Source organism: Gymnoscopelus braueri, assembly GCF_963280865.1.
Source record: "Gymnoscopelus braueri genome assembly, chromosome: 1".
In the NCBI taxonomy this organism is placed as follows: Eukaryota; Metazoa; Chordata; class Actinopteri; order Myctophiformes; family Myctophidae; genus Gymnoscopelus; species Gymnoscopelus braueri.
Window position 1 is genome coordinate 40,696,795 of NC_137603.1, and position 69,792 is coordinate 40,766,586.

The 69,792-nt window shown below is 39.3% G+C and overlaps 8 protein-coding genes across 16 annotated transcripts in view; 4 read left to right on the forward strand and 4 right to left on the reverse strand.

The window, feature by feature from the left end:
* Positions 1-2,010: 2,010 nt before the first annotated feature.
* On the forward strand, positions 2,011-5,418 carry LOC308084082 (methionyl-tRNA formyltransferase, mitochondrial-like; the record flags this gene model as incomplete). Its single annotated transcript, XM_080426561.1, has 9 exons — positions 2,011-2,567; positions 2,859-3,056; positions 3,213-3,335; positions 4,024-4,126; positions 4,528-4,603; positions 4,693-4,784; positions 4,884-4,962; positions 5,036-5,109; positions 5,221-5,418. Exons 1-9 carry the CDS (start codon positions 2,299-2,301, stop codon positions 5,416-5,418), a joined length of 1,212 nt encoding a protein of 403 aa, XP_080282687.1. The 5' UTR covers positions 2,011-2,298.
* Positions 5,419-5,720: 302 nt separating this feature from the next.
* LOC308084053 (uncharacterized protein) lies at positions 5,721-11,372 on the reverse strand. Of its 5 annotated transcripts, none has more exons than XR_013933038.1 (12): positions 11,242-11,372; positions 10,290-10,378; positions 10,036-10,154; positions 9,773-9,875; positions 8,621-8,718; positions 8,174-8,323; positions 7,854-8,021; positions 7,704-7,773; positions 7,278-7,356; positions 6,803-6,956; positions 5,937-6,087; positions 5,721-5,853 (listed from the first exon to the last, which is right to left on the reverse strand). XR_013933038.1 is itself a non-coding variant. In XM_080426527.1 (12 exons), exons 1-12 carry the CDS (start codon positions 11,346-11,348, stop codon positions 5,821-5,823), a joined length of 1,275 nt encoding a protein of 424 aa, XP_080282653.1. In that variant the 5' UTR covers positions 11,349-11,372; the 3' UTR covers positions 5,721-5,820. The 5 variants fall into 5 exon arrangements, 3 of the variants coding, with proteins under 3 accessions (XP_080282653.1, XP_080282654.1, XP_080282655.1); XM_080426527.1 differs by having other exon boundaries at positions 5,937-6,041; XR_013933039.1 differs by having other exon boundaries at positions 5,811-5,853; positions 5,937-6,101.
* Positions 11,373-12,104: 732 nt separating this feature from the next.
* On the reverse strand, positions 12,105-20,939 carry prc1b (protein regulator of cytokinesis 1b). 4 transcript variants are annotated; one of them, XM_080436317.1, is made up of 15 exons: positions 20,817-20,939; positions 19,777-19,909; positions 19,044-19,166; positions 18,312-18,545; positions 17,765-17,935; positions 17,426-17,575; positions 16,589-16,736; positions 16,373-16,509; positions 15,494-15,589; positions 14,844-14,990; positions 14,641-14,751; positions 14,360-14,458; positions 13,523-13,625; positions 12,970-12,996; positions 12,105-12,691 (listed from the first exon to the last, which is right to left on the reverse strand). In XM_080436317.1, exons 1-15 carry the CDS (start codon positions 20,825-20,827, stop codon positions 12,669-12,671), a joined length of 1,713 nt encoding a protein of 570 aa, XP_080292443.1. In that variant the 5' UTR covers positions 20,828-20,939; the 3' UTR covers positions 12,105-12,668. The 4 variants fall into 4 exon arrangements, with proteins under 4 accessions (XP_080292443.1, XP_080292441.1, XP_080292444.1 ...); XM_080436315.1 differs by having other exon boundaries at positions 13,446-13,625; XM_080436318.1 differs by lacking the exon at positions 12,970-12,996.
* Positions 20,940-23,848: 2,909 nt separating this feature from the next.
* vps33b (VPS33B late endosome and lysosome associated) lies at positions 23,849-33,711 on the reverse strand. Its single transcript, XM_080424523.1, has 24 exons — positions 33,660-33,711; positions 33,200-33,370; positions 31,878-31,958; positions 31,726-31,787; positions 31,588-31,637; positions 31,403-31,470; positions 30,523-30,568; positions 30,332-30,426; positions 29,157-29,261; positions 28,850-28,940; positions 28,686-28,763; positions 28,339-28,412; positions 28,156-28,242; positions 27,742-27,832; positions 27,589-27,663; positions 26,858-26,922; positions 26,653-26,707; positions 26,525-26,571; positions 25,847-25,979; positions 25,621-25,694; positions 24,811-24,912; positions 24,580-24,655; positions 24,378-24,485; positions 23,849-24,171 (listed from the first exon to the last, which is right to left on the reverse strand). Exons 2-24 carry the CDS (start codon positions 33,293-33,295, stop codon positions 24,092-24,094), a joined length of 1,839 nt encoding a protein of 612 aa, XP_080280649.1. The 5' UTR covers positions 33,296-33,370; positions 33,660-33,711; the 3' UTR covers positions 23,849-24,091.
* Positions 33,712-33,766: 55 nt separating this feature from the next.
* Positions 33,767-37,278, forward strand: hddc3 (HD domain containing 3). Of its 2 annotated transcripts, XM_080424737.1 has the most exons (5): positions 33,767-33,932; positions 34,720-34,779; positions 35,233-35,469; positions 35,920-36,061; positions 36,198-37,278. In XM_080424737.1, exons 1-4 carry the CDS (start codon positions 33,821-33,823, stop codon positions 36,048-36,050), a joined length of 540 nt encoding a protein of 179 aa, XP_080280863.1. In that variant the 5' UTR covers positions 33,767-33,820; the 3' UTR covers positions 36,051-36,061; positions 36,198-37,278. The 2 variants fall into 2 exon arrangements, with proteins under 2 accessions (XP_080280863.1, XP_080280862.1); XM_080424736.1 differs by having other exon boundaries at positions 35,920-37,278.
* Positions 37,279-37,935: 657 nt separating this feature from the next.
* mfap1 (microfibril associated protein 1) lies at positions 37,936-45,438 on the forward strand. The gene is made up of 8 exons (XM_080437934.1): positions 37,936-38,118; positions 39,430-39,643; positions 40,249-40,390; positions 40,693-40,886; positions 42,030-42,299; positions 42,805-42,964; positions 43,423-43,512; positions 44,297-45,438. Exons 1-8 carry the CDS (start codon positions 38,037-38,039, stop codon positions 44,474-44,476), a joined length of 1,332 nt encoding a protein of 443 aa, XP_080294060.1. The 5' UTR covers positions 37,936-38,036; the 3' UTR covers positions 44,477-45,438.
* hypk (huntingtin interacting protein K) lies at positions 45,428-48,731 on the reverse strand. The gene is made up of 4 exons (XM_080437949.1): positions 48,546-48,731; positions 47,343-47,398; positions 46,445-46,496; positions 45,428-45,750 (listed from the first exon to the last, which is right to left on the reverse strand). The coding sequence occupies exons 1-4, from the start codon at positions 48,705-48,707 to the stop codon at positions 45,655-45,657; spliced, it is 366 nt and encodes a 121-aa protein (XP_080294075.1). The 5' UTR covers positions 48,708-48,731; the 3' UTR covers positions 45,428-45,654.
* Positions 48,732-56,315: 7,584 nt separating this feature from the next.
* serinc4 (serine incorporator 4) overlaps positions 56,316-69,792 on the forward strand; it is a gene marked incomplete at its 5' end in the record, with an annotated part of 19,116 nt that continues 5,639 nt past the window's right edge. The window contains 7 exons of the mRNA XM_080439741.1: positions 56,316-56,384; positions 59,459-59,626; positions 60,827-61,005; positions 63,559-63,638; positions 66,277-66,370; positions 67,366-67,577; positions 68,094-68,189. Of these exons, the coding sequence (XP_080295867.1) occupies positions 56,316-56,384; positions 59,459-59,626; positions 60,827-61,005; positions 63,559-63,638; positions 66,277-66,370; positions 67,366-67,577; positions 68,094-68,189 (898 nt within the window). The remainder of the gene's footprint in view (positions 56,385-59,458; positions 59,627-60,826; positions 61,006-63,558; positions 63,639-66,276; positions 66,371-67,365; positions 67,578-68,093; positions 68,190-69,792) is intronic.

A 69,792-nucleotide genomic window follows, 5' to 3' on the forward strand; every position in this document is an offset into this window, starting at 1 on the left:
GAGTGCGTGTGTATGTGTGCTTGCAGTCAAGTACATGTGTAGAGAGTGGCTTGATGGTCAAGGGCACATATTTTTAAAGTTGTGTTACCCGGCCACAACAGCTCTGCCAATCGAGCTCAGCTCTATTGACGCGGTGGGTTGTCGGTTTGTCGAGTGGGAGAGTGGGGTTCGATCCCAGCTCTGTGCGAATCACTACACTAACTTCTGAGGGAGTATTTGATACATGCATTGCTTGGAGTCAGGTGCAGGTGCATATAGCAACAACACTAACTCAATGGCCTCCTAGGCCCATTGAAGACCTTAACCACTTTCAACCAATATGCATCCTTATTTTGGCCTTGTCAAAACAATGATTTTCAAAACATTTCAAAATGATTCAAAATAGCAACAATAGCTGTTTCACAAGCTCACAATGTGTTGTTGACTGACACACACACTGACACACACTCCCCCTTAATAAAATAATATGTAATTTATGTACATTTGGGCTCATCACTGAAATGGGCGAGACACACATATCCTGTTAGTCTTACAGGTATGCTGATGTTAGACTGAATGTGGACCCCCAGCATAATTGGCTGTCCCTACAATCTTCCAGACTGATCCTGTCTTACTTGCCCACAAACTAAAGATGTGCAAGCTACAACCTTGCAGCACAGATGGAGGAGAGGAGGATGTAGAAGACAAAAGTTGTGGGGAACTGATTGACTATGATATGATGATGATGATGATGACGATGATGATAATGGTGAATAAAGAGAAATAGTGGAAATAATGTAAATTAGGTATTGTATTTGTAACACAATACTACATCATTAGTTAAAAGAGTGAAAGTGGTAGAATATTTTTTTTTAAATGTATGACTGACATCTTTTCATTCTTTGGATGGATTAGTGAAGGTTGATAATCAACTAAGCCATCACTGGGTTATTAAGACTTTGACAGGGGCCAGTTTGGAATTGCAGCCTCCTGGAGTAGCCATGGTTCACATGACGCTTGTATACAAGCGTCATGGTGCCGAGTCCCCCTGGTCTAAAGTTGTGTTCTATTTTTTCACATTGCCATCTCTCACATAAACATAAACGTTCAGATTTCAAATATAAAGTGCTTACCACCGAGCCACGGATGTTACAAGGCGATGCGGACCGCGATGAGTACCCGTATCTCCCGTATTGTTCAATAAAAAGCGTTTTAATCCCATCGCCGGCCATTTTCTCCAAATTGTCTCTGATACTTTCAACCATGCGACACTAATGGTTGGGAGGTGTATTGCACTCTGATACATTACAAAACAAAAAAAAACAAAAAAAGAAAATGGCCGGCGATGGGATTAAAATGCTTTTTATTGAACAATACGGGAGATACGGGTACTCATCGCGGTCCGCATCGCCTTGTAACATCCGTGGCTCGGTGGTAAGCACTTTATATTTGAAATCTGAACGTTTATGTTTATGTGAGAGATGGCAATGTGAAAAAATAGAACACAACTTTAGACCAGGGGGACTCGGCACCATGACTGTCATGGTATGACAGTCATGTTTCAGGGCTACCTCCTGGAGGTGTTTTTAGGGCAGTTTTGAAAGTGAGTAGGGTTTTACACTCCTTTACTCCTTTTGGTAGGGCATTCCACATTTGTGTTGCATAGCATGACAAACACAAACACGCCTCCCACTGCGAGGTGTTGTGAGCTTGTAGATCGGCTATTTTCACAATGTTTGCCTCTTTCTTACGTAATATTTGACAATTTGGCCGAATTGGTAATAAAGGTCTTAACATTGTAACTTTAGAAATGTGCAGATACACTATACTGTAGGCTATGTTGGTTTGTTTACTGTTGAGTGAGAAAACAATGTCGCACATTAAGCTAATCATCTGGGGACCCCCCCTGGGCCCTGGGGGCCCCGACCCCCAGTTTGGGAACCACTGGACAAACAAAGAGCGTCGTTCTAGTAGGAACCATTGATGGAATATATTGGAAGGACGAGAGCTTTTAGTCGAGGGACTGAAAAACATGGCTGCGCCCATGGCCTGCACACCCAGTGTTGTAGCGACGTCTCGTTTATATAATCTCTCAAATACACTCACAACACAAGGACAGATCTTTGATGCATGGCAGTGATACTGTTGTGCATTCGTTCCCACATGAATTGGCGCTATTGCCATTAGAACCAATGGACAGCGACAGAGCCAAATACGTCAACTTGTCATCCGTGTGGAAAGCCTGGTGACGAGAGGTTAACTTCAGTCTCTAGATGTCAAACTGTTGGTGACACTGGTGGACCGAGGGCTGCTACACCGATGATGTGGAATACTCTTAAAACAAGGCAGGTTGCGCTGAAAATGCTGAGTCGTTTGTGCAACTGTGGCATTATACAGAAACGAGTGTCATTTGGACTGTGGAGTAACAACATCAACAACAGCCATCATCAGCACAGACACTGTATACAGAGTTCAGTCTGTCTGGTAGCCAATAGATGCCACTCAACATCAGGACCACCTTGGAGGATTTTGTTCTTTGGAACGGATGATTTTTCTGTTGAATCCCTGAAACTCCTCACATCCAGCAGGTAGGACTCACTCAGCTCAAGGGCACAACATCAAAGTACCTTAGATTTTGAATGTCAACAGCCGAGGATGTGCTATTTACCCCCCTCTCTAATTACAGGGAAGTTACCTGTCAAAAGGTGGGATGGAATTGACTTAGCCATGGTTCACTCATGTTTTAGGGCTAGAATTGACTATTTTGCCAGCCTCTACCAAACCAAACTTGCACCGAATGTTCACATTTTGCAGTTGCTCTTAGCATTGATGCCAGGCAGGTGAAAAGTGAAGAAATACATTCTGTTGTCTGTTTGCAGGAGTTCGAATGACGGGTTAGTGGAGACACTTGAAGTGGTCACATTATCCAGTGATGTCCCAGTGAATACCTTTGCTCACCAGAACCAGCTTCCTGTTCATCCTTGGCCCCCAGGGGATCTCAATGGGCGCTTTGATGTTGGAGTTGTGGTCTCCTTTGGCTGCTTACTCCGGGAAGGACTTATCAAGCAGTTTCCATAGTAATTGCTCTTCCCATTTTAAGACCTTAATAGCTTTATGAATAGATAACATATCAGTATGTATACCAAGTGCTTGCATAGAATGTTGCCTAGTAAGAGAATTATGACAATGAATCCTGAAAATACTGATTGTGTGTTTGTGTATGCTCTTTCCAGTGGGATTCTGAATGTCCACCCTAGCCTACTCCCAAGGTGGCGAGGTCCAGCCCCAGTGTTCCACACTATTTTGCATGGGGACCCTGTCACAGGAGTCACCATCATGCAGATACGCCCTGATAGGTAGGCCTTCACCCATCGTTTCTCCATGAGCCTGACTACAATCAAGCTTTGTTTTTTTTGTGACATATCCATGTTGACATTTTTAAAGGTGATAATATTGCTTTTGATTGTATGTCAATTAAAGGTAGGGTAAGTGATTTGCAATTATTCAAATAATTGCAAAATGGGTCTATGTTCTGATAGTGTTCATTACTATAGAGTGTCCTGTCCATATAAAGAGTCTCCATGTCTCTCCAGCTCTTTATAAAACAGAAAATGTATTTTGTAGTTTTTTTTTTTTTTTTTTTAGTTTCATTTCCAATTTTATCCAACCAGGACAGAGAACTCAATCAGGATATAGATTAAACAAGTGAAATTGGAAGTGGTGACACTAAGAAATGAGCAGACAAAATTTTAACTGGAACACTATACAAATTAAGCTTAAAAATGGGTACTTTCTCCTGATTGGCTGAGATTTTGACACCTACCGAAAAATGTATTTTCTGTTTATTAAAGAGCTGGAGAGACAGGGAGACATCTGTTACTGAACAAACACTCTATAGCAATGATTACTATCAGAATATAGTATTTTAACCTTTTAACAAAATACTTTTTGTTTTAACCAAAAAATATCACTTACCCTACCTTTAAGTATTCTATTCTACTATAAAATATTCCAGAATAAAACATAATACATTTTATGTTGCAGGTTTGATGTGGGCCCCATTCTCCACCAACAGATCTATCAGGTTCCTGATAAATGTACTGCTGATCAGCTTGGAGCTACTCTGGCCACCAAGGGTGCTCATTTAGTATGTCAAGTTACATTACAATTTAGCAGGCACTCTTTCTCTTGTCCTCTTCTTTCTCAGTTTACTGACTGTGAGACAGTGATAGGAAGGCGAAACAATTAATCAAATAATGTATCAACAAGTTAATATTACATTTACTTATTACATTTTAGTAATTTAATAATGGGGTTAGCGATATATTATGTAGATATCTCTAATATGTAATATTTTGGGTAAACGTAGCAATTTCATGTTTCTGAGAACCAACATGTTGTACTTTCCCTTATTTTTGTCAGTTCTATGCTCAATTAATTGCATATAATAAAAACATGAGTAAAATAAGCATCAGATAAATGTAATATGAAAATAATCATCATAGATGTGACCCATGCCATTTGTTGGAAATGTGCTCTTGATTACAGATGGTTGACACATTGAAAACACTTAGTGAGAGAATTGCAAACAAAAGGGAACAAAATCAGATAGGTGCAACGGCAGGTAAGTACGTTTGACAGACACGCATGACATTCTTCATGCATGATGAGAGGAATTCTAGGCCTTGGTTTACTGCTGCTTTTCTCTATCAGCCCCCAAAATTAGTCAATCTATGAGCTGGTTGGTGTGGGAGGAGCAGACCTGTGATGACATTGATCGCCTATTTCGTGCCATCGGATCTCGGGTAATGACTCTTCAGTGGTGCAGTTCTGTATGGGCAATGCAAAAACTGTCCAATTTACTGCTTATGAATAGTTACAAGTGCTGTCTTATGTTTTATTAGATTTCTTTGCGAACTATATGGATGGGCAAGACAATTAAACTTCTGGACTTTGCTGGAAAATGCCACATTTCATTATCAGGTAACTTAAATATAAATCACAAGATCATTATCACTTTCATGACCAACAGTATTAACTTACATGTTGGTTACAGGTCGAGGAAGGATGCCGATCCCTGGATCTATTAGCTATCAGAAAGAATCAAATATCCTGGCTGTGTGTTGTAAGGTATGCATCATAACTTTAGATTACCCACATCTAATAAGTAGTAGTAATCTAATCAGTACATTTAAGTACCTCTTATTTTACTCATGTGTTGGATTATGATCCATGGCTCAGGATGGCTGGGTTGGTTTCAAGACAGTGGTACTTCAGAAAAGGCTCTCAGCAGCAGACCTCTACAATGGATACCTCCACCAGAGCATCATCAACAGTAACAGTAAGATCTCCCATCACCCCCAGGAATGGCTCTTTCTTAGTAAAAAGGACAATGGAACCACATTGAAAAAAGACTCTGTGAAACAGTCTAGTTCTTGAGATGCAGCATAGTGGCCTGGACAACAAATAATACCTGGGAGGTTGCTCATTTATGTCTGTTTTAAGACATTTATTTTGGCTAAGCCATAAGATTATGCATATAAAATGATGTATTATGCATATAAAATGATGTATTAACTCACACTGCACCAATATGTCTGAAATTGAAAAGTCAACAGTTAACAACAGTACTATTTATTTACATAAATAAACATTTACACAATGTACATGATTTCCAGCATTTGCAAGACACTGGTGTGGAGGTGAATTTACCAAGTCAAATACTTTCACCAATTTGATACAAAATAAAACATGTTAACTCTGTATAGTTGCATCAGTGTACAAAGTGTATTTTTTCCTGGTTGAGTCTGCGGAGTCTTCGCGCTCATCTAGGAACCATAATCAACTGGATGGCTTCACAAGGGGAACATACCACTAGTGAAGAGAAACAAGGCAGTTAGATTGTGCATACATCCTGTGGAGGATAATATCGGTGTTATATTTGCAATGGCCTCTACCTCCTCTGTCATGCCAGCCGTTGTCCTTCCCTCTGTGTTAAAAGGGGGCTTCAAGTACCCTTTGAAATGATGTTTCACCAAGTTATGAAATGTTGATAGGCATTCCTGTAAGGATCAGAATTATATTGTCGACGTAAGGAGAGATCCTATTCTGCGTACCAAAACCTACATGAAATGGAAAATTAAATGAAGCAGGACAATTCTGTGGAAACTATGGTGAACTGAAGCAGAATGTATATGTTACAGGGAAATTGGAAAACCAGTGAAATTGAAAAAGGAGCGCTCGTTTTCCTCGCTTCCCCCTTTGTTATCGATTCACTTTGATTGCGACTGGTGACGTTAATCTGTCTATGTAATCAACACACCTGTTACGTACGCTCACTCTCACTCTCTCTCTATGTGCACGGCCCGCTAATTAGAGAGTGTCGTGGATAGTAACCCATGAAAAGATCTATTCTCCCCCTATCGGTTTACAACTCGGACGGCGCTGACTTGATTAGCAGACCATCGGCCGGTCGGCGCGTGCACTCGCACCTGGAGGCGCTCGGGCGCGCCTCCTCGGCCTCAAGGTCTGCTGAGTCGGCGCGCCTCTTGGCTAACCGCTTCATTATCCAACCTGTCATAGAATATTTCTCTCATATTATCCATTTTATTTTCGGCGTAGCTTCCTGGTTGCTATGTTGGGGGGGAACAACAAAAAGCCAGGTCCGCCTCGCATCAAAGCCCCGCCTCGCGCCGAAGCCCTGCGCCTAAAAACGAGCATACCTTTCCAATTTCCCAACGAATGCCAATTTCCCTGTGACATATATATCATTGCACGACAACGCATTTGGATTTAAGAGCTAGTGGTTCATCAATGGTCATACCCTTCCTTCTTCTGAGCAGATGTAGGTGAACCACCTCAGACCTGCTGCGACATGTGTGATCTCATCTCTGTAGATGACCTCCAAAATGTCTACAGACGGCTGGTCATTCTGTGCAGCAAAACGTGACAGGGTCTGGGGGTGGACATCCAATCCCCTGGAAAAATCACAAAATAAAGATTAGGTCCAGATTTAGGGCCTCCCCAACCCCTATTCATTTTAAAAAGACCATAATGGTGGAAAGGCATGTTTAGCCCATTGACTCATGGTATACTTGACATTACTGACAACCATTTCCCAAAGCATGGTATGTTTGGAATCCGTCTAATCAGTTCGGTAAAAAAAAGAAATTACAATGAATTGACAATAGTACAGTCATTTTAGTGTTGGATCTATCCGAGTTATTTGACTGGGAGTTAAGTATAATACAGGATAAAACCAAAGAGCTTTAACCCAGTATTAAGATGCATTGGTTTACCTGGCTTCATGAACCATATGTACAATAGCAAGTCTTGCCAGAAGGTCATGGGAGGTTTCTGTTGCTGACTGCCACAGTCCTGTTGAGAATAGCAGTGAGAGAGCAGAGTAGTGAGTCCATATTGCTAAATAAGGCTCAATATCGTATGGAACCTTTTTGACAACATAAGTTAGGGTTATATGAACACAAGTACATTGTGAGAACAATTTGATTTGAAGGAGGAAAATGTGCCATTTGAAACATTCTTACACACCATAAATCAAAATGTCAGTATTTGACTACAAAGTTTAAAGAAACATTACCAAAGTAAACACACCTATTACAGCCCCAAAATACAGCATTTGTTTATCAGCTTTATGTATTTTCTGCCTGTACTGCAGAATGATTCTCTCACACCAAATATTATCCATCAGAGTAACTACTAACCGTTGTGTACAGGTAAAGCACCAAAGAAACTTCCCAGTTCCGTGATTCTTTTCTCTAAAAGGTGATAATGCTGTGGATCAGAGTAGAACACATTGTCATTGTAACCTAGCATAGAACAGTCAATTATACTGTCATGTGAAAAATTATTACCTTGGCTTCGTCTCCAGCCACTTTAACAAAATCACTGAAGAACTGACGAGGCAAAGGGTCCTCAGTCTGCACTTTGACAGTTGAAAATCGAGCGATGACATCCCAGGACAAGTCGATAGCCCACTGCTCTATGTTAGCCAGGGAGTGGAGGAGGGCTATCCGGCTAGCCTGCATCATTACACACACATGAATGCACACAAAAAAGAATGTCTTTAACTGAATTATGAATTTTGTCATGTCCATTTTGTAACCCTGGCTTGGTTATTTGTACAGTTAATTTGGCACACTGATATTGTGTTTTAAGTTTATTTAAAGCTAACCTGAGTGCCTCCTTTGCCACGTTTAATTTTGCCTGGTTCAAGCACTGTCAGGTTCTCTTTCCTACTGGGCTGCTGTGGTGGAGCAGCCTGGCCCACTTCTGTTATCGATCCTGAGTTCCATCTCTCCTGAACCTCCAATGTCAAGTTGACCTGAAACAGTTGGTCGCAACTGATGAGTATGTATGCAGCTGAAGCATAATAGCATTTTTCATGATTTTGAAGTGATGGAATAGATATGTCAGTTGCTGGATTAAGGCTATATATAGACTAGAGGACAGTGAAATCACCATTGGTAAGTGTGTGTTGCTTGTAGTGACACAGGACCCTGATCCCATGAGTGTGAATCATAATCATAATTATTATAGAACTCCCACATGTTGATGCTAGTGACATCGCTCATGATTATGAATCCTTAGTATCTTTAAATATGGATTAAGTATTTATTGCCTTCTCTCTTGGATCTGGAGTGCAGAGGATCTTTGTTGCCCAGTAGCAGAGTGTGTCTTCAGAAGGGCACAGCTTAATGGTATCAGGAGATAATTTGTCTGAACAGAAACAGACAGACAACATATTTTGACAATCTCACATACTGTATTCTCTGAAAGACAATAGCTGTGTGGGTTATCCATTTGGCTTTCTGACAGAACTAGCTATCAACATTGTACCTCAGTTCTCAACATAATTTTCGACCTAATTTTAAATTACACAACTTTGTGATTTACTTTGCATGACCTAAAAACAAATAATTATTTATTTTCACATGTGTTCAAAGGTTTAAATTAGATATTTACAATATTTACTCAAAATAAATATTGTCTGAGGGTCTTATCTAAAGGAAATAGCTGACAACAGGCCTACAATTTCCAAATGATCAAAATGGGCACTGAATGTAAAATATAAGTGTGGGAACATGTGTACATTGCCAGAAATAGTCCAAATATGGAAATCTATAGATTTCTTTTACAAATTAAGATCAGCGCTCTTATCCTTAAAGGTAGGGTAAGTGATATTTTTGGGTTAAAACAAAAAGTATTTTGTTAAAAGGTTAAAGCACTATATTCTGATAGTAATCATTGCTACTGTATAGAGTGTTTGTTCAGTAACAGGAGTCTCCCCGTCTCTCCAACAGAAAATACATTTTCCGGTAGGTGTCAAAATCTCAGCCAATCAGGAGAAAGTACCCATTTTTAAGCTTCATTTTTATAGTGTTCCAGTTCCAATTTTGCCTGCTCATTTCTTAGTGTCATCACTTCCAATTTCACTTGTTTAATCTATATCCTGATTGAGTTCTCTATCCTGATTGGATAAAATTGGAAATGAAACTGAAACTGAAACGAAAATGCATTTTCTGTTTTATAAAGAGTTGGAGAGACAAGGAGACTCCTTTTACTGAACAAACACTCTATAGCAATGAGTACTATCAGAATATAGAGCTATTTAACACTTATTTTAACCAAAGAAAATCACTTACCCTACCTTTAATTATGCACCCGAGTCCAGATTTAATTGACTGCTGTACAGTACATCATTTTTTTGTCCCTGTCCTTAACTCTGATTAAGAAATATTGCAAAGTACTGTCTGTCCACTGTAAGCCTTACCTGTGCATGATACCTTTGTTTCTGGAATAGGGGTCAAGGACAGTTCATTCTGAGTGTTGATGTAAACTTTGCCCTGAACAACTCTGACCTCGTAGACCGGGTTCTGCAGTTAAACAGAAACTATAAAATCATGAAAATATTTGTATGCCAAATCTGTAAACATCAACAAAATCTTATTATACAAATCTTAAAGTTTCATTGCTGGCCCTGCTTTCGAGGTCCAAATATGGCATGCATTTATAGTTATGTTCCATGTACTCTACCTGAAGTCCAGTGGAAGAGGCACCTGTCTCCAGACAGAAGTCAAAGTGATGCCACGGGCACACAAGTGCCATCTTTCCATTTCCGATATCTTCAATATCCCCCAGTTCAAGAGGACCACCTGTGTGTTGACATATTACATTATAGTATACTATACCATCCTTATCAATTAAATCCCTGAATGTAGACATTATTCCTGTATCTAATATGTGACAGCCTTCACTAATATTAGATGATGGAATGGAATTGAAGACACCTTCATGGGGACAGGAAGAATCCATTGCCCAATACCTATCATCTTCAGTGTGGACCAGGACAATATGCTCCCCATCCTCAGAGAAGAGCCTGTTGATAGGAGGGACAATACTGTTAACATTGTAATGACATTATGTCTGATGTACAGATTACCATATTTTCTCCTGTGGCTGTGTTACCATTAAAAAATAGAAAAAAGATATGTGTAGCCTAGGTGGCATTTTGAGTATTGTATTCTGCCTTAGTATGTTTGAGCTGGATGCTAGGTGGTTAGATGCTGCAGGTATGATTATGTCTTGCACTGTTTTTAATGTGTTAAAAACACAATAAGTTTATTTTATTTACTCACCTGCGTCCTCTATAGATCTGGTCAATGGTAATTTACATTGACCAGATCTGTAGAGGGCGCAGGTGAGTAATTTAAATCATTTCCGTCTGGCGGACATATTTTGTTTTCTGCCCAAAAGTGTATTGTGCAAAGAAGGTGCTGGGGGTCCTGAGACGTTTCCCACCATGGAGAATCGTCTTTCAACAACACCAAACAGCCTTTGTTTCTATGAGTAGCGAAATAAGTTATTTATTTTGTACTACAGTTGGAGACCTCGCACAGTAGAGGCATTTTCAGTCCATGGGAAGAGCACTGCTCCTAACAGAGCGTTAGAGAGAACTCGCTAACGCTCTGACCCAGAGCTACTCAGGGACGAATGTAGTAGGTACTAGGAGTCTAGGACTAGTAGTTAAATCTGGTACAAATCACATTTTGTCTTTGCTTGAGATTATATATTTTGTACATGGTCTTTGATAGAAACAATGATCTATAACATGAAAAGAATTGGCAGCATTAACACAGCAATGACATGGATAGCAACATTACTAACAAGGCAATGGCCCATTTACTTATTCGAAAATAGCCATTTTAATCGGCTTTTCGAAAATGTGTGGCTACTAGTTACTTTGTGCATGGTGAGTGGAAGTCGGACGTCTTTCCTATACACTGCCAGTTTCCACCGTGAACCACTTCTCGTAAAGCAGCTACCAAGTCCTCTTCAAAGTAATCCATTAGTAATATAGCAACGTGGTGCACGTCAACCATAGACGTCAACTCACAACAGTGTCTGGACCGGATGTTGTCAGTGTTGCCAGATTTTGTGAGAGAAATAAGCAACCAAGTCTAGGAAATTTGATTGATTGATTGAAAATTTTATTAGGCAAAAGAATGTAAAACAACAGTTACATTTATGATGCTTTTGTCTAAAAGGTCCGGCCAAAAAACAACAAAAGCAAAAACAAACCAAAAGAAGCAACTTACGCCACATGAGCACTGTAAACCTGTATGCATCGGCTATTTGAAAATAGCCGATCTACAAGCTCACAACGCGTCGCATCTGCTATTTTCAAAAACTCTTAAAATAATACTTGTTTGAAACATTCTAACACAAATGCTAGCTGGCATGAAAATATTTGAGAACCACTGGTTTAAAGAATTAAGAAATGTGGAAGCAAGTCTAAACAAGCAAGTAGGCCTACACTTTAGAAACAAGCCCAAAAAAACGCAACTACCAATTTTTACAAGCAACTTTACAGAAAAATAAGCCCAAAGTCGCTTATAATAGCCGACATGGCAACATTGTTGTTGGTCAGCCTTTAATGAGTCCGACTGGGAACGTCATCAATAATTTTATATTTTACACAACTTTGCACAACAAGTCAATTGTTAATAATAATAGCAGTGGAATTAAAACGATTCTGGTAAAAGTAACAACAAATTGACTGGATCTGGGCACGCCACAAGACACAACACAAGAATGAATCAATTTTAAAAGATTTATTGTGTAGAAAGATCAAAGCAATCAAAGCGACACAAAAACATAAAACTCGTCAGCTAAAACATATATAATATATACATGTGCATTCAAACAGTTGACAATGGAACAGCGTGAGTGTAAATAAAACTATACAGTAAAATACAAAGTGCAAAATAGTAATACTCTACACATTATGCCCATGACCCTAGATAGCATATATACAGAAAAGCTGATCCAATCGTCTTTGTCCCCCGTGCCCCTTGACATTGTGTGCAGTGGAAGATGCAGACAGACATTACAATATGCATTTGTAACAGGAGGGGTATGTAGTGTTAGTTAAAATATGATACCACGGTGTATTATTCAAACACTTTGTACAATTTAATCATCTCCTTCATTTCTATGAATATAACACACCAATAGTAAGGTCGTGAACAAGTTGCAGAGAGGAAGGAGATTACTTTGGGCTTACTTTTGTTAAAATGCCATTTATAAATAAAAAGACTTGATTGTGTCGATAATGGGATCAATGGTCACTAATGGTGGAGTTAAGGACAGCTGGCTTGCTGTTGGTGTTACCGGCCTTTGAAAAGTCTCGCTGTGAAAAGAAGAGACAAAAGTCAGGTCACAGACAGAACATACACGAGCCATATCAATCTGTAACTTGCTGTAATTAGCAGATCATAATTGCTCCAATATCAAATGAAAGGTGTGTGTTAGGAAGTACTAGTCAGTAAGAAAGGAAGAAGAAAAAACAGCAGCTCACAGCCTGGCCTAATATCCCTGACACAAAAATCTTGTGTAAAACTTTAAATAATAAATTATTAGCATGCAACAAGGATTAACTGGTGTTATTGAGCATCACACAACACACACCTTGACTGAACTGATGTTGACCAAGTCCTAAAACATAAACCAATTTATGTCATTAGCCTCTTACATCAACAAAAACACCTAAAAAAAACACTAAAACCTGTGTGGCTGCAGTGCATAGGACTTAAAGCTGTATTATGTAACTTTTTTTGTAAATACATTTTGTCCAATCTGTATGGTAATAACTTATACAATTGGGGTGGTTGTATTTGGTCTCCCTGCTCTTCTATATTGAGACATTTAGATTCGTTTCTAATTTGATACCTTACACAATCCTGTTTCTGGTTTGACACGAATTTAGACCTAGATTTTAGGTCAAAATAAATTTGAGCAAGCAAGCTCTATTTAGCTCAGTGGTAAGAATTTCAGCACTTGTGCAGGAGACATGTTCAAATCCAGGGTAGAACAGGACATTAACATAATGCAGCTTTAAGATCAGTAAATTGGAGAAAGAAATAGAAGACAAAGTTTAAAATTACCAAAAATTCAGAATATGTGCTGGCAACAGACGTTACGCTGAAGTTACACTGTGGACTAGCAGGGGTCATCAACGCACCGCTTACTGGAGTTCCTTTAGCCTGGCCCATGTTCTCCTTGTTACTTCCATGTAGGCCTTGGTGCGGAGGTTTAGCCCGTCCAGGTGTCCGTACTAGTGGACTCTGGATAATGCACATCAGTAGAGAAAGGGAAGATTGAAGATGTAAGTTAACCAGTGTACCTGCTTCAATGTCTTTTTTGTTTATTACATTAGAAAAGGGCCTTGATATACAAATCCAGTTCAGATAACCATTTAATATCTTCTGTCCATTCAAAGTTGTTGTACATGTTTGTGAAACAGATCAACAACTTGAAGGAAAAAAAGCAATGCCTCACAAAAATGTAATCCAAGATCATCAAAGTCAAATTACCAATCACATTTATGTTCAAACTATAGATTAATCAGAGGACCCATAGAGATGAGTCATTAATGAACCAACATCATCATGAACTAGTAGTCATCAAACAGATAAAATAGTTTATATTATTTTAGGTTTCTAAAAAGAACAGTGCAAATGCTTTGGAAAGACTGACAGCACTTCTTCTAAGTCCACGTTAAGTAGCCTTGGGAACCAACTGTTCCCGAGTATGTGGCCCATAGGTCAGGAGCCTATCTCCTGTACCGTGAGGGCCATGATGTCTAAGTACACCCCCTGGACATGTATGTCACAGGGACTTACCCCAATCCAACCTTTGATGCAGAGTGCCAAGCAGGGAGGCATTGGGTACCATTTTTATAGTCTTTGGTATGTCTTTATTTTTAATAGTCTTTGCTGAAGTCCTCATTACTCATGTAAAAACATTCAAGATCAGTAGTACACATTCAAGATCAGAATCGACAGGGGATTATACCAACCTTATTTGCAGAGGGAGGTGAACGACAGGCAGCAATCCCAAAGCCTGAGCGCATTGTGCTGTTAGAGTAGACACTAGCGGAGCTGGAGGTAGCATTAAACTGTTAAGATTTTGATGATAGAGGGAGGGGTGGTGGTTAGTGATTGCAATGTCTGCAGACAGCCAAAAGGAACTTAAATTATCCAGGTAGGCATATATTAAAAAGAAAGGGTAAAGAGGCTAGGATTTTGGCCATTTCTACTAAGCCATAACTAAATATGTGAACTATAAACTTTTCCTCACCTTCCGTGTTTTATTGGGGGTAGTGCTGGTAAGCAGTCTCCTTTTGGTGGGTGTTGGCTTCATGGTTCCGTAGAGCATCTCCACCTCTGTCTGCTTGTTTTTCTTGATTTGCTGTCAGGATTCAAAAGAGAGGCCGTTACCACATTTTTCAAGGTTAATATACAGCAAATGAGGATTAAGCAAGAATCACACATCTTTCTCACCCTTTCTAGCTTCTCGTTTTCTTTTTCTATGCGGTAGAGCTCCCACTGCTCTGCCACATACTGGAGAAACATCTGCCCATTTACCAGGAATTCGCGTCCCTGCGTGCTTTCCCAGGCATCGATCTCGGCTTTCAGTTTTTTCTCAAGCTGAAAGAAATGGCAAAAATAAAGACATACATTTGTATATTGTCAGGTATCCGTTTTTGTGTGTGCAATGTTTGTGTGCAAAGAGATAGAAAACTAAATTCAGAAAGGGAGACATGCCAGACACGATGACGGGAGTCTTATTTGAAGTCAGGTCTTCTACAAAAGCAGAGATATGCACAGAAAAGTTGGACTAATGGAAAATATGTAGTGAGCTAAATCGAATGAAGTTCTTTTCAACTGAGCATTTTGAGAAGATGTGATACCAGCCAAGATGAAAAGAAAAATGCCCTTTTCTCTCTTTTAGCACACATCCCCAGTCATATTGTGCAACTATTTAACAATATATTTTGTAATTCGTTATGACAAGCACGCTTTAACATTAAAATCAATGTCATGTCCTGCCTGTCACTCTGAAATACATCATGATATGGAAGTTTGATACTAGTTTGCAAATGCCAATCCATCTGGACTTTAAAGACTATCCGTGTGGTGCGACATCTCACCTTGGGCAGGCTTTTATGCAATTCTGTCCGCTGTTTCTCCTCTTTGAGCAGATTCCCTCCTCTGTTGTTAAATCTCGCTGGATCAGTGGCTTTTTTCTGAAAGGGACAAACACGACTCCAGTATTACACCAGTTCTTGATATAGCATCTTGAATGTGAGCACGACGGCCTATTAATACATAGGCTGTCAATTAGCTCTGGTCCATAGCATTAGGAGTAGGGCTGCACGATTCTTGCTCAAATGTGAATCACGATTTTCCTCCATAAGAATTGAGATCACGATTCTCACACAATTCTCTTGTAAATATAAAAATATGAAGCAAAAAAAAAATATATATTTTTTTTTATTGAAAAAAAAATCGTCATAATTCAAAATCGAGATCGCATAGGTGTCTGAATCGAGATCACGATCTTTTTTCGATTAATCGTGCAGCACTAATTAGGAGTTCTCCTCCTTCTAACGCTATGGACCAGAGCTAGGCTGTCAATCAGCGAGTGCATAATGCGACTAGATACGCTAGTTGTCAGCGGACACAGCATGACTTTGATTTTACTGCCAGAACTTGGTTCAAGTATGTTACTTTCTTTTTCCTTTCCTGAACAATGTCAAACAGGTGAGAAACCAATGTTACCCCCACACCATGCATCTTTCACTTGTCTGTTAAGGCAATTTGTAGCTGTAGCCCAGGTTATCAATACTATTGTGGAATTTATACTCGTAATGCACAGAGGTGGGCTAGAAAAAGTCCTGCCTGTGTCTGCCTTCCATTGTTTGATCTGACAGCCCCCACTTTATATCCTGTTGCAACTTTGGATGGGGTCCTGCAGTTTCTCACTTCATCTCTGTAGGCCCCCATCCACAACTATTAAGACTACACACCTCCAGCTCCAGGAAAAGTCTCCAGTTGTCCTGCCACTGGTGAACACCTTCAAACAGCTCTTTGTGGTCTTCATAATGCTGTTTGAGACGTTGGATCTCAGCATCATGCATTCCCAGTAGCTCCTCCGTAAATTCCTCTGAAATAATACAGAGCTGGTGCTTTAGTACCTTGTGTTGTGATTTATGAATGAACCAAAAGTCATGGACCACACTCACCGCTAAAATATGGTACAAAGGCCTGCCGCTGCTCGGTGCTACAGAAACACTTTTCCCACAAAACAGCTATCTCAGAGCGGATGGCGTCTGTAACGTTACGGATGTTTAGTAGTTTGAGTTCCTCCAGGCGCTCGACCTCAGCTTGTAACTGACAAGAAAAATGGAGACAAAGATGAGCTACGAGCAGAAGACGCCGTCTGGCTGGATGCACATGAGTAATCTCAAAGTCTAATTTGTATTATACAGGGATTAAAGCAAAACAGTTAAATAAAATATTTAGCGAATGGCAGTTTTTGTAATTTGTTTTTAGGTCAAGTCCCAATCTGAGATTTATTAGACATAGCAAAAAGATTCCTCACATAGCACTCAGTTTCCTAAACAATTCTACTTCAACTGCACTTTGGTATTATCATTCTAAACCTATATTCCTGCTGTTGTACATACAGCCAAACAAACAGTTTAAGAAATTGTAAATTGAGGCTTTAACCATTGTTTTTATGAAACCCATTAGGTTTAGGTTTTATGGAAAATGTTTTATGGAAGAGAAGATCTAATGGTATTTTGAACAACTTTTGTTACAGTACTATAGGGCTTGACTTTACCAGCGACATGGTGCAGCAGCTGTATTAAAATTTACAGCCAGAGAAAGACATGCAGGTTGCAGGCCTCTTAAGTCTATGCAATCCAGATGACTGAAATCATGTCTAGTCCTGATGACTGAGAACTTTATTCATGATTACATAGAATATGAAACAGCGTGGGTGCTTGAAAGAGAATTCTGACCTCTTCGAGTTAGGTAATCTTACCCTCGCTCCTTCTAAAAGGGTTTTCACTTACTGCTTCTAGGTTCTTCCTCTTGGATGTGACCAAGTGCTCTGAGAAGGCCTGCCTATCTTCCTGGGGAACCTGCAGTCTGTCCCACAGTCTCTGGATCCTCTCTCTGTGAGCCTCACACAAAGCTTCGTTCTCTGCCTTCCGTCCTTCTAGCTGCAGTATTAGCATGGGAAACACCAGCTTCAGTTACCACACTACACATAGCATCAGAAATATTTCATCCTACAACACAACACCCATCATTAAGGGACATTGTTCCAATGTGTCACACCTTTCATCAAAACTGTTTGCAATGGTGGTGACACCATTGTTCGGTTTCATATGTTTGCAAAAATATCACACCTGACAAATCAGTAGTTGGAGTGATCTAATGTTTTCTCTGGACAGGCAGATGGCCTCCTCATCCTCGCCAACAACGTCCTTCTCAAAGGTGGTCTCGGGGAGATGGTCCAAGTCCCCCATTAGCAGAATAGCTTGATTCCTGAGGTCTACAAACTCCTCATGCCTTCGTTCCTGAACAAACAAAAAGCAGTATGCTGTGTAATCAAAAATGCCCAACGACATCTGAATATGAAGAAAATCATGCTTCTTTTAACTTTGAGTTAGGTGGGGAAAGAGAGTCTGAAAAGGTGGATTTGAGCCTTTGAGTTTTTTTTCACAGCAAGGGTCGGGCAGCTTAGATTTTCTTCTGTAATATAATTCAAAAAGTGAAACTTTTATATATTCTAGATTAATTGCGTATAAAGTGAGATATTTTGTACACAACACCAATAAGGTCCTTTTCTTAAAATGAATCGAAAGCTTAATTTCTACTGTCATAATGTCACTTGCCGACACTTGCTCAAAAAAAAGCCTGGGTTTCCGAGGCTAAATCAGGCTAAACTCTCACCTTCTCTGCTGTCTGGCTTGCGATGTGTCTGCGAAAGGCTTCAAGTTGCTCCAGAGCGGGAACAGAGGCCTCGTCGATGCCGTATGGCTCTGAACACAGGATGTCACACAGCTCATGGTCCACCTCTAGCAGGGCTTTTAGCTGCTGCAACCTCTGACTCCTCTCCTTCACCAGCACCTCCACCCTTGTACGGAGGTCCCTCTCTTTCTGGAGAATTGTCATCTCCCCCTGGTTCTGAAGGGATAGATAGAACATTTTTCAAAACTCACACCAGCAGTATAATTAAAGATGTTGGCTATCAGCCAATGATGTAGGATACATCATGATGTAGGATACATCATTGGCTGATACAGGAGTATCATACAGCAATGCTAGACACGAAAATAACCATTTTGGCAGAAAACATATATGCTTCAGAAGTAACCACGAGCTGCATATTCTGTATTAAGAATGGACTGGCTGAAACCTGAGATGGAATTAAGCATCTGCTGACAGAAACCAGCTTCTATCATCAACAGGTTATTCTAGTCCTGCTGGAAGCCCCGGAGCACATACCACAATGTCCTTCCAGCAGCTGACCCAGGTTAGAATCCGACCCGATGCACTTTACAGGATCTCACCCCATGATGTTGTCCCGCCTCCACATCCCTCTCACCTTCCTGTCTCAGTTTCACATCACATGTCATATCAAAATAAAATAAAAATTCTTACAGAAAAAAAAGTCTTGCTTACTTCACTCATAGGTAACTCAAGTTCCAGACAGAGTTTGGACAACGCATGCCGGCATTTTTCGATGCTGTCAAAGAGTCTCTTCTTCAGAGCCTCTTCCTCAACAATCATGTCGTCCAGTAAATCCTGTTTGGAATAGAAATTATAATCAGTAGGGCAGAAGCAATTTGAGACTGTATAAAAAAAAACAACTTCAGCGTTTACATTTGGAGTTGTGTTAGTACAAGAAGCTGTATCTTATGCTGTCATGCTTAAAGGCCCTAGGCCAAAAGCCATCAAAGCTGTGGTGGTTCTTTCACTCTGCATATCTCTAAAGCATGTTTTGTTTTGCAACCAAAATCTGGTTTTCAGCACTCACTGAAACAGTTTTACTGAGGACACACAAAGGTTGTTTGCATGGTGTAAAGTCACAATCAAAGTCTCAAACTCTTTTGGTGGAGTGAGTCTTTAAATCACACTTTGCAACGCCCTTTCCCGTCTCGTCCGAAATAAACAGCACCAATCAGAATCATCATATAAAACATTAACAACTTGAAACGCTACTGCACAGTAAAGACCCCAGTGTTCATTTATCCATCTGTAACTCTGTGAGTGTACAAATGGACCTGGATCCATTTGGTTACATTTATTTTGTACACTGACTCAGACTTAAATTGAACATGCCGGATTTTACAATTCTGGTTTAAATAAAGATGCAGGCAGTGTGTCAATCATGTAGCGTGGGGATGTCTCTCACCTGAACGTGCTTTTTGACTGTATTCGTCCTCTCCAGTCTCTGGTCCTCAGGGATTCCTATTTCCTCCCATATGTCCCTCAGTTTATAAAGGGCTTTATTCATACAAGCCACAGACTCGGCTGCAACCACCTCACTAGAAAGGAGTCAAGGACAGTTAATTAAGACAGTGGTTCTCAACCTCTCCAGGTCATGAAGCTTGGATTATCCTCTGTATTTGCCAAGTTTTTGTTTCATAAAAATCCACCATAGACATGTTATGAGCTACTTTCTGTCAATAAATTAGTGCAAGTGATCATGTTGACTTGGAGAAGCTTGTTTTCAATAACGCAAGTCCTGCTGCCTCCTGCATTATGAGCCATTTCAAAACAGGTGGTACGCAGAACCGTTGAGTGATTTAAAACGAGAGCTAGGCACCTCGATGAAAAATTGGCTATTTTGTCCATAATGTAAAAAATAGAATATTTGAGTCAACTTAAGTAAAGTATACATGATTAGAGCATGCTTAAACATCCAACAATTAAGGTCTAATATTTCTACAATTGCTACAAAACCTGTATATCCAGTCATTTTGGGGCATAAACAAGAAGTTGACGGATATAATTAAGTCTGATAATGATGAATGTTCACTTCATGTATACTTTACATTACTTAAGACCATTTTCAAATATATATATATATATATATATATATATATATATATATATATATATATATATATATATATATATATATATATATATATATATATATATATATATATATATATTTTTCACAATTTGGACAAAATAGTCAATTTTACATTGAGGTGCCCAGATGTCCCTAGTGCCCAGCTATCCTGTATCCGACATAAAATGCACATGTCGAACAGTTTCATCATCTACCCCACACTTGACTTCTCCAGAAACGTAGCTAAAGAGTACTAGCTGCAAGCGGCCATTTTCGCAAATTACAATCTAATTTAAACCCACGCTATAAGTTTGTAAAACGCAACTGTGCAGAAAACAACGCATGATGACAAACTAATGGCGTTCTATTATTACCTCTTCCTCATGATGAAGTCCCAGTATTTGTCAGATTAGATGTATGACCGTACAACTATCTCAATAACACTGGTTGTTCTTTCAACAGCTTCTCTCCTCGAGTCGTCCGTTTCCCAACTACCAGATTCAAAATACGCACTCTTAGCAACACTCCTCTCTGATTGGCCGGCGCGCCCACAGACAGCGTTGCCACATTTTGTGAGAGAAATAAGCAACCAGGTCTAGAAAAACAAGCCAAAAAGAAGCAACAGGCCACATGAGCACTTTAAACTATGCGTCGCTGTCGCATCGCGATTTTAAAAATAGCCGATATTTTACAAATAGCCGGTCTACAAGCTCACTTTTAAATCTGCTATTTTCAAAAACTCAAATAAAATGTGGAATATTTGTAATATTTTATGAAAGTACATTCTAACAACACAAATGTTTCCTGGCATATAAATACTTTAAATATAGTATTGTCTGCCCCAAATGAATATGTATTTGTCCATCGACCGGACCCCACTCCATCTAAACATATTTTGTGCCAGGGACCCACATACCAGATTTGTGTTGTTAAATTGTTCAAATATTCAAAATGTTTCACTTTTCTCCAAGACTTTCTTTTGAAAATAGCAGATCTACAAGCTTTTAGATCTGCTATTTTCAAATAGCTGTATATGTTTAAAGCATAGAGTTAAAAAATAATAAAGTGCTCATGTGTCGCTTCTTTTGGGTTTGTTTTCATAAACCTGGTTGCTTATTTCTCTCGTAGAATCTGGCAACACTGGGCCCCGATCGTTCATACTTGAATAAAAATAGCAGACCTACAAGCTCGTTGTGATTCGCAGATGCGACGCGCTGTCAGCTTGTAGGTCTGCTATATTCGACGCGCGACACCATCGTGCGACGGAGCATACGTTTTTACTTCAAACGTGTCGTTGATGATTGGCTGAGTTTCTGTGTGCGAGCAGACTGAAATGGGCGTTGACCGTTGGAGTTTCCGTCCGTGCTAAACAGAAACCGCCCCTCCCTAATCCACCAACAAAAGCGAGCACAGTGCACGCCAGTGTTGCCATATTTTGTGAGAGAAATAAGCAACCAGATCTATGATAACAAGCATGAGCAACCTATTATGCATCGGCTATTTGAAAATAGCTGATCTACAAGCTCAAAAAACTCTTGCAATAAAATGTGGAATATTTTTTAAACATTCTAACAACACAAATGCTCCCTGGCACAAAACATTTGTGAACCACTGGTTTAAATAATAATTAAAAGATTTGGAAGCAAGCCTAAATAAGTAACTACACTTTAGAAGCAACTCCAACAAACCGCAACCCGCAACTACTACAAATAGTCCATGAGCCAGAGCCCCAAAATTGAGCAATGATTATCGAAAGAGTGGGCAAAACCAAACCTATATTAAATTGTTCATAGGGTCAATACGAGTAAATAAATATATGATAATCTTTCCACAGGAGCAGCTTTTTCATGGTTATCACACATTTTGTTATTTTCCCCATACGTACAAGACAGGTCAAAAAATAAAATAAAATAAAAAAGAGTTATCATAATGAAACTTCCTGAGTTGATTACTTACATGAAGACAATGATTTATCGTATTACAAGTTTTCTGAAATTGTATATTTAAATATGCAAATTAGGCATTAGGAAAATATGCCCACATTTGCATAACTTTCCAGAATCAACATTGGAACATTGGACAAAGCCAGAGTCAACATACTTATTTCATTTTGTTAAGATGTTGGAGTCAAAGGTTTTTAACGAGGGAATATTCAATATCTGGCTCAATTTTGGGGCTCTGGCTCATGGACTAAATGCCTAATTTGCATATTTAAATATACAATTTCAGAAAACTTATAATACGATAAATCATTGTCTTCATGTAAGTAAACAACTCAGGAAGTTTCATTATGATAACTCCTTTTTAAATTTTGTCATTTTTTCACCTGTCTTGTACGTATGGGGAAAATAACAAAATGTGTGATAACCATGAAAAAGCTGCTCCTGTGGAGAGGTTATCATATATTTATTGACTCGTATTGACCCTATGAACAATTTGATATAGGTATTGTTTTGCCCACTCTTTCGATAATGAAATCTTGTCTGGCTCATGGACTAAAATATCTGCAAGCAACTTTACAGAAAAACAAGCCCAAAGTCACTTACAATAAGTGGACATGGCAACACTGGTGCACACACCCTTCAGTTGTATCATTCATAAACCAGAGCAGTTCCAATGTTCTGACCTAATGGTTCTGACACTACAGGGAGACAGTGCTGCATGGTTCTCATGGCTCATATTACAGCTGCACTTTAGCACAGCCCATCCCTTACAGGATTATACACATTTTCAAGTACAGTATTTCCAGTGCAAACATGCTGACACCAAAATAATAAATAAAATAAATAAATACCAGTACCACATACTGTATACATGACTCTGATCAAAAGCACAGAGACAGTTTAGTAGTCTAATTTTCAGACTAGAGTGGAGGGCAAGAGAGAGAGAGAGAGAGAGAGAGAGAGAGAGCGAGAGAGAGAGAAAAGAACAAGGAGAATAAACAGAAGACAGACTTTAATATTAATTTATACAAGGTGATATATATTATATACAATACAAAGAACTCAAAGCTTATGTATAAATATATAAATAAAACCAAGAAAACTTGCTTTATCGTTAGTTCCAAATGGTGCAGACAACCATGGCAAAATATATAGCTACAGTCTACATTTATTAAACAGATGCATATTGACTTCAGTCTTCATCAGGGTCTTCAGACTTTCTAGCCTTGGATCAAGACTATCATGTGTCCATTTTATAGATTCTGACAATAATAAAATACATCGATGATAGTCTTGATCTAGCTCTGGTCCATAGCGTTAGAAGGAGTTAAGGAGAACCCAGAGCGTTAGAAGGAGTTAAGGAGAAGTCTTGATCCAAGGCTACAGACTTTCTGTTATGTTATCCACTGGATAATATGATTTTCTCTCACAATAGGATAAGTTACAGACAAACAGAAACATGCTAAAACATTTATTTATTTTGTACATCATCTACATTATGATGCACTGTTGTACACATTTATGCTCTCATCAAGAGAAGGAAAAAAAACATTTATCCAATGGCATTTTATAACTGTAAATGCCTGTGGCCACTTGACATAAAGTGTGGCAGCAGGAATGTGTCAGAACTGGAGAAGTGCAGATGTCTTGCAAAACTTTGTCCATACATGAGTGTGTCCTGAACAGTTGAGATGGAAAGAACGGGACTACATGTGGTTGTCCAACATTGCATCTAAAAGTCTTGCACTGTTTGTGATTGCAGTGGTTACCACAATGAATTTATAACCTAGAGAGAGAAATAAGAGTGATTAAAAGTGCTTGAAGACAGATAAAACAATACAACCAGGTGCTCACAGGAGAAACAAATAAAGTACAAATACTTAGGTACTTCCCACCTTTGTATAAAAATTGTAGTCTCATAACAATTGCTAGAGCTAGTTTCTTTTTTTAAGTATTCCTTAATATAAGCTTGAGTTGTTACATTAAATGTACCTTTCTCTCTTCCAAGGAAACGTAATGCTGAAATCTCAGAGAAGGTGCAGCCACCAAGAAACATGACCAGGATGATTCGTTGTGAATCATTCTTAGCTCCATTGCTGCCTGATGGGGGGTAAGGTGTATCACAGAATCTTCAACACTCATCATCAAAACAAAATTAAAGTTGACTTCATATTGATGAGCATTATTGTCTAACCTGTGACTGCAAACTCATGCCCATTGAGCATCCTGGTGACTTCTTCAAGTCCTGTCCAGCCGTCTCTCTCTAGCACCTACAGTATAGATAAGACACAACACAGAAGAAACTAGATTTGCAATGGCACTAATTATCTTCCATATTTCATTTTAACTTGTGTCCCTTCTTATTGAACAATTTAATTGGGGTCTGTGTGTTTAATTTATGTTGCATTCATGTCTTATTACCCACCTGTTCGATTAGTTTACAGCTTAGAGGGATATAGGCCCCACTAAAGATGTAGGCCATGTCTCTTGGGACACGGAGATCATATTCCTCATCTGACTTAGGCACCTGTATGGAAAGTGATGACCGTTACTAAAATATAGCATCTATCTATAATACATGGGATTGATGTCCGTCTGTCCCCTTTCTTGAGAACTGTTCGACCGATTGACTTCAAACTTGGCGTAAACTGTGGTCCAGAGGGAACAATGTTCAGAGAGGTTGTCCATAAATATCTATAAATGCACGAATCTCTGTACCTATGTCCATATTCTGCTCATATATAGAGATCTTTCTATGTATTTCTGTCTGTATGTCTGTGTCCCTTTTATGCCCATATATGGAGATTCCTTATGTTATCAATATAATGTCATAGTAGTGACATCAGAGACTGGCCTCCAAATACTATGATGATTGGTACTGCACTAAGTACTCTGACAATGGGTATAATGTGTCTCTGACAACGGGTGTAACGGGTATTGCATAACGGGAGAGGCATGCGTTCCCAATGAGCATCGTTCCCAAAGGGTATCGGCCTAGTTACCATCTAAAATATGATGTTACAAAATACTACTATTTCCCTCCTTTGTTTTTAGGAGCTCTTTGCTGATAAATAAAAGCTGATTGGTTTTCCTTACAATCCGTTACAGTGGTGTTTATGGTAAAGTGGTTTTGAATGAATGAGAATGTGCAACTGTCCACTGCTGGACATATAAGTTAGGTGAAATATCTATGGAAATATGCTTTTAAAAAATAGTAAGGTTCAAGATTGCTTACCAGGTTGAGTCTTCTACTCAATGCTCTGAAATTACTCTTCTTTGCCAAAGAAGAGAAGGCATCAGTCAACTTTCCTAAAGAGAGAAAAATGTATGGGGTAAATGAGGGTCAGGATATAGTCTACTACTGCATGCATTTTGTGAATCGTTATAACATATCTAATCTATTCAGATTGGTGTTATGGAGAAAGGGAGTTGGTCAGCATAATAAAAACAAGCTGTTTCACCTCCAGTCCTGTCATTGACCATTTTGCCCACTTTGCTCTCCATAACAGTCAGCGTCTCCCCTGGCTGCTGCTCCACCAGCAGTCCTAACTGCCTCAGGTTGTCAAATGTGACGAGATGTTCCACTCCATAGCTCTGATAGGGCCGCGCAAAACAGACAGAACAGACTTAACTTGTGACATCATCTCAATACCACAGTCTTAAGTGCCATTCACACTGCCATTCAGCACTAGAACTATACAGAAAACTATATCGTTCACCATTGTATTTATTTTTATAGTCGGCGTGAACTCTGCCATCCACTTGACTTAAAACGATTTTTAAAACTATATTTTGTATAGTTATAGTTATAGTGCTCAGTGTGAATGGCCCTTTATATATATAAATACTGCACACTTTTACAACCTTATCGCCATATCTTCATCGGTAGCACTAATCACTACATTCGGTCAACGTTATCTGTATCACAGAAGCATGAAATAAAAAACAACAATATTTCCACACAACGTCACCACGCTGACACAACAAAATGTGATTCTCCCTTGTGCCATTACCAGGCCAACAAATCTGAGTATTGTATGAACAGACAGCAAAGCACCATGTTCAGAACGTTCATCAATCAACACATTTAATGTCACAAATTAACATAGCATTCCTTTAAGATATGAGTTAAGGCTCACCTGTAGATATTGCGCTTTTAATGATCGGTAATCTTTCGGCAGAAGCCCTGTTAGATAAACACAAAGTTGTTATTATAGTATGAGGCCGGATTTGTTTTACTCTGGTATGAAATACTTAGAACACTCACCATTTTCCGTGAGAGACAGGAGACAAAGGAGTCTTAGACTTTCTACATTTGAAACCTTGACAAGAGAAACAATAAATTAATGGCTGAGCAAAGTCAACAGAATGTTGTGGCACATTGTGGCAGGTCTTTACCTGTAGTATAGTGTAGTATAGCATAGTATCATGCATGTGATTATGTTTTATGGATAGCATTAAAATGGACTTACCTGTCTATTGATGTGCTCTTCTATGGCGTTAATGCATTCACGGATTTCAAATCCCTCCAGTAAGGCTGTAGTTGTAGAAGAATACAGGATTTGTAGAACTAATCATGTAATGACAAAAACTGAAACTCACAAGTGATTAGTGTGTTACATCCATTATACACCAACACATACAACTCTGCATAACCCAGGTGTACTTGATAGAAAGAATCACATAAAATCTAAGTCAAATATATATATGCACATGACCAATAGGGCATAGCGGTCGGATCTGTGGCTCTGGATAACCGGATCTCCACATATGCCTATACAAGTATATGGGCCTATCGGGTTTGTTCATGGTTATGTCTGAGTCAGAGTGACATCGCCGTGGTCCTGCCTATATATGGGCGTATCAGGTTTGTTGATGGTTATGTCTGAGTCAGAGTGACGTGGCCGTGGTCCTGCCTATATAAGGGCGTATTGGGTTTGTTTATGGTTATGTCTGAGTCAGAGTGACGTGGCCGTGGTCTGCCGGCCGGCTGGTCCTCCCAGTAGCCAATTTTAGATTAAAGATTAAACTGATTCATCGTTCACAGGTTCAGTGACTATGTTACTGTACCTCTGCACATTAAAACACTGTTGTGTTCAACAATAGACAGGAAAGACATGTAATAGAGCAGCAATAGAAACTTGGCCTGCCGCTCCAAAAACAACATAACAATATGATGTTGCATTTAATAAGGCAATCTTACAGTGTTCTGTCTTCAACAGTTCTTGAAAGTCCTGCTTCGTTTTCTTCTTCATCATTGATTCACTAGCACCAATATCTGAAAAAGACTGTGGCTTTTAGTGATTCAGCAATACTGACACAATTAAAAAACAACCAATAAGAATATTAGACCTACGCAAACTGAGGAGCCGATGTTCTTGTTTTAACCCTTTCAGTTCCTCTGAAACAAAGGTCTTCATCTGTTTAATGTCCATCCCACGGCGTTTCTGTAGAATAAGAAAAAGATTGGATAGAGATTCACATGGGAACGGCGTGGCTTCATGTGTATCTCGGACTGTGCTGTGGCCAGCCTGTGATGTCAGTCATCTATGACTATCTATGACGTATGACCCCAAACAGCCCGATCCAAGTCCCATTGACTTACATTATAAAATCAAAGTTAATTACATGCAAACACGTATTAACGTGAAAAAGCCAAAATAGGTTCATTCATACAAATCATTATCATTTCACTTGCTTGACAAGATGGAGGCCTGGCTACGCAAGATTACTGTATGTTAAGATGTATCCTGTATGCTCTCACACTCACGTCATAAGCAGTCTGGAGATTCTTTGCTTTTTGACTGAGAAATCCAAAGACATTGGAGAAATGCTCATTTCTGATTTCATTGAACACCTAAAAGAGATATCATGGTTCAGCGCAGGAATTCACGTAAAATCAAAGCTGAGATGAAGAAAATGGATGGTTGGTCGCTGATGCTGTCTAAACTACCTTGTCTTGAGAGTTCAGCATCACTTTTATGCTTTTGTCTGAAGATGTAACGTCAGGTCCAAACTCCACGCAACCTGCACAACAAATATTATTATTTGACTACACAACATTAGCTGCAGATAAATATGAAAACAAATTACAGCATCCACCTGATGATTCTCACATTCCACAATAAGTCTGCAACATTTCACTCGACCACCAAAACCTAAGGTCTTCTGCAGCTAAGGTTTTAGGTCAAGGTTATCCATCCTTTTCTTGTCCAGGAGATAAACCAAGCCTTCTGTTTCTCCCAACACGCACACGCACACACACACACACACACACACACACAAATCTGAAACACTTACCACATTTGATTCTAAATATGTCATCCACTAGTCCTTCATAGACCACTTGTGAGCACAGAGGGGTAACAAGGTCCACATCTACAAAGTCAATGAGAAACGGTTATGGAGAAAATAAACCAAAACGAGTGTCTGCAAACAAAGCATACAACAGCTTTATACAGTACCTCTGTCAATGAGAAAGACCTTTCCAATTTCAGCTTGACAGGTTTTTTGTTCGCCTTCTTCTACCTGCTCTCTCCATGATTCATATGCCATCTGGTTAAAATCGCACACAGGAGAGAGTATTAATGACAACTAAATCCTTTACCATGCATACCCTAATAGGGTATTTCACTTAAAACACTTCTGGGGTCATTGTAATGTCGACTACAGGCTTTTGTGTGCACTCTAGACCGTTTGTATGTTGCTTGATTCAATATTTAGATGCTTGATATTCATTTGATCAGACATTGTCATTGTTTTTTATCATACCTTGGAACATCGTCCAATCCCATACACCTTAGAGAAGGGGCCATAAAGGGAGTGTAGGAGATGTAGAGCACTGCCTGCTGTCCTCACCCAGCGCTGGTCCCCTTCCTAGGAAATCACAGGTTATTATGTGTGCAAGCTTTGTTTCTGGTTACTTACATGAGCTGTTCTTTTTCTAAATGTATTTTCAAGTCAGTGGTTCCCAAATGGTGTGCCTTGGGTGACAATTTACAGAACTTTGCACGCACTCATTTCCCATTACGAGTCATAGACAAACACTAACCACTTTCAGCCTGCATATTTTGGGCATGCCATTATAGGCAAACATTTATTTATTTTAACATTTGTCACACATTTTCAAAAATAGCTGAAATAGCAGATCTACAAGCTCATAACGTTGTGACGCGTTCGTGAGATTTTGACTTGCCCATTTGTATGCTTTAGGGCCTAAAGCATTATGCTTTATTTTTTTGTGCCGCACAAAAAGATTGAAACCCACTGATTTAAGCAATAATACACTAGAGGGAGCGCTACAGTGTGCAGTAAGATATTGCTACTGGTATTCTGCAGTCATAGGCATGCAGTGCCGTACAGTGGTGTGTTCTAGGTTTTTTCGGAGGGTATACGATAATTATTCCCTGCGCGATATGCTATCGCGTTTTCAATGGATGAAATGGTTATTAGACTGTAGAATACACCACTGGTGCCGTAGATCAGCACAGCAGTGTCAATATTGTGTATTATTGCCATCATACCACAGATACATATTTAAGATTCAAAGGCATAATAAATGAAATTTACTTTGTTAATAACAGCGCAATTGTGTATAATGCTGCTTTTCACATATGGCAGTAAAGACAGGAAAGTTGAGGACAGAGTGAAGGGATGACATGCAAAACAGGCACCAGAGCCAGATGAAAACCAGTTACACGGTCTATGCATTAACTGACTCAGAAACCAGGGAACCTCAGACTGTTTGCTGAGTGGTTTGGGTTAAATGCCTGACAGTGAGCCAGCGGTTTGATTCAATGCTGGAATTGCTATACTGCAGCTAATTTAGGATCAAGATTTTTAATTAGTTCTATCAGTAGAGCAAACTCCCTGTGATTCCTGAGAAGAGGAAACTCTACCTTGCTGTTAGACTTGTGATACAGAACACATTACACTAGCAGCATTACCAGAAAGTTGTCACGAAAGAATTCTGGGAGCTCCAGACTGATGATGTCATCATCCAGTGGCAGGAGATAGAAGGCCCACTCATCAGTGGTCACATCTACCCAAAAGGACAGACAAGATGAGCATTTATTTTGAAAAGCACAGCCACCATGCTCTACTCTAAATCAAAAGTCAAGATTCCAAGATCACCTACCACCAAAAATGCCTTGCTCCTCCAACACGGCATCACATGTATAGAACTGGATTTGAGTTGAATAAGAGAGCAAGATCAAAATGTAAGCTTCTGACTAATTTCCCAATATACACACACACACACACACACACACACACACACACACACACACACACACACACACACACACACACACACACACACACACACACACACACACACACACACACACACACACACACACACACACACACACACACACACACACACACACACATTTTATTTTACAATTGCTATACAATTTGTTATACTCATATTCATGTTCATATATTCACTGTTGATAGACTGTATCAATCTCATATTCACTGTTGATTGTCTGTACAAATATCAATCCATTCATATATTAATTGGCGGCGACAAATGTATATTCATGTACTGTATACAGTATATTCAATTGTGATAGACTGTACAGTTATACTGTTTATTGATCAAATATACTGTACATATGTTAACTGCGTCACACCAAGTGCAGACTCTAGTGTTAGACTCTATCTATTTATTTTGTTTTATCTTATTCTTATCTCTCAACTCTTACCTGTAGTGCTGTACCTATCCTATATCTATCCACGATTACAGCTGCTGCTGATACGCTATCTGAATTTCTCAATGGGGATCAATAAAGGTTTTTAATGGTATTTCTGCTTTTGACTTTCTGAATCTTATTGTATTTTATCCACAGTATTTAGAAAGCTCAAAGTAGTTAAAGCACAAGAATTTCACTGCCTGCCATGTTGCTACCAGCTGTACTGTAAGTGCTTGTGACAAAGTGAAGCCTGTGGTATATAAAGCAAAGTAAAATAACACCAGTAAGAAACACCAGGGATGTCAATATTGTATGTACCTTCTGAGGGCTAAATATGATCTTGTATCTTCTGGATTTTCCAGCCGACTTATCTGCATTAACAATATCTGGAAAAGAGAAAATGCCATCAAATAAATGAATTGATTTTAAATAATTTAACAGGCAAATAGTGACAATCTGTGGATAATCAGCCCCGTGTTGAAAATGTGCTCCACTGTACTCACCACATATCCACTTCACAGTTTGTATTCTTGGACGAATCAGGAAACAAAGCCTATGTAAACAAAGCACAAAATTAACAAACAATCACGGCAAGAATGAGACTAATATATTGAGCTACGTTGGGGACACACATCACTTACTGATCAGAGTGGCTGACAATAGGTTTATGTTCCACTTTATAGAGTTTGTCAACTTCATGTTGCTGCAACAAAAGATATAAAGCGACATTATTTTAAATGCAGCGTGGCTCATCCCTGGCTTAGGTGGAAAAATTGCAGATGTTAAGGTTTACCTTGAGTGTTGTAACATTTGCAATACGATCTAGAGGGCTCATCAAGTCTGCATCAATGAACAGGTCCTTAGGTCCAGGTAGCTATGAAACAAGCAGGATGGAAGATATTCATAACACGACTACAAGGCTCTACAGAGGATGGTCAACTGCAGCACAGCATTAGGACCGAGCAGTGTTGCCAGGTCTGCTTATTATAAGCGACTTTGGGCTTGTTTTTAAAGTGTAGTTGCTTATTTGGGCTTGCTTCCAAATGTTTTGATTATTGTTTAAACCAGTGTTTCTCAAACATTTTCATGTCAAGGAGCCTCAAATTAATGTGTATTTGTCCACGGACCCCCATCAGAAATGATAATAATTTGTACCAGGGACCTCCGTACCAGATTTGTGCTGTTAAAATGTTTCCAAAATATTCCACATTTTTGACTTTTTATTCCTCAATATGTTTTTGAAAATAGCAGATCTACAAGCTCACAACGCGTTGCATTGCGACGCGTTGTGAGCTTGTATATCGACTATTTTCAAATAGCCGATAGAGTATATAGGTTTGAAGTGCTCCTGTGGCCTAATAGTCCTTATTTAAGTTGTTTTCATAGACCTGGTTATTTCTCTCGCAAAATCTGGCAACACTGGGACCGAGCTGCCAGCCATGCAGAGTAGGGTGAAGGCCCAGAGGCTTACCAAAGACCCTAGTCACAACAGAAATGGACTGTTCGCACTGTCATCATCATTCATCGGGTCTCACTCCAGCAGGCTCTGCAACAGTTTCTATCCCTGATTCTGTTGATATTTTGTACTGTGCTATTTTATAAATATTTACTGATATTTTTCTGTATTATACTGCACTTTAGAATTAATGTACAAATAAATGTATGTAACAATAAACACCTTGAATAAAGACAGAATGGCATAGAAATGTACAGTAGGCTACTAGGTACCCTCTGATAGCGACAAAAATCACTGCCAACTATTTAGTTGACAAAACCAAAAGGAAAATCTATTCTACGGGGTAGGCTACTTGTCTTGGTGTTGGAACGTTATATTGGTTGCCAATTATGTCCTTGATGATGAAGACACATTTAGAACAGTGTTATTCCCACCCTGAAGGACCTGTGCTCTCGATATTTCTTAACTCATCTATCCATGAGCGAAGAAGCAGATGAACTTTTTAAACAGCATCGGTATTGTGGGGAAAGACAATAGTAACAGAAAACACACTAGTATTGAGCTCTGAGGGACTCCGGTTACCCATATGGTGTGAAAAACCCTGGCATTTCATGAGACACAAACTGTGACAGCTAGGTATGCAAGGTGGTAACATGCACCTGTTCTAGCAGGTAAATGAGCTGGTCCCTGACCAGTCTCTTGAGCAAGGAGAAATCAGGGAGCTCAGGGGAGTCCCTCCTGATGCTGTGAGCCATTGTAAGTCAGCTGAGAGAGGTGGAGTTGAGTGCTGCCTGCAGGTTCTTCCCCAAATGACAACAACACCCCCCCCCCTGCAAAACACAGAGAACAAAACAACTTGAAATTCATGGCACAGTTTAATAGTGAGAAATGTGCACTTAATGATACTGCTGCTCTGTTCCCCTTTGGCAACGTGTCAGTCATCTTAGCTAGCTCACGTTAATGTAGCATAATGTGTGTGATAAAAGGAAACCTGTACCATGTGTGTCCATAAAGTATTCAAGTTTCTCATGCATCCTGAACACATACACAATGACATTCAGCGGTAACGAAACAAAACAACACTGGATTAAATCATTAAAAATAATAAAAAATACTTACTTCCGTATAGCTATGATAGGGCTGTGGTGGTCATCAACAACGCTTAGCTTGTTCCCCCCGGACCCAATTCAGGGACGTACCAGTGAAACACAATACATCCATTTGTTTGTTTTTGTTTTACACTCTGCTGTGTTAGACTACCGTGTTTCATATTCCTCACAATGAACACAGATTCAGTTGTATTGTTGGAAACTGTCAATTTTGCCGCAGAAAAGCACCGCAACCAACGACGTAAAGACCCAGAAGGAACCCCGTACATAAACCACCCGATAGGTATGGTTAGATATAGCCTTGGATCAAGACTATCATAGATTTGATCGAGTCTGACTTTTACTTTCGTATCTATGATAGTCTTGGCCTGCACCCTCCAGTGCGTCCTGCACTTTCACCAGTAAAGCCTGTACTTCTCCGTACATGTACAAAATTTATATAAGGCGCTTACCCGGTTGGCCCAAATGTTAACTTGCGCTTCGGAGTCTTTGTGCAATGTACTAGTCCGTATTTTTCAATAAATATGTGTTTTAAACCCGTCTGTGTCGGATTCTGTCGGAAGTCCCCTGTATTCCTTAATGGGCGGTAGTGACGGGGCGCATCTGGTGAAGGCCAGAATTACACTCAATGTAAACAGGAAGTAAACGAGGGGGAAAATGGCGTTCGGTCACAGACGGGATTAAAGCACTTCTTTATTGAAAAATACGTACTAATACAGTGCACAAAGTCTCCAAAAAGTGAGTTAATATTTGGCACAACCGGGTAAGCACCTTATATATATATAGTTTGTACATGTACGGAGAAGTACGGGCTTTACTGGTGAAAGTGCAGGACCACTGGGGGGTACTAGCCAAGACTATCGTTGATACGAAAGTAAAAGTCAGATGATCTATGATAGTCTTGATAGTCGAGATAGTCTAGATACAGTAGTTTGTTCCTGTTTATGTGTACAGTCAGTGGTATGCTTTCATTAGGATCTTCCTCGTTTTGTTTTATTTTAATAAATACACGATACTGATCTATTTAAAGTTGCATAAACCAGCGATTGTGTGCGTGTGCGTGTTTAAAGGAGTTGCAAGAATCCTGAGCCATGAAGGTGGTGTCACAGACATTGGAGTTTTGCAGGCAAGTTCTCCTTTGACCTTCTCGTTCATAATTTCTGTATCATCATTATATACTGATGTATCATTCAGTGTTTTTAAGTGGCGGAAAAAAGTACTCACATTTTATACTATTTTATAAGTATCAATACTGCAATATTGTTCAAGTAAAAGTCCGAATTCAAAATAAAAGTACAAAAGTATTTGGCAAAAATAAATAAATAGCTGAAATGTATATAGAGTTGAAGTGGGTAATGTATGTTTTGTAATAATATCAAAATCTACAAAGTAACTAGTAACTAAAGTTTTCAAATAAATACAGTGGAGTAAAAGTACAATATTTACCTCTGGAGATGTAAAAATGCCTCAAAATTGTACTTAAGTACAGTACTTGAGTAAATGCACTTAGTTACTTTCCACCACTGGTGTTTTGTAAACCCAGAGATAAACCTCATCATTATGTGTCTTGTCACTGCAGGCAGCTTTACTTCATGACACTGTGGAGGACACAGACACCAGCATACCAGAGCTGGAGGCAGTGTTTGGACCAACGGTGGCACGCATAGTGCAGGAGGTGACCGATGACAAGACCCTCCCCAAGCAGGAGAGAAAGCGTCAGCAGGTGGAACATGCGCCCCACTGCAGTCACCAGGCCAAACTGGTCAAACTGGCTGATAAACTGTACAACCTGAGGGACCTCAACCGCAGCACGCCGTCAGGTCTGCATTGTTTCAGAGTTCATTTAACAATGAGAGTGTGCAAATGTAACCAAATGGATCCATACTGGTCCATTTGGTTACATTTGTACACTTTCTGAGTTACAAATGGAAAAATGAACACAGGACTTTACTGTTGTTTCCTGCACAGGTTGATGTTTTGTAAAGACAAGGCCACTCCCTATAATTTCCATTTGATTGATATTTATCTGCCTTTTTGCTACTAAGTCAGTATGTATGTATGTTCAATAATAATATTAAAAACGTGTATAGCGCCTTTCAAGAGACCCAAGGATGCTTTACATCAACAATAATGATGTGAAGCGTATGTTTGTGTTGCCTTAATCTTATCCTAGACATTTAATTTGAGTCCATCTCTTATTATTGCTGTGTATGGCAGATTAAAGCTGCTTGTTATAACCGAATGTTCCTCTGCGTTGCTCGATTTGGCAGGATGGACAGCTGAGCGGGTCCAGGAGTACTTTCTTTGGGCTTCTCAGGTGGTGAAAGGACTGAAAGACACCAATCCAGCCCTGGAAGAAAAGCTGCATGAGCTGTTCAAACAGAGGGGTGTTGAACTTTAGTGTTATCTCAGAACTGATCAACTGAAAAGAGTCATTTGAAATTAGAGTTGGATGTAATTAGATTTGTATTTCATTGTTTTGTTTAATGGATGTATCACTCTTAAACACTGTGGCCTTTATCTATTGTAATAATGACAGACTGGTATAGGGCTGCACAGTGATGACTAAAATGATAAGCCCAATTATTTTGGTGAATATTGTGATCACATTATTTAATATTATTATGGATGGTGATGATTTTGGGGTAGAATTATTTGTTTTAAATAATATTTTATTCTTATCTAAATGTCTTGGTGATCTTATTGTTCCCCTGTGAGCCTGATGGATAGAGAGATGGGTTGTACAATGTTATAGTTATTAATCCTTGTGTAATGAGGGGAAGGTGCAACAGTGGACAAAATAAGATGTTTGGATTAATTGACAAGTTTCACAACTGTATCATTTTGACATCTTAAAATCACGATTTTAGATAACTTTTGATGAAAGTTCTTTTTTTTTTCAAAGTAAGTGTTAAATGGCACTATAGAGTGTTTGTTCAGTAACAGGGGTACGTATCCCTGTCTCTACAGATCTTTATGCACTGATCCCCCCCTGACGAGACAGGGGGGGATTTATTATTATTAGCTCTGCAATGCATTATGCATTTTAAACATTTTTTAAATTTTATTTTTATACATTCAAGTATTTATGTTGCTGAGCACACATTGTGCTATGTGGTCTGGACTGCACTTTAAAGCTGAGCTTTTAATGTAGCTGTACCTCAATATAATAACAAGTAAATTCAGATTCTCTTCTCAGAAAATGTAATGCATTTTCAGGTGGGTATTCCAATTTTATCCAATCAGGATAGTTTCAAGTGAAACTGAAAGCGATTACAGAAAGAAATGAGCTGACAAAATTGGAACTGTAAATGGGTACTCTATCCTGATTGACTGAAACTGGCAACCCACCTGAACATTTTCTTTCTGTTTATTAAGAGCTGGAGAGATGGGGAGACTGTTACTGAACAAACACACCATAGCAATGATTACTATCAGAATATAGAGCTTTAAGTTTTAAACCAAAAAATATAACACCCTACCTTTAATTGTGCAGCCCTAACTAAAATTGAAATAGGCTATATTGGTATTTGATGCACTACATTTTTATAAGGAATTGATGCAGTGTATATTTTCATTTGATTTACAACTTGACTCTAAATAAATGACATTAAGTCCTTGTCTTTTTTATCGTGGTCTTCTTAATAGATAACAAGCGGACACAGTTTAATGATATAAATCAAGTCATACATCGAATAACCACTGCAGGCTGTACAGTTATTACTTGTGTCTGTAATACTGTATAATGAAACTCAGTGGTGGAACAAGTATTCACATTCTTTATTTAAGTATCAGTACTTCAATGTAGAAATACTCTGTTACAAGTAAAAGTCCAGAATTCAAAATTCAAAAGTACAAACATATTGGTGTAAAAATATACTTAAAGTACCAAAAGTTAAATAACTCATTATGTAGATTGTCCCATTTCAAGTTCTAAAAATAAAATAAAAATAGTAATAACTAAAGTTTTCAAATAATGATAGTGGAGTTAAAGTACAATATTTGCCTCTGAGATGTAGTGGAGTGAAAGTAAAAGTACTGAAAATTGGAAATACTCCAGTAGAGTAAAATTACCTCAAAATTATACTTAAGTACAGTACTTAAGTAAATATACTTAGTTACTTTACACCACTGATGAAACTAAACAGCAGAGTAATATTAACGCTTTTATTACAGTGGTCGTGGTTATTATGAGTGGAACAGGAACCCCTTGTAGCTTTTAATTTCTAGTCGGAAGTTCGGAACAGCTGCACTTCCAGTTCCTGTCCGTTCGTTTGAGTCAAAGTTCGACAACTTCCGTCTGAGCGAGTCGACATCGTCGAGTGGATTTTGTTCACCGAAAACTTTACATTTTATTGTGTTTATAATATATATTCTTTGGGCAGTCATGGCTGGACGCGAAGCCCTCAATATGAAGCTACCACCTATCCAGTCCACGGCTGGAGCCGTACCAATTCGAAATGAGAAAGGTGAGATTTAGTCAAGCTGCTAGCCACATGCTAGCTAGTCTCCAGTGTTGCCATATTTTGTGAGAGAAATAAGCAACCAGGTGAAGGAAAACGAGCCCAAAAGAAGCCACATTTAAAACCACTTTAAAGCCAGGCCTGCATCGGTTATTTGAAAATAGCCGATCTACAAGCTCACAACGAAAAAGAAGCCCAAAGTCGCAATAAGCCGACATGGCAACACTGCTAGTCACACACACAATCTGATAATCTTTTATTTGGGATACAGGATAGGTGGGCACTGGGGACATCTGGGCACCTCGATGTAAAATTGGCTATTTTGTCCAAAAATGTTAAAATCTATAGATGAAGGTATACATGATGTGAACATGCACGGTATATCATTATCAGACTAAAATGTATCCTTCAACTTCTTGTTTATAGCTTGAAGTGTTTAGTGTTCCAATGTCAAAATATGGCTTCTTATTTATGTCCCAAAGTGACTGGATATACAGGTTTTGTAGCAATTGTAGAAATATTAGACCTTAATTGCCAAATAATTAAGCATGTTCTAATCATTTATACTTTACTTTACTTAAAAACATTCTCCAAATACTCCAAATTGCCAATTTTACATTAAGGTGCCCAGATGTCCCTAGTGCCCACCTATCCTGTTACCGTTTATTTGTAGCCTGCAATTTGATTGGCTGTGCAAACAAAACCAATATTTGATATTAAACTAGGCTAAGCCTGTGTGAGCTTAGAACGTATACATTAGGGTTATGTTTTCATATTTTGAAATAGTTTTTTTATGTGTAAATTGAATCCTTTGCTACTCGATCATACATTAAAACATAGTTTTGTTCCAATGCTTTTTTCCAATGTCAAAATAGGGCTTTGTTTTAGTACTCCAATGTTAACAAACGTAAACAAAATATATCAAGAGCTGTGCTAAGTCAGCTATTTTTCTTTTCTTCTTGGTGGTGGTTGTTTGTCTGTATCTGTTTGATGCTGATTTTGGGTTGCAGCAATTGCAATGTCAATTAGCATACCCACTTTATCCAGTGAAAATTCTGTGATGATGATGATTGTGTATAAATCCCATTTTCTTTTCAACAGCATGGAAAAATTGCCTTTCCCATGCTGTTGTAAAAAGCATGATGTCACTGTTTGCCTCTTAACCTAACCACCCCTACAACACATGCACACTTTTTCATCCTATATATTATAGTCCAACTGATGTAGGCAGCATTCTAGCTCCTGTCAAGTGACTGCCCAGATGTCGAGAAACAGTGATCTAATTCTAAATCACCTGTCCTGTCTTGCATTTCATAGGTGAGATCTCAATGGAAAAGGTGAAGGTGAAGAGGTATGTGTCGGGTAAGCGTCCAGACTATGCTCCGATGGAGTCGTCGGATGAAGAGGAGGAAGATTTTCAGTTTGTGAAGAAAGGAAAGGATGCAGAGCCAGAGATGGAGTTGGAGGAAGAGATCTCCGACCCACGTCTCAAGCGTCTGCTCAACCGAGTGTCAGAGGATGTGGAGGAAAGGTAAAACGCACATCTTCCATCAGGAGGACGCCTGATGTGAACCTAATTAACCCCTTTAAGCGCGGGAAAGCATCGGTGTCATTTTAGATTTCTTTGGCTATTAAAAAAAATGGCAGATATACAGGCTCGTAGCACAGCACCGAGTGCCGCGCTACAAGCTTGTAGATCTGCTATTTTTTGAAAATGTGTGCAAATCTTTGAAAATATATATATTTTTTTTTTTATTAAAGCGAACATTTTTATCTCAAATTGAACCACTGATATAGAAACATGAATTTAAAAAAAATTTGTTTAGGATTTAGAAGACATTTGTTGAATCCCCAGAAGCAAAGATTTGTGTTAAAATGTTCGCTTTAAAAATATACATATTCAAAGATTTGCACAAATGTTCACGATTTTTCAAAAAAAGCAGATCTACATGCTCGTAGCGCGAGCATGTAGATCTGCAATTTTTTTGAATAGCCAAAGAAATCTAAAATGACAGAGATGCTTTCCCGGTCTTAATGGGTTAACGGTGTGTCTTGGTGACAACGTTGTAAGAACCAAATTTCGTTCCAAGTGGAAGTCCTGCAATTTGACCCAACTGTTTCCCGTTTCTTTCTCAGACTTGCCAGACACAGACAAATAGCAGAGCCTGAAATGATAGCAGAGAGCAGCGAAGACTCGGATGAAGGAACCTGGCACCCGGAACGAGCAGATGATAGCAGTGAGGATGAAGAGGAGGAAGAGGAAGAAGTGGACGATGAGGTTCACTTCATACTAATTAAATATGTTTGTTATTGTTGTTCTTCAAATACGTACTAAGTGTCAAAAAACCTTTTCTCTCTCAATTGTTTAGAAATGCTGGTTCATGGCAAAATAGACATCCAAGTGACATAGAGATGTCACTTGGATGTTTTCTTTCTCCCATTAATGCTGAATAGAAGGCATGTCTGGAACATTTCCAGCACCAAACTTGTCAGATATTCAAACGGCAGCTTTTTGACATAATAAGCTGCTTTTGATGAGAGGATTTGAAATTTGTCTTAAAATGTCCCATTTCCATACAGGAAATTGAAAGGCGGCGAGCAATGATGCGCCAGAGAGCTACGGAGCGAAAGCCTGAGGAAGTCGCCACGGAGATCATGGAGGTGGAGGATGAAGGGAAGTCAGGGGAGGAGTCAGTGTCTGAGTCTGAATATGAAGAATATACAGACAGTGAGGATGAAGCCGAGCCGCGACTCAAACCAGTCTTCATTCGCAAGTAAGAGCAGACGCACATAATCACAGTTTGTTATGTACTTGCATTACTTTTACATTAAGGACTGCAACTAATGGTTAACGATAATTTTCATAATCGATTAATCTGTAAATATTCAGTGTAAATTAATTTAACACATCAGGTGCCAGCATTTTTTCATAACAACTTACGTTGGGTGCCAGCATTCTCCCCATTGACTGCGCTTTGCTGTTTAAAGCTCTAGACTCCACGAGGAGCAAATCCATGTAAAAAAAAACATCCATTCATGTTGCGCGATGACCCTGGCTACAGCCTGGAACGATAACATTTCACTCGCGAGTTACAATGGGGGGGGATCGCGCATCGCGCATGACCGGTTTTCCCCACCGGAAACAGATTCGGAGATATAGGTGTTTTAAAGAAGGAAATAGACAGGAAGTGGATGGCAGCCATGTTTTTTTTTCCGGTGATCTATCTGGCCTATCCTTCTCAAGATCACAATGGGTACTCCCAGAGCTGCTCTAGCCCCGCCCGTGTGGAGAAAAACGAAAAAAACAAAAAGACATATTTCACGGTCTGGACCGTGTTCGGCACCGGACCGCTACTCTGCGCAAACACGGTTCAGACCGTGTTTGGCACCCGATGTGTTAAGACCATAACATTGTGGTGAATAACGGTAATAAATTATAGTAAATGCTCATCACATATTATCTGAACACAAACAGACATCTTGAAATTGCTCATATTTACCCAGTTGTGAAAAACAACGGTTCCTTATAATATGGCACAAGCATTTACATTTTGTTGAAGTTGTAAATAGCACTTAATAGAAATGTGTACATGATAAATCACTAAACCAACATTTGATTATGTAAATTAATTTAATTCGATAGCTTTTCTGTTGATTGATCAATGATTATTCAGTGAATTGTCACAAAGTATCTTGTAACTACACACTTTGTGTAGGTTAGTTTTGTAAAAAAAAAAGATTGTTCGGTCGGTCTTGTCTGACCAATATTTTCTAGCTCAAACTGCTAGTATTACTATGTGTCTCCGGTGAAGTAAATCACCTGCCATTAGAGTGTTTTTCTTTCTTTCATGTTCAACGACCTCCTCTAAAAGCCATAATGCAACCAATTTATTCTATCCATTGCATTTGTACGACAGGAAGGACAGAGTGACGGTGGCGGAGCGTGAAGCAGAGGAGCTGAAACAGCGAGAGTTGGAGGCAGAGCTCAAGAAGCAGGCAGAGGAGCGACGCCGCTACACCCTGAAGATTGTAGAGGAGGAGGCCAAGAAGGAGTTTGAAGAGAACCGACGCACATTGGCTGCCTTGGATGCCTTGGACACGGATGGAGAGAATGAGGAGGAAGAATATGAGTCGTGGAAGGTCCGGGAGCTGAAACGCATCAAGAGGGACAGAGAAGCACGTGAAGCGTAAGTTGATCATTTCATTTTATTTGTTTATTTAGCAGAGACAATTAACAGTTAAATAGCAGTTCCATAATTGGCTACATTGCTAAATGTCATCTGTTAAAGGACCATAACAGTGTCAATCTATGTTATTGTCTATATATAGCTTCAGCTACAAATTGTACCTGAGCATAGACATGTATGTTTGGCTTGACTTATCAATCCTTGCAACAATAATAATGAATGACTTTGACAAAAACATTAAGACACCATAAAGTTCACTGTGTTGGATTACCTATCTCAAACAGTGCTTGGAAAATGGTCGGTAGTGCTGTCAAGTAACTGAGTCTTAGTCAAATAGGCGAAACATGCCAGACCACCGGTATGGTTGTTTAAGTGGTAGACATTATGTCCATTTACTGATAATTTTATATCTGTGTAACTGTTAAGACTTGTGTTCTAGGAACATCCAAGACTGTGTTTGTATTGGTGATATTGACATCAATGACTTGTGGTGTATTGTTTTTAGCCTGGAGAAGGAGAAGGCAGAGATTGAGAGATTCCACAACCTCACAGAGGAAGAGCGCAGGGCAGAGCTCCGTAACAACAACAAAGTCATCACTAACAAAGCCTCCAAGGGCAAATACAAGTTCCTCCAGAAGTACTATCACAGAGGAGCCTTCTTTATGGTGAGTAGCGGACTACATGTAAATTATAATTGTACAAAGTTGACAAGCCACATGACATAGTACTGCTGTTAGCACTTGACTCACTTCGGCATTATTGGTGATTTTGTCCAAATTGTGTCACTTAATACAGACAGATAATCTAGTGAATAAAATAAATAACTTTCTCTAGTGGTGGAAATGGTAACCTATAGGAACACCCTCTGTTTGGGATTGTATACATAAAGTAATTAACTAACAGATGTGATTCAAAATGGCTAAACCACTTTTTGAAGTCATGTCATGTGACATATTTCACGCGATCACAAAAAATGTAGTCATTCTACATAGTGTTTTTTAAATAATTGTATATAAGACAATCAGAAGTGTATATAATTATTCTAGATACAGTAAAATGCACCTTGTATAATTCCATACCTTTTTATATTTTGCACCAATACAAATTCTGATTACTTTTCCAGGATGAGGAGCAGGACTGTTTCAAGAGAGACTTCAGTGCACCTACGTTGGAGGACCATTTCAATAAAACCATCTTACCCAAAGTCATGCAGGTCAGTTGGATTTATTTGATTTATTTTGCCTCATTATTGTATTTATATACATCACTACATTAAGTGTATGGTAACACTATTACTTTCAAGAGTAACAAAGTAATATAAAGCATTACTTGTACAAATTGGGTAATATTACAGTTACTATTAAAGTACAGCATTATTTTCAGAAACTCCAGCTTTTTAAGCTTCTTATGAATTCATGCACTAATGACTGCAGTTTACATACCCTGCACCGTAAGAGGATGCTGCAGCTTCTGAGTTGTTTTCATTGTGACATTTAGAGTTAGCCTTCTAAAATAGCATTTTAATACGAATAACATTGTTGTGGCATTCTTCTCTATTTATGTATTCCATTTATCCTGCCTTCCCATTTCATATTATGCCTAGTCCTTTTGTGCTTCATTTGAGGGTGTTTTGTGAGTAACGCAAAAGTAATATCTTACTTAACTTAACTTTTTTTCCCCCTACAATTTTATCCCACGATTTTGTAACCCAATTTTTTACACCCAGTGCCAATTGTCTATGTAATCCTGGGCACTACCTTCCCTCTGCCAACCTAGGGAGGCCAGGGTTGAGCTCATGCCTCCTTCATGCCTCCTACTTAACTTAACTTTAACATAACTTACTTTATCACATTTTGGAAGTAACCCAACACTGATTGCATGTCACACATTGATAGATGTCACCACTGTCCATTCGTTATGTCAGTAACATTATTCTTTTGCTGATCTATTACTCCTAGGCCTAATCGTAACTAAACTTCTCTTTTGTTTATTATAAGGTTAAAAACTTTGGTCGCTCTGGGCGCACTAAGTACACCCACTTGGTGGACCAGGATACCACATCATTCGATTCGGCTTGGGCACAAGAGAGTGCTCAGAACAGTAAATTCTTCAAGCAGAAGGCAGCTGGAGTGAGAGACGTGTTTGACAGGCCCACAGTTCAGAAGAGGAAGACCTAAGTGTGGAGAACTGTGTACAAATCTTGTTGGACCCACATTGCAACATCACAGACTTCTCAGACAAAGGATTTTTTTGCATCCTACATTTGAGGACGCCTCTATACTGGGCATTTATTTTATCTACACTGGTGTTTGAATTAGTGCGATCTGCCATTGTCTAACCTTTTTGAAACACCAGGGGGTCTTCATGAGTCCAAATTGAACAATCATGAAAAAGACTGCATCACCCCATGATCTCTTCAAAATAGTTTTTTCTTTAACATACCGTATCAAAATACAGAAGCGCTAGCATAACAAACCATTGCTCAAAAATGTCACAGCTTAAAGTGACAGACTAAATGTCAGCAGGATCATAAAAGTAGATTTATGATTACCTTAATTCTGTTTGAAGGTGGACTTTCCTTTAATGCTGACATACCACTTGCATGTCACTGCATTGGGGTAAGTGTGTATGACACGGGAATATCTCTTATGACCATTATTTTAAGTCATTACACACCCATATATTGTCCTTCAGTTTTCATAAATCACATTAGATAGTAATTGACCCTTTGTCAAGTCCTGCTTGCGGGCCCCTCTTTGTGCCCATTTGTGGTTGTTGCTTGGAATAAAATCCTCTCCATCCACTATTGGAAAAAACACGTTTTTCAGTTGCCTCATATTAAATTCTCATTTTAAATTTGGCCTCAGTAAAAAGGAACATCTCGGGTGCAGTATCGTGACTGGGCATAACGTTTTTCCAAAGAACTCAGGATAAACAACCAGAAAGAGGCAGAAGGAGTTTGCTGGTTGATCTGTCAGGGACCAATCAGAAGGCTGACAAAGGTTCAATTGTGTATATACAAGATCCCTTCAAATTGGTATGCCAATTATTTGTATTGTTTTCAATCCTTTATTGTTGGACATTTGTGACAACTAAAATGTATTGTAACTTGAAAGTGAATAAAAGTCTCACATTTTCATCCAGTGTTTTAATAGATCTTCATTGAAAACAGCTGAAATATTGCATTTATACAACATTTACTAGGAAAAAAGTAGGCAAGCCAAATATGACGTTAACAATGAACCTTTAAAAATAAAAAATTAACCACAATATTCCATTCAGCCACTTTAATGACGCCCAGTGAATATGAGGCAGTCCAGAGTGTAAACGCTCCTTTTCCAAGACCAGTTAGAGTTCAGTTTGTCAGGGTAACCAGAGCCTCCACCACATTTCCCATATGTTCCCTCAGACTGCGCTCTGCCACACCCCTGGAAATCTCCATCTCTGCCATCTATGAATGAAAACAATTGCAGAGGTAATAAATACCAAATAACTCATAGCAGTGGTTTTTAGATTATACTGTGATTTTACATATACAATATGTACAGAAAAGCTTATTTTTGTATTACTGTATTCATTCACCGAAATCTGGCGTAATTTACGCATCCTACCTGGGCCGCGTTTTTTTCCCCCCATTCTGAATTCCCATAGACGTGTTTAATGTCGCGTCAAATAAAAATGGTTCCAAAAATAAACAAATGATCCCAGCGGTTTGACTCTTATGGATATGAAGCATCAACTGACGGTGAGAAAACGCTAATGTTACATCCGCCGAATTAGTTAAATTTAAGCCAGAAACTGACTATCAAATGAGTGACTATCAAACGATACATAGCCACCTCCCTGACAATATCGCAGAGACAGTTTGTTTATTTTTGGACCACAATTCTTATATGAGACGATTCTAAGATGACCCAATGTTATTCTCCATAGAGAAATTACTTCCGCGACCCAGGGGATGAACGAGTGACTTCTGTACTCTATAGCCGATCTATACTCAATACGTTGTGATGTATATTGAGCTTGTAGATCTATTTAAAAAGAAAGTTAAACGTTTGCCTAACCTAATTAAACGTTTTTGCATAATGACATGCCCAAAATAGGAACGCCAGGTTCAAAGTTGATGTTCAAAGTGAGAAACTTACAATTAGTTCTACATCCTCTCTCCTGATAGTGACTTTGGCCAACTCCTTTTCCCTGGAATGATGAAAACATAATTAACATCCACATTCATGTACTGTACTCAGTTATCCACACTCAGTGTCATTCAAGTTGCAATCTAATAGCCAGTAGCCACAAGCAACTTGGGAGGGTATCCATAACCAAAAGTTGCAATTCCCTTCTTCGACGGCCCCAATCATGAAACATAAGTCCTATCTGATTGTATTAAACGATGATAAACACATTCATATTACATACATCACTATGGACAGCATGGGTTATCCTCTTCGTCTCTGTCAAGTCTTTGTTCCCCCAAAAAATCCACCATTGTCATGTTATGAGCAAATGTTTGTCAATCTCTGTGCAAGAATAAAAATCTGCACATTTTACTTGGTAAAATGAGGCACCAGTGGCTCGCAACGTTACCAAGTATAATTGCATATGGGAGAAGCAATACTGGTGTGCAGATTTTTTTTTTATCCAGCACCCAGCCTAATAGTATGTCTGGGATGCTTGTGTCTTTTAGCCATTTATCAGCTTCTTTCTCATAATAACCTCTGTGCAGCCATGATTCTTTCTAAGAGTTAATATTGGAGAGCGCTCATTTTAAGCGCTCACTCAACATAATGCATATTTGTAATTTCCAAACAGGTGGTATGCAGGACGTTGAGTCATTTAAAACAAGCGTTCCCCAAAACTAACAATGGGAAAAGCACAGAAAGTTTATGAGTAAGTTGCATGACATGACGACGATAAAAAATGCTGAGTTTATTATCATCTGTGAGTTTTTCAATGTTTAATACAACCCTCTTAAGTTGCTTGCAGCTAACAATCCAATACAACAGTGTGTCCCACTGTTTGACTCTTCTGGCATGACATTACCTCTCCTGTTTGGCTTTCTGTTCTCGTGATCTCCTGTCTCCAATAACTGACATGGCCTGAAACAAGGATGGAATACACATTAACTTCAGTCTGTAGAACTAGGTATGAGTCATGGAGCGATGTTGGCCATCTGACAAACCATTTATAATCTTGTTGCTGTGATCAAACAAATCTAAGTCTCATACAAACAAACAAATGGGTAGCCCACAAACATAAATAATAAATAGACATGTTTCTGTTCTCTAGGACAGGTAATTGCCTGGGTTGTTGGCAGAAGGAATAACACTAGACAAGATAAATATATATATATATATATATATATATATATATATATATATATATATATATATATATCACTGTAATTGCAGTTTTTTTTGGTCTGTAATAGGTTTGTTTATGTTGGTAACGTTTGTGGTGTAAAGCAGACATGTACTGTATTTTGACCAATGGGGTGGTAAGTGAAGTGAAGTACAGTACTTCCCTCTCAACAAATCAATCACTTTTCATAATGTATGCCAATATACTTTAACACATACATTATGTATGTTCAAAATAAACTCTGGATAGGGACTTGCATCAACATTATGACAGGTAAACCATATGCTACACAGTCTATGCTACACAATAACAACCAGTGGTATAAAAGTAACTAAGTACATTTACTTAAGTACAATTGAGGTATTTTTTAGGTACTTTCCTGGAGTATTTCCAATGTTCAGTACTTTTACTTCTACTCCGCTTCATTTCAGAGGCAAATATTCTACTTTTACTCCACACAAATCATTTTAAAACTTTAGTTACTAGTTACTTTGTAGATTTTTATTATTATTACAAAACATAATATAATTATATTACATGACCCACTTCAACCCTGTGTTGGCATTTTGAAAATAGCTTGTAGATCTGCTATTTTCAAGATTTGTATACATTTTAAAACTTGTGAAATGGGACATACTGCATAATGGGTACTTTCTACTTTTAGTACTTTGAGTGTATTTTGATGCCAATACTTTTATACTTTTACTCAAGTCAATTTTGAATACCGGATTTGTATTAGTATTTCTACATTGCAGTATTGATACTTTTACTGAAGTAAAGCATTTGCCTACTTTTTCCACCACTGTAAGCTAGCCTAGCAGCAGTTAGCGGCTAGCAGACAGTAGACACATGCTTGCTAGCTGACAGACAGGAAGCCATCCTCACATTCTCTAAGTCGGAACTGGAGATCTCCTTCTCTTCTGCATAGTCGGTGACTCTCTCCAGGTCAGCGGCTCCGCTGTCATGTTTGCGAGGCTTTTCCACTGGTTTTCCAGTACAGTTCTCCTCAACTTCCAGGTCCAGATCCACATCTCCCTCGGCCGCCATGACTGCTCCTCTGTAGCCCGGAACGAAAAGGAAGTAATTGACTCACGAACATCGGAAGACGTACTGTGTAACACTCAGCGCAGGGAGGGAGGAATTTAAAGGGACACACACTATGATAAATGATACACAGTTTACACACACACGCACGCACGGAGACACGCGAAGTTTTCCCCAAAGCTAAAAACCTACGCTACTATAATGTTTTTTGGATTGAAGGTAGCCTTGAATCTAGCCCTGAAACATGATTGTCATATCATGACAGTCATGACGAAACTTCCACCTGTTTTTGCACTTTCTCCCTAATACCTCTATGCGTTCTCCATTTACAGCCCGTACAATGTACGATGTACGGCGTACATCTACATAGACGTTCAGATTTCAAATATTAAGTGCTTACCCCATGGCCATGGATGTTACAATTCACTTTGGGTGGGTACAAGTACCAGTATCTTCCGTATTGTTCAATAAAAAGCATTTTAAGCCGAATTTCTCATGGAGTTATAATGTATCAAAGTGCAATGAACATCCCAACCAATAGGGTCGCGTAGTTGGAAGCATCTAGGAGAAAATTCGGAGAGAAAGTCCACCGATCGGATTAAAATGCTTTTTATTGAACAATATGGATGATACGGGTACTTATGCGGGCCCGAGTAGAATTGTAACATCCGTGGCCATGGGGTAAGCACTATAGCCTATATTTGAAATATGAACGTTAATGTAGATGTACGGGTTGTGTGCAAGAAAGTGCAAAAACCAGGTTGAAGTTCATCCATGACGCTCGTGACGGTAGAGTGTCGTGTGATCCATGGCTACCTTGAATCAAAATCCTCTATGTATTTATCGATTTTGACATTTGCATAAAGTCAGACTCGATAAAATACATCTATGATACTAGCCTTGATCCAAGGCTAGATTGAAGGCAGGAAAATGCATCCATTCACTCTACTTGTTGATGAAAAATCTAACTTGTAATTATGTTGCACATTGATGGCATTCACTGAGGAGCAAGGCGGTGTGGATCAGTGGATGATGTTGGTCTCACTTCTAGCTGCTGCAGTAGCTGTAGTTGCTGGGCTGACTGGCTGGATCTCCAACAGTATTCATCTGGGCCACGTAGGCTACCAGGCTCACAATGCACAATCCAAGCAATGTTCACCTCACTGCTCACCAGTGGTAGGAAAAGTACTACAATTTTTACTAATGTACTTAAAGTACCGAAAGTAGGCTACTCATTATGCAGAATGTCTCATGTCTAGTTTTCAAAATCTTTTAAAAATAGCAGATCTACAAGCTCACAATGTGTTGCATTGTGAGCTTGTAGATTATGCATTTACATAAATGGGCTGAAGTGGTTAATGTATGTTTTGTAATAATAATACAAATCTACAAAGTAACTAGTAACTAAAGTTGTCAAATAATTGTAGTGGAGTAAAAGTAGAATATTTGCCTCTGATATGTAGTGGAGTAGAAGTAAAAGTAGAGTGGAAATACCAGGTAAGTAAAAATACCTCAGTTGAGCTTAAGTACAGTACTTGAGTAAATGTACTTAGTTACTTTACACCACTGCTACCAGGCTCACACTGCACAATCCAAGCAATGTTCACCTCACTGCTCACCAAACTTGTTTTATTTATTCACTTAACATGTGGATCAAATGCAAATTTCTAGTGGTGAATAAATAAGACTTACGGCTATCATAAACATAGCCTTTCTTATCCATCCTCTGGCATGGCTGTCAGCTCTCATCAAGGCTTGGGCTGATATATGCCTACCCTCGTTGGATAAGCTTGGGTGATAATCTGTATTTACAGTATACACATAAAAAGATTCACAGTGCTACAAATATATGGTACATGTAATATGTATCAAAATAATCATAACAACTTAAACCCTAAATAGTTAGTTGGGCCTGGGTCCCCCAGGGCTCTATTCTAGATCCTCTAGTATTTTCCTCTACACCAAATCTCTTCGCCAAAAATAGCTACAATATCTACAAACTCACCATGCATGCGTTGCAATGGATTCATGTGGTTAAAGGTTGGGTAAGTGATATTTTTGGGTTAAAACACTATATTCTGATAGTAGCCTAATCATTGCTATAGAGTGTTTGTGCAGTATATTTTCATTAAGATAGAGTAGTAGACCATCATCGAATTTATACATATATTCTCTTGTTCTATCTTCTGGTTTATGTTGTCTTGAACGATCCAGGAGAGTAGTGAATATTTGTTGTCCGACTGTCAGAATAAGGCAATAATTAGAAGATATGGACTTAATGGTCCGGATTAGTAAATATAACAATAGAGTCCACACACTGTTTGATCCCACAGCTTATTCCGGATTAGTAAATTGCCTCATTGTACACTGAATGCTCTTGCTTCTAAATCTGCTCTCCATAAGTGGTATACTTGAATTTAAACACATTTAACATACTCCGCCAACCACTGCAACAGATTTTTCCTGTGACTCCCAGACTTTCCCACCCCTTTTGTGTGTTATACTGTAACCTATTCTATTCGATCCACCCACCATAATCAGCTTAAGTGAAGAGAATCCTTGTTGTCTCTTCAATCTTCTCACTGTATCTGAAATCATATCGGTGCTTTTTATGTATGTATGTATGTATGTATGTATGTATGTATGTATGTATGTATGTATGTATGTATGTATGTATTCATTCATTCATTCATTCATTCATTCATTCATTCATTCATTCATAGCACGAGCAACAATTAATTTTGATAAACTAATACTATTAACGTTTTAAAGGATTTATTTTGTTTCCTGAGTAACTTTCCCAGCACTCTTTATCCATCTTCATCCCCACAGCTTGAGGAGATGTGTGACTGATGAGAGGAATGGCCCCAGGTGGGTATGCCAGGCCTTATCCCAACTCCTTCATCCTGCTATGACTGATTGCTGCGTTTAGAGCTGTGTGGAGCTTTCCGTTGCCCACAGGTGTCTACTGGAAGCAATTTCACAACAATGCTGTCTCTTGGTTCAGGTGACGTAACATTTTCAATGTGTAGATCAGCTGTTTCCAAATGGCCGAAGTATAAAATAGGGCCAAAGTGTTTTTTAGACTTTGTCGTACGATGGTGTCCCGCAGTGAAAACAGCCGGATTGCGATGCATTGTGAGCTTGTAGATTGGTTATTTTCACTGAAAAATAGGAGAAATCTCCTATGATGACATCCCAAAATAGGGACAGCAGGTTGAAAAATCAAAAAATAACAGATTTCCGGCGAGCAAAAGCTGTTGTACAACAAAGTATAAATTAGGCTTTAGTTTTCATGGTAGTGTGTACAGTATGACTCCAAAATTAATACGTTGAGAAAATAAGATGCTTATAGTTATCCTTCAGTACTGTAAGATATGAACAAAAATCATAGCCTTCACCCAAAGACCTCCATATTGAAATACAACCATAGTGTACATGCGTGTCTATAATCCCTTTGTCTACAATAGCTGCAGACAGCTTACATTTCAATTGAATTATCTGTCCACCAATCATCAAAGCATATCTGTATTTGTGACTGTGGCACAGATTAGATTGTAGATTGTAATCTGTCCTCAATCTAAATCCAAAGAGTACGGCATGTGCACTCAGTCATGTCACCATTCATGAATGGGTAGATTGTGTTGCTATGGGAATGTCATAGCATTTGTTGTTTGCATGTGACTCATTTACAACACCAATAGAGGCATTTTATATGATCATCCCTTCCCAGTAGAATTGTATAACCTCAATTTATTATCAATCGACATTTAAAGAAAATCTTATACAATATAAAAAATATTCCATGCTGGATTCATGCCTAGTAACCTTGGCATGAATCCAGTCATCTTGTCATAAGCCTATTGAAACCATAGGTTGAATGCTTTCACTCAAGCGATGAGTTGCATCCTCTAATTTGTTTTTGTTTGCTCTCTTTGGCACCGCTTCCTCTCCCACAAGGCAACAGTAATTATTTGTTAGTGACAGGGCCCCCAGGAATGCTGGGCAGTGTCTCATTGTGTAGGAGAGTGCTAGACTTGTCCACTGAGAGTAAGACCTGTTTATCAAAGGGATTGATTTGTTTAGCAGTGTTTTTAGTTTTACATTGTACTAGTTCTAACGTAATTTCTGAAATATTAAAGGGTCATGGGATATGACTCTAAATCTAAAGTTTGATGTACTGCAGTATCATTGATACTCCTTTGCCTTGAGATTTTGTTTACCACTGTCATATTCCATAGGCTGCACCAGGTCTGTTGCTTGTCATTTGAAGCATTATAGTGTATTGTAGGAACTGAAACTGAAATCATTTCTGCATATAGTTTATGATCTAGAGTCTGTGGTATAGAGTCTGCTAGATTATTGTCCACTAGGAATGATTGCAAATCAGCCGCTCATCTCAGACAAAGTATGAATCAAGCTAGCTAACCATTACCAATTCATATTATAAAAGCTCAGGTTAAGCTCAGGTTATAATTCTCAATTATAATTAAGTCAAAATAGTAAGGCAGGACAGACAGTGGGTATTGCATTGATTATGTTATGCTGAGCAGCCTGCAGATATTGGCAGGCACACAGACCATTTTGATAGAGCATTGATTACACTTTCACACCCTTGATAATCATTACTACCCTGTTTTATGCTGGTAATTACATTGCAGTACTAGAACATGCGCTTGAGGGCACCCAGATGTAGTTTGTGTGGTGTCAACTGTTCTGGCTCATTTCCATGACCAGATTCACTGTCTTTGTTTCATCATTTAATGAAAAATGTGATGATTGTGATTGCTTTGTAGGGTGGTTGATAATCAGGAGATAATTACTGCTGGTTGACAGCTGAAGATTACTTGCTAATTATAGAACTAAAGCTCTGCTTTCCGTTAAATCAGTAAAATCTGTGAACATACATGGCTATAGGCTATACAGTACCTGGCCAATAAACAGATTCTGATTCAAAATAAATGCAAGATTTACAGATAAGCCAGGGATGAGATGAAGATAGAGACAACACTATACCAAGCAAATAAATAACTTAACTAGAAAGATTGCACTGAGTAGAGTCCTTACCTCCGTCAACAATAGATGTGCCATTTCAACCACAACCTTTTTGTTTAGATTTGTATAAGAGACAAAAAAAAGGGATACAGGTACAACCATTAATTGCAAATTAAACACAAAACCAATAGATCTCTATATCCACATCCACTTTGATACAGTACCTGGCCAATAAACAGATTCTGATTCAAAATAAATGCAAGATTTACAGATAAGCCAGGGATGAGATGAAGATAGAGACAACACTATACCAAGCAAATAAATAACTTAACTAGAAAGATTGCACTGAGTAGAGTCCTTACCTCCGTCAACAATAGATGTGCCATTTCAACCACAACCTTTTTGTTTAGATTTGTATAAGAGACAAAAAAAAGGGATACAGGTACAACCATTAATTGCAAATTAAACACAAAACCAATAGATCTCTATATCCACATCCACTTTGACCTTTTCGATCCAGAATTGTATCAATTCTTCAGGGCAGTCTGCTGATCATTCAAACCAAATATAATGAAAACCTGTCTATCCATACCCGAATTTGACCTTGACTTTGACCTTTTTGACTGAAAAGTACCGATCTGCCCATACCCTAGGTGGGGTTGCCAAAAGGGCCTTTCTGTGTGGAGTTTGCATGTTCTCCCCGTGTCCCCTAGGGTAGGTACCCCCACAAAAATGAGCCTGATGGAGGGGAAAGGAACTGGTTGGAATAACGTGTTCCTTCCACGCACTACGTCCAACGGGGGAAACTCCCCCTGTTGGGTGATAAGAAGGCTTGTTAGCTGTCATGCATTGAAGGAGACATGAGCTCGGCTCTGGGCTCTCCCTAGGCTGGCAGAGGGAGTGTAGCGCCCAGGATTACTTAGACAATTGGCACTGGGTGAAAAAAATGGGGTTGCAAAATTGTGGGATAAAAATGTAGAATAAAAAAAGAAAAGTACTAATCATCCCCACCAAGTTTCTGTTCCCCCATCCAACTCTGTTGGCAAATAGTAATTTTTTTCTATATAGGTCTTTATCTGCTAGTATTATCTGGAGCGACTTACAACAAATGAACAGGAAGTAATTGTCTTGCTCAAGGAGACTTGGAAAGAACACATGGCGGCACACTTAGCTTAGCTATAGTGGGTATAAAACATGGGAACGTTCTACCATTAAGTCACCCTACTGCATGGAGTCACAGCCTTCTGTGGTGAATGACTGGCACCCAGTGCAGGGCCAGTTGAGAACTGTAATTGTAGTCCTTTGCAGACTGAGTCTGGGAGGAAAGGTCACCCTGACTGAGAAGACTACGTCAGGATTATCCAGGCGCACTGCCCAGCATACTAACCCAAATCTAATCTGCCCCTTCATACTCCCAGCCTCAGACATGGCTGATCCCCTGACACAGGTGACAGCCATGAGTCTATTTAAAATGCACTGTTTAGCATTTATTCATCTGAAAAGTTTTTTAAATATTGTGTATATATGCATTTCTGATTGCATGTTTTCCTGGAATTCTTTAATGATAATGACAATGATAATGATAATGAATTTATTTGTATAGCGCTTTTCTAAACAATGTTCCAAAGTGCTTTACAGACATGTCAAAACAAGTAACAAAAACAACCAAGCAATAGTAACAACATGAAACAACAATATACAGCAATAGAATTAGAATAGTCGGGTGCTTGTACCCTCTTAGTGCAGATTCCATTACAGACAGCCTGGATCCAGTATAGCCCACTATTCGCAATGTTTCTGGGTCGCAGTGTAATGACACTTGGTAGGATTATGGATGTGGCCTCTTTTTAATAAACAGGAATATCACAGAGCTGGATGAGGTAGGATGCCTGACACTGTAGGAAAGTGTGAGGTATCAGATGTCATCTGGGAATCATGTCAGATAATTCCTTAATATTTAAATGGGATTACTAGGAAGTATTGGCCAACCCCATTGTATTGTGGGAAAAGCGGACTGGTGCTACTGGTGTGAAAACCCTGGGGGAAGGGAGGGACAGATGGGACTCACACATGGTTCCTGACTGTCCTCTTCCTACTTTCCTCTCCCTCTCTCCCTCCCCCCTCACAGCTCTGCCTAATCTGACCGGGTAGAGCGGTGGATGATGGGGGGGAGGGCATTGGGCATTCACCACCACCTCTCCCTCTCCTCTGGCAGCTCCCAAGACTAATACAGAGCCAAACCTCACAGGATATGGGCAAAAAAACAACTTCATTCCTTAAAAGTTGTGTTGAGAGTTACTGCAGTTGGACCGGAGGCTGATGCTGAGATCCCACCACTAAAAGGATTCTAGGTGGACGACAAGCTTTACTGATAATCCATCTGACAACGTGATTGGGACACAAGAAAAAAGATCTATCGGAGTCACTGGAACTTGGGCTGCCGTACTTTGGGCTTCCATTTGTGAATACAAGCCTCTTATTGTAGGAGTTATCCGCTCCTCTGTTTGGATTATGGCCTCTTTACAGGAACTTTGATAAATCTGGGTTTGTTATTAATGCTGGAAGGTCTTCGGACAAATGTAGTGGTTGGCAAGGAAAAGCAGTTACAGAACCACAATGTCGGCCACGCAGGGGAAGAGCCGAAGTGGTGCCTACAGCTACTTCCTAAACATGGTAGCCTATCAGGTGAGACCAGAGGACCCTCAGCTCAGGCCAATGGTTATGACATGTTTCATATTGTTGCTGTCAGGTGGAAAGACATTTTCAATTACTTTTCTGAAAAAAATAAAAATAAACCTGTGTTCCAATGGATCCATTGTAGTTCGGGTTATTTAGTCACAGGCGCTTGTTAAAACGTTTCATTGGTTATATATTTATAAAACTCTCAGACAGACTTAACCACTTACTTTCAACCTGGCATCCTTGTTTTGGGCATGTCATTATCGGTAAATATTTGCACACTTTTTAAAAAATCCGGGAAATAGCATTATCTACAATCATCGTGACAGTTGTAGATTGGATATTTTCACAATTTTTTTGTGACTGTGTCATACAACAGAGTATAAAATAGGGCATTAATTTATTAAGAAACTAAAAGATTAAATATGTAGATATAAAGTTTCTGCCGACAGCGACAATATCATTATGTAAGGAGCGATGTTTTAAAGTATAACATAACAGTGTTTTAATTTAGCATCGGAATAATGTCATATGCAGATAGAATACCGACAGAAGGTCACTTTGTAGCAATTTGAAATGCTTTTATTTGAATTTGCTAAATTTATTTCCAAAAGATTCAGATGTTGGTGTGTGTTGAAGTATCTCGTGATGCATAATAAGTCTGGTGATTCACTCTATGTTGTGTGTTTCAAAACACACACCTACTTTTAGTTATGATTATGAATTAATACGCGAAAGCCTTAGGGATTTTATGACGTACAGCACTGAGATACTTTTGTAGGTCAGTGTTTTCTTCTGTTTCAGTGTCAGCCAAATGGATCAAAACATCAGCGTGTTTAATTAACGTCATTTTGGTATTCAAAGGCCTCAAAGGTGTGTTTAGTTTCCCATTTTTTGTGAATGGAGGTTTAAAATGTTTTATAAACACAGTGGAGGCCTATGAACATAGCCAAAAAGTATTTTATAGCTCTGAGTGTTAAAATACAAACATAATTAAGCTTGATCTGTTTTTAAATCAAATGATCACTTAAAAGATGGCAGGATGTGTTATTTGTACAAAAAATAAAATTGCAAGCAGAACAATTCTTATTGTGACAAATGGAACACACAGGTATACTACAGTACAGTATATCTTATTCTTCAAACCAGATTGTTTATACTGTAAGCATCCCATACATTGCATACCATTGTCCCAAATATCCCACCCACTGTCAATTAATTTCACTTTTCAGAATACTTAGATTTCAACCTGGACTTTCAAACACTCCATTATCTTTATGTTTGGCCAACACGGCCCTGAGTTAAGTAAAGCTTATAGCAGTTATAATTGGGTCTGACTATTAATCCTGTATTAAGGGCACTTAACTGGGCCAGAGGACAGACAGACAGACAGAGGTGCTGAAGGTTCGCCCTGACTGCAGAGGCTATACAGAATGAAAAGAATGTTACCTCAACATGTATAGTTTATCATTAAGCCCTTTAAAAAATATATTATTCTTTTTTTTTATTAAGTCATCCTAAAGCTGCTACATTATCCTGTTGCTTTATCTTTGAAAGACGTAGTCACCTTTTTCACTTCTTTTATCCACAAATTGAAGCCCAGCACTAAGGGGCACGGGTAAAGTAGTTTTTTCAAGTAAATTTTTTCAAACATTTTTCAAAAATTGTTGATCTACAAGTTCACAACATGTCACAACTCGACACATTGTGAGCTATTATATGCTATCTTTGCGGAATATTTGCCCCCAGAATAGGCATTTTAGGGTTCATGTAGTTAGTTTCTGAAGCGCCTTTCTATACATCAATGAGAAGATGCTAAATATTCCTCCTTGGATTATGATTTTTTTAATTGTTTATTTTATTTCGAAAATGCAGTGGAAACAAATTCCGTAGTGCAATTCCAAAAGTTTTTGTTTCCCCCCCCCCTTTTTCCGTGATGCCCTTTTTTTCAAGTACTCCCAGTCTTGTTGGGAACAAGATTTAGGATTCAGTTCGTTTATAGGTATTCCGATGTCTCTTTATAGTTCTCACTTTCTCCACCTTCTTCAGATATAGTATGTTCCCGTTCTCTATATGATCGTATACGTATACAGTGGATTTTTGCCTCGTCCAAGTAAGACATCACATTACAGGGGTGTACTCACAGATTTTAAATTCTTCTGGATTATGATTTTAACTGGATTATAGCTTGCACGTGATGAGTAATATATGTATCTATGGACTGCATTGCATGAGCGTACATATGTACAATACATTCAGCAGTCACAGAGGTATAAGAGCCAGGCATACACAGTAATCAGTGGAAGTAGACTTTGTTATCAGACAAATGGTCTTTTTGTTATGGGTCCTCAGGTTTAATTCGGGATAAGAGATGACTGGAAACAGCTTGCTTCCATTTTTTTGAATGAGAACCAGACACATGGTTTTTGGTTCTGTAGATTAATCTGCCAAACATCAATCGCACTCATATTCTCTCATTACTCTCCAAACAAACAACCGTCATACCAGACTGTTAATCTCCCAGGTAGGATAACTACTGTATGACGCCTCAGTCTCTCTTTCACTGCCAGGAACAAATAGGTAAACACTAACAGCTAAAGGACACCTGTCTCCCTTGGTGTCAAGTGCTGTTTACTTTAGACACAGATGAAATGGATAAATCAAGTTCAAGTCAGTCTATCGTCATTCATCCTCATATACAGGTATACAGCTGAACAAAATGCTGTTCATCACAGACCAAGGTGCCAACACAAAATCATGAAACATCATGCTGCACAGGAAATACAATTATAAACAAAAACAGGGAAACTCATTTTGAGAGTACTGTGTAATACTGGGACAAAAAAAAACTATTTCCCCACCTTTTATGGCATAATATAATTTGTCTTGTCTTTGTCTTGTCTCTTCTGCTTTATTGGATGGCATGTGACAGAGGTCCTGAGCCCCATTTTCTAAAGCAGGACAACATGTAGTGTGTAGTCGGTGGCATAGTTGAGCTACCATGACACTGAGGGATATACAGTACATTTATTTGTGTATGGACCCTTTTAGAGCTGTAACTCTTCTCCTCCTCTGCTCAGATATGCTGCTGCTGTGGGCCTGCTCCGTGCTCGCTGTGCTGCTCCTTCTGCCCACCCATGAAGTCATCATCCAGCACGCGGGTCATGTATACCCTCTTCCACATAATGGCCTGTACCGTCTCCTGCCTCATGCTGTCCCGCAACGTCAATGAGCTTCTCAGGGAAAATGTGAGTCAAAGATGAGACATGAGATGATTCACAAATCAGTGACACCCATTTAGGTATTCAATTCGATATAGAATGTAAAACAAATTCACCTGGGAGTGCAAACCCTACTTTCGCCAATACCTCTAGCTCTACATCTCTCAATTTTGACCTTGGCATTTGACCTTTTAGACCCAAAACGTAATATTCTCTTCGGGGCAGTGTACTGACCATCATTCCAAGTGTCATGAGAACTCTCAAGTTATCTCGCTAACACTCACTAACACACACGCACGCATGCATGCACACACGCACGCACACACACACACACACACACACACACACACACACACACACACACACACACACACACACACACACACACACACACACACACACACACACACACACACACACACACACACACACACACACACACACACACACACACACAATTTTACTCTTTTCATCTTTTTTTGCTATTTTATTTTGTCTTTGTGGAGGCATCTCGCCCCCCATCTCCAATCGGTAATGTTAAAAACCTCTGGCCAAGTCAAAAACCTTGGTGCATGGACTTAGACCTGAAGTTAAACAGACACATAACACAATCACAAAGTCAGCCTACTATCACCTCAAAAATATAGCACAGGTTAAATGACTTATGTCTCAGCAAGATCTAGAAAAGGTTGTGGAGCATATCACTCCAGTTCTTAAATCCTTACACTGGCTCCCCGTGTGTCAAATAATTGATTTAAAAATACTACTGTTGGTCTATAAAGCTTTGAATGGTTTACGGCCAAAATACATTTCTGATCTTGTGCGATATCATGAACCATCCAGATCTCTCAGTTCATCTGGAAAAGTCTGCTTTCTGTCCCTAAAACCAAAAATTAATTGTGATTAGCAGCATTTAGTTTTTATGCACCTGGAACAAACTCCCAGAAACTGCAGGTCTGCTGCCACTCTTATTTATTTTAAAGCACAACTAAAGACCTTTCTGTTTGCTGCTGCCTTTGCTTGAGTGCTTTTCTTTTTCTTTCTCTTCTGCGATGTCATTGTATCTGTTATTTTTTACTTCTTTTGTTTTATGCATCCTAATGTAATTGTGTTTCCTTTGCTTGATGTTCTGTGAAAAGCACATTGAATGACCTTGTTGTTGAAATGTGCTATTCAAATAAAACTGCCATGCCACCATGAGTCAATGAAAGTCTGTGCGCATTTCAGGTGCCTTTCTTCAACATGGTGTGTGACCAGGCCCATGGTGGAGGGCACTGTGAGATGTTGGTGGGCTACTCAGCCGTCTACAGAGTCTGCTTTGGAACTTCCTGCTTCTACCTGATGATGGCACTCTTACTCATAGACGTGAAGTCCAGCCAGGACTTCAGAGCTCTCATACACAATGGGTCAGTCAGTGTACCGTATCGTTGCTGTCGGGCAGAAACCTTAATTGTATCTCCATATTTAAAATGTTAATGTATTTTCGTCACTTAATGCCGTTCTTCGTTATACAAAGCAAATGTAGTGAAAATAGCTGATCTAGGAACTTGTAGACCTGCTATTTTCACTATTTCAAAAGGTTTTCGTTCCCTGCGGTTTTGGAAAAGGGCCCTATTTTTGCCAGGTTCCTTACCCGTTGGCACTACCCACTACCCGTGAATTACGCACAAGGGAACTGGCACTGTCCCTAAACGGTATCTTACGGCCGCTGTACCCGCTATTCATTATGCCAACTCCGCTATTTGCGCCTGGAGGTGTGGCTGTGGGCGTGTTGTTGCGCTTTCCCTAAAATTGCTATCTTGCCCGCACACGTTTGGGAAAGTGCATAGCGGATTCTAAAACCACCTGCTATGCCAAATTCGTTTGGTAGAGAGCGCGCCTGCAATGGACATGTCGGGAGTCGAGCTTGGCGCACAGCGACACGACATTCAGAGGTCTCCTTCTCTCCTAATTCTCCACGTATCTCTGTGATTCTAATTGTCCTATAATCAGTGAGAAGTGAGAGTGTCAATTCCTTGTGTCAATTGTGTTTATATAAGATGATAGTCTATTCAAAGCAGACAATGATTTACTCCGGGCTTAAATAGAGCCGGTTTCCACCCGACAGCGACGATATCTTAAATCACTGTAATCAAGTGTGTTTCGCTGGATTCAGAGTTACCTGCAACAGGGATTTGTTTACCTCAATAGCAGTCATAATACGATCACCTGTAGTCCAGCAAAACCAGGTTAATATTAATTCCACACAGGGTCAATGAATGTACTGTATATATTTATCGTCCAAGGTTCAAGATTTCTTTATTGTTCTTTTGTAGAGATACACAAGATACACAAGAGTAAAAGTATTTTGTTCTGGTTTTGCAGACATTGTTGCAGCAATAATAATCATAATAATCATATATATATACATCAAGTGGGAAAAAAAAGGCGTAATCAAAGAATGTACATGTGTATATAAAAGCTGTTAAGTGCCGACTGCATGTTTCATGCGAAGTATACTTTCTGTGATCTATTCCATTCCGTTTACAATTTCTGCTCTTATCCAAAGTAGGCCTATACATAGTAACATATTATTTGGTTTAACCCCAAAATAATAGCATTCATGCCAGTGAATATCTTTTAATACCTCAATGATTTCTATTTGGGGTAAAGGGGTTTCTCTCTCTGGTCACGTGACCTGACTGGTTGTCTATTTTAAGCTCCAGTCCATGGTGTCACACTTTCCATTCGCAGTTCATTAGAGCTGTGTCAGTGACGTGCCTGGGATTAGGACCTTGCTGTTCCCCACTAGTATAAATCTGCTCATAAGAGTCTTATCAATGCAGGGTGAACGGTTCGTGTCTGGGCCAAAGGTTTAACAAGCAGTGTTTACTAGTATAGGGGTCAGGGTCATGGAGTTGTAGTTACTTTTTCACCTATATTTCTTTGGTTTGCCAATATTAAAGGACGACTTCACCCATTTTCAACCTATCTTCATATAATTGGTCCTCCTCACTAATGCTCATATGGTAAAAAAATAATCTACTCAATCTCTGTCTCAGAGGAGGGCTGTGGACAGTTCATAAACCCACCTAGGCGCCTACCAGTGACATCATCGTTAGGTGGGTTTGTCTTTTCAAACAAGATTTAAATTTTTATTTGGATTCCCCATTGATGATGTCACTGGCAGGCAGATTTCTGAACTGTCCACAGCCCTCCTCTGAGACACAGACCAAGTAGACAAATATGGTGCCATATCATCATGAGCATTAGTGAGGACCAATTATATGACGATAGGTTGAAAACGGGTGAAGTCGTCCTTTAACTATAATAACTCTGATCCACGCTAAACATAGATTTACATGCAGATAGAAACACCAAACAGCTATTTAGTGTTGACTTAAAGTCCCAATCTAGGATTGTTTTGATCAAATAAATGATATTCATATAATTTATCTATGAATACATTCTTAAAGAATTACATACCGTACCATTCTATAGAGTTTGAGATGTAGATTCATCACTAAATGCCTCTGCCAGCCAGTTGCCATTTACATCCATGTCTGTCCAGATTGCAGAATTATAGCATGTATTGAATGAAGGCTTTAAAGGAATTAAATGCACGTGTTTTGTGAGGTCATAGTGACCTTAATTTTTGACCAAACAAATTTTGTTTACATATATGACCCTTTAACTGACACCCTTTAACTGTTGTTCTTATTTTTAACTTATTTAGTTTTAGTTTTATTTATTTAGTTTTATTTAGTTGTATAATTGCTTTTCTGTTTTTCCCCCTTTTTTATATCTATACAAGCACGTTTTACATCGTTAAGAAAGGTGTTCTGTTATATAAATAAAGTTTATTATTATTATTATTATTATTATTATTATTATTATTATTATTATTATTATTATTATTATTATTATCATCATTAATATCACATACAGTAGCTAACATCCTTCTTTGTGTTGAAATACAGGTTCTGGTTTTTGAAGTTCATCACTCTTGTTGGAATGTGCACTGCTGCCTTCTTCATCCCAACAGAGTCATTCCTGCATGGTAAGCAACCACAAAGGTCTAGACTAGACCACAACCACATAACCACAACATCCTGAGTTCAAATGTGGCTCAAGGACATGATGGGCCATTCGAACCAAGCTCTTATATAATTATCATTATATAACTACAGTAAAGCCATAATATATATAGCTATAACTATATCGTTCACCATTGTCTCTGTTATCTCTGCCAGGGCAAAAAAAAAAACTGAATATTACTGTACTTGTCGGTTAAAACCTTCAGAAAAATTTGCTGGCCCCCCTCAAAAGCTCTGGGTTAGTAATTCCTTAATTACTGACAGCAAGGCTATGTCTGATGTTTTTAATGGTCACTTTAAAAAGGCTGGTCACCTTTTCAATTAGGTAGGTAGGTAGGTACTTTATTCATCCCGAGGGGAAATTAAGGTGTTACAGCAGCTCTCATAGAGTAAAAACACATTATGATAATAAAAACTGGACAGACCAAACACTACTAAAGAGTCCGATGGCTTGCATCCCACATCCCTCATCCTAAACAACCTGATCAGCCTGATCAAGCCAACCAGATGAGGAGTTGTACAGTCTTATTGCTGCAGGCAGAAAATATCTCCTATAGCGCTCCTTCTTGCAACTTGGGTGTAACAGTCTGTTGCTAAAGGAGCAAATCCTTGCATCCTCAGCACGAGATGCTCAGGAGGTGGCTGGTCCTCTGGCTTATTTTGACTTCTCACCTGTCCAGCTCCCTGATGTGCTGCGGGCACTGACCTCTTTGGACCCAAACAAGTCCTCTGGGCTGGATGGCCCTATCACAGACATTTTTAATCTCTCGTTATGTACGCAGAAGTTATCTCACAACTGGAAACAAGCTTATGTCTCACCTCTACTCAAGGCTTGTGACCCGTTAGATGTAAATAACTACAGGCCTAGATCTAATCTCTCGGCTTTGGCTAAGATGTTAGAGTCCCTTATATCAACACAAATCAAAAGTTACCTTGATTCTCTTAAGATTCTAAACTCCATGCAGTCTGTAGTACGGTGCACGGTGACGGCCTGTCTAAATGTATTAGACGATGTCAGGGCTGCTCTAGAGAAAAGAATCCTTTTGTGTCACTTTATTTATTTATCTGACCAAGGCGTTCAATACTGTGGTGTAGATCAACACATTTTGCTTGATTTTCTTTCTAATGTTGGTATGCAAAATACTGTGATGGGTTGGTTTCGGATCTATTTATTGGGACAAGGAAGTTCCCCAGGTTTCGGGTTTGGGGCCGTTACTGTTTATTCTTATAAGTATGATAACAACCTCAACTTTAAACATCATGTTGATCTTTTGGATAAGAAACAAAAATGTACACTTAGTTTTTTTTCCTAGATTGAAATCATGTTTTTTTTTCGTACTTCTCGTAAGCAGTTGGCTAATAGTAAGTTTTTATCTCAACTTGTCTATGGTGGCACTGTCTACCAATTTGCCTGTCCGACCACATTAGCCAAACTTGACCCCTTGTATCATGCTGCACTGAGATTCGTCATAAACTCTTCTTTTAGAACGCATCATTGTGTCCTTAACTCCTTTATTGATTGGTCTTCTTTGTCAATTTGCAAAACAATTGTTTTAGTTAGCATTTTTTTAGGCAGGCAGGCAAAAGAGCCTCTCCTTCTTTTGCCCTTGGTCATGGAACGACCTCCAGTCGAGACTCAAATTGTTATCACTAATTCCTCTTTGGAGTTTTAAAAAGCTTACCACTGAAGCTCTTTCCAGTTGCTGTTTCTGTTTCGATTGACGTGTAGCCCCTTTTAATTCGCTAATGTCTTAGACTCATTTCTCTGATTTCTTTATTTTGTTTTACGTTGGTGAGCATTGTCGGTAGTCTGTCAGTCATATGGCTGTGCTTTGTATTGTTTTGTCCATAACATTTTTTTTTTGTATTTGTGTGACATAACTGCTTCTTGGCCAGTTCTTTCGTGTATAAAAGACACCTATGTATCAATGTTTTTACTGGTTAAATGATGACCATATTATGTGTCTATGGCTCTGGACAACCGGATCTCCATATATGCCTATATGGGCGTATCGGGTGTGCCTGAGTGACATACATATGAGCATATCGTATTTGTTTGGTTATGTGAGTGTGGACTCTGCCATCTACTTTAAAATAGTTAGTTATGCTGCTTGATGTGAACGCCTCCTCTCTCTGTTCACCACTATCCTATCATAATGAAGCTGCTTAAAATAAATACGTTCTATTAATATATTCAGCACCAAAAATGTGAATGACGTAAAGGTTTTTTCCCCCCTTTAATGTTGAGCTGACTTTACTGTTCTGCATCCAATCAATGCAACTTCCTTTGCATCCCACTAGAGGGTGATGTATACTCAATTATTAGAACTTTCAATGGTCTGATTTCTTATCATGATTTATTAGATCATAAGAAGTCTAAGAAGTTTGTTTTGGAACAGTAAATCATATTGTGATACAAGCCTTATCAGATCTCGTTATAATTTACATCTCTCTTATCTCTCTAAAGTACTATGGTGCAATTACATAGATCAAACAATAAGGATTGATGGTAGCGGTGCTGTTTTTCTTTTCTGCTTTTTTTCTTGCATATATTTTTATCTGATCTGTTAAGATCTACACATGTCTCTCTCCCTCTCTCAGCGTGGCATTATGTAGGTGTGGTTGGAGGATTTTCCTTCATTCTCATCCAGCTCATCCTCATCACAGCTTTCGCACACACCTGGAACAAGAACTGGTGAGTGGTGGTGAGGAGGGCTTGAGGAGGGCTTGGGGGACAGAGGGTGGATGGTTCTGTACATGTAGGATGTGTAGCAGTGTAGGCGGCTGTGGAATAAATCCACACAGATGGATACTACTGGAAGACACGTCAAAATTAACACAAGGAAAGGCTGTGTCTACCGTTGTAGACTGTCATATATTACAATGTACAGTCAAATGTACCAGCCTCTTGGAGTGTTTCATAAACTTATATGGTGCTGGATCACATCTGGAGAAGTCATGATCTCTGTTCATTTCTCCACTTTGCTGTGGATTCATATTTTGTGCAGCAAGGCTGTAAATCATATGAACTTCCTTTCACCACGTCTCACCTGTATAGCCTACCCTTCCTTCAAATTCTTTCTTTCTTTCTTTCTTTCTTTCTTTCTTTCTTTCTTTCTTTCTTTCTTTCTTTTCATTTCTTGCCCAGTCTTTCTCTACTACTTTTGTATTTTCTTTCCACTTGTTCTTTGATCTTCTGTCTCCTGATTCCTCCTTTACTCTGCATCTCAGTCTCATCGTATGATCGTCATGCTGTTCCCAGATGTTAGATATTGTTACTCAGTCTTCATGATCCTGTGTTGCTCCTGCCGCTGTGTTTCTGAAACACTGTGAGCCGCCACTGAACACTGCCTTTTACACTACACAGTTGTAGCAACAGATAAGAGGGCTTTTCTGGAGCTGCTCCAAGGCAAACAGTGCACTAAGGATCTTCCTTTAGTTGTGCCACATTGGCCCGGGGGTTACAGTACATCTCCCAGATACTATTGCTCCTTTCTGGGTTTTCAGGTCAGGTGTGTTGTGTTTATGAATAGATTGCTTGCTTTAGTCAGACTGTAAATGTTAGCTCAGGACTGGGTGCGCTGTTCTGTGACGTAGCAGGGTCTTATCAAATATATTGGAGACAGGGGTTGGTGCTCAGAATAGATTTCATAAACATCCGATTCACTGCATCTCCGGTGTTGCCCTTAGGTTGACGGGAGCTGCAGAGAACAAACGCTGGTATCTGGCGGTGCTGTGCGCCACACTGTTCTTCTACACCATCGCCGCCATGTCCTTCACCTTCATGTATAAGTACTACACGCACCCGATTGCTTGCCATTTCAACAAGGCCCTGCTTTGGACCAACCTGGGACTTTGTTTCATCATGTCCTTCATAGCAATCACGCCATGTGTGCAGCAGAGTGAGTTTGCAGGGCACGGCCCCGGATTGTACAAGCACAAGCACACACTGCACCGCACACTGCAGTGTATGTGTTTATGATGTCTGTCATCTCCTTTGCCATGGTGAAATAACACTTAGTGCATCTCCAGCTAAGTAAATGTCTCTGTGCTGAAGAGAGTTCTGGCACACACAATAATAATTACATGAAGGCTAATATTATACGTTTCTCACTGTAACGATACAAACCTCCTTTTTCTTCACTTGTCTGGGCGTTATCTCCCACACACTTACAGTATACACGCACCACTACCTGTGTGTGTGTGTGTGTGTGTGTGTGTGTGTGTGTGTGTGTGTGTGTGTGTGTGTGTGTGTGTGTGTGTGTGTGTGTGTGTGTGTGTGTGTGTGTGTGTGTGTGCGCACGTGTGTGTGTGTGTGTGTGCGTGTGCGCGTGGAGGGAGTAGCAGTATGTTTATTGACTGTCGTTCTGCAACTCTTCCTGTCTCCTTTCTGTTTCTGTCTGTCTGTCTGTCTCCAGAGCAGCCCCGCTCAGGACTCCTCCAGGCCTCCATCATTAGCTGCTACGTCATGTATCTTACATTCTCTGCTCTGTCCAGCCGCCCGCCGGAGAAAGGTAAACTTACTCAACTAACTGCTCAAATGCCAGTGTGTGAGCTCCAGTGTTATGAAACAAAACCGGCCTTCCAGAGATAGATTTTTTGATTAACCACATGAACATTCTGCAAAAAATAACCGATCTACAAGCTCACAACGCGTGGTAACACAATATGTTGTGAGCTTGTAGGTCAGCTATTGTCGGTTGATGAGGTCAGGATCCTATCTCCTGTTTGCTTTGTGTGAGGCAGCTTGACGTACAAGTACACTCTCTGGACCTGATGCTAGCATGTCGCAAGGACTTTATTGTAGCCATTTGATATAGGCATTTAGTTTTATATAGGAAAATGTGTTCTGCTATTGGACCAAAAAACAGCTCTATCGGTCTTAGGCCTGTACTAAAATCACTGAAAAAGACATGCAAGTGGAAAACTCTGTATGAGCCATGCAGTCATAAAGGCTTGCCTGACATTACCCCTTGGCCTGTCAGAGGGCCCCTGTCTTATCCAGGGCTTAGGTCTAGATTACAAATGCATTAAGGGGGATTCATGCACATGCGTATACAGAGTTTAAACTCACATGTGCGTGTGCATAGAGGGACATATGCACGTACACTGACAAGCCACAATACACATACACGCGCGCACACGCATGCACGCACGCACGCACACAGATAATCAAATGTTAGATGTGCTCCTACATGCTATCTGCGGACATGCTTGCCTGTGGTTGTGAGGGATATTGTGCATTCCTGATGGATTCAATGACAACATAATAGCACAGTAATGCTGCTTTGGCAGTATCATTACATCTGCTTACACACCTTATCCTATTAATCAGACAGTGTTCTCCGCATGCAATGGCTCACCTCTGCCAGTCAAAAGAGATCTGTTAGCATGAGTGAGAAAAGGTCACCTAACAACCCATTAAAAGATTACTTTTAATGAGAATGAAACCCGTACTCAGCAGGCCTTCCTACTGTAGATGTGGGATGCAAAAGTAATAGTGTGTACCATGCAGAGTCCATCAGTCTTACTGCAAGCCTCCATAGCTCATTCCCTGTGTGCCTGCATTCAAACCACAATTGGGACTCACACATTCAGAGAGCTCACCCATGCTCATTTATTTGACCTCTCATTGAGGATTTACGTACACCTTCAGACATCCTGCCATGATGTTTCTCTCAGGTTCTCCACATAATTACTCCCAATGGAATCAGGCTGAATCACAGGCCTGCCTGTCTACTAGCTACCCTAAGCCAGGGATTCCCAAACGGTGTACCGTGTGACAAGTCCAGGTGTGCCTGGGCTTGTCTCACAGCACGGACACAGACTTGTCTGGATTTTGTGACAACCACACATATTTTTACAATATACATGTATACTATTATACAAAAGTTATGAATTAATATGTGTTATGAATATTGTTTTTGTGCGCACTCACTTCCCAATTTAGAGGGAAATGTATTTTAACCATGGGAACCTGGTGCCCCTATTTTGGGCATGTCATTATAGGCACAAATGTAAAATCTAATTAATTCATGACATTTTGACTTGCCCTTTTGTGTGCCTTGGGCAGAAAAAGGTAGAAAACCACTGTTAAGGTTCAGCCTATCAGTCTAC

Coding starts and splice junctions, on each gene's coding strand:
- LOC308084053 (XM_080426527.1), bottom strand. CDS start 11,348: ATGGATTACTTTGAAGAGGACTTGGTAGCTGCTTTACGAGAAGTGGTT. Junction 8,719..9,772: donor AACAAAGGTATCATGCACAG/GTAAGGCTTACA, acceptor GTTTCTGTTCAG/ACAAATTATCTCCTGATACC. Junction 5,854..5,936: donor CGGCTGGCATGACAGAGGAG/GTAGAGGCCATT, acceptor TCTCTTCACTAG/TGGTATGTTCCCCTTGTGAA.
- prc1b (XM_080436315.1), bottom strand. Junction 17,576..17,764: donor TCCAACTACTGATTTGTCAG/GTGTGATATTTT, acceptor CTAATACTGCAG/CTAGAAGGACGGAAGGCAGA. Junction 16,510..16,588: donor CTTTGTACCATATTTTAGCG/GTGAGTGTGGTC, acceptor GTATTATTTCAG/AGGAATTTACGGAGGAGCTA.
- vps33b (XM_080424523.1), bottom strand. CDS start 33,295: ATGGCTCACAGCATCAGGAGGGACTCCCCTGAGCTCCCTGATTTCTCC. Junction 31,788..31,877: donor CAAATGTTACAACACTCAAG/GTAAACCTTAAC, acceptor CTTTTGTTGCAG/CAACATGAAGTTGACAAACT. Junction 25,695..25,846: donor GGTCAATGACAGGACTGGAG/GTGAAACAGCTT, acceptor TTCTCTCTTTAG/GAAAGTTGACTGATGCCTTC.
- hddc3 (XM_080424736.1), top strand. CDS start 33,821: ATGAACACAGATTCAGTTGTATTGTTGGAAACTGTCAATTTTGCCGCA. Junction 34,780..35,232: donor CATTGGAGTTTTGCAGGCAA/GTTCTCCTTTGA, acceptor CACTGCAGGCAG/CTTTACTTCATGACACTGTG. Junction 35,470..35,919: donor CAACCGCAGCACGCCGTCAG/GTCTGCATTGTT, acceptor TCGATTTGGCAG/GATGGACAGCTGAGCGGGTC.
- mfap1 (XM_080437934.1), top strand. CDS start 38,037: ATGGCTGGACGCGAAGCCCTCAATATGAAGCTACCACCTATCCAGTCC. Junction 38,119..39,429: donor ACCAATTCGAAATGAGAAAG/GTGAGATTTAGT, acceptor TGCATTTCATAG/GTGAGATCTCAATGGAAAAG. Junction 40,391..40,692: donor AGGAAGAAGTGGACGATGAG/GTTCACTTCATA, acceptor ATTTCCATACAG/GAAATTGAAAGGCGGCGAGC.
- hypk (XM_080437949.1), bottom strand. CDS start 48,707: ATGGCGGCCGAGGGAGATGTGGATCTGGACCTGGAAGTTGAGGAGAAC. Junction 47,399..48,545: donor CCAGTTCCGACTTAGAGAAT/GTGAGGATGGCT, acceptor TCCTTGTTTCAG/GCCATGTCAGTTATTGGAGA. Junction 46,497..47,342: donor CAGAAAGCCAAACAGGAGAG/GTAATGTCATGC, acceptor TCATCATTCCAG/GGAAAAGGAGTTGGCCAAAG.